Here is a 72,089-nt window from a genome sequence, read left to right as displayed (position 1 = left end):
ACAGAATGAGGAGGAACTTATGGACTTGGTCCTTAAGTTAAATGAATAGCTGAAAGAAACAGAACAAGAGTTGGAAAAAGCTTTGCAGTCTAAACAAGGTGAGTCAACCACCATGCCTCAGACTACAATACCCATGGTTTCTACAGCAGTGCCATCTACTATTGCAGCAGCTTTGGCACCCAACATTCCCCTAACAACAGCTCTTCTAGTAACAACAACAACAGGCACTTCTGAAACAACAACAACTTCAACACAACAAACAGAGGACTTAATCAAGTCCATGGAAGAAATGAAAATCCAAGCAACTGAGATACAAAAATTAAAAGAAAAGGTTGCTAGCTTGGAGTACAATTATGAGATATCACAGATAAACTACACTGAAGAGGAGAGAAAGAATAGAAGGATGACTGATAGAATAAAAACATTAGAGAAGGACTTAACATTTGAAAAGCCCTTAAGAGATATCAGAGAGATTTTATGGACCAATATCATTAATTCTATTAATGATATTTGGTCTTCTATTCATATTATCTTTGAACAAATTGATTTAATGAAACTAGCTACAAAGGCTATACAAAAGACCAGAGAAGAATTGGGGGAGAAACCTGAAGAGGAAATCCAATTAATCAATTTCTTAAATAGCCAAAGCAGGGAAGAACTGGAACAAAAGGATATAGAAGACTGGACTGGTACCATCCTTGAAATCAAGACAGTTCTGACAAAAAAGAACTTGATGCTTAACCTAGAAAGAAGATGTCTAAGTCTCCAAGAAGATATTGATGATTTTATGATAAAATATAACATTCTGAGAGAGAAAGGACTTCCAAACTTATTGGTCATAAAAGACAAGTTGATGAAACATGAAGACTGCATTGACATACTGCACCAACAGGCTAGAAATCAAGCCAGCTCTTCAACAGTGAAAGCACTACCCACAGGAAAAGTGCTATGTGATTCTTAGAAAACCTTTTCTATATTGAGCATGAAGTGAAACACTTGCTCACAGCTCAACCCAATTTTGCAAATAAAACTGAGGCTGATGAAATATACAGAAAATTGATCAGGATGAAGATACCCAATGAACAATGGTGGACTGATATGCTCGTAATCCTGTAAGTTACTATGGTAACTCTGAGGTAAAAGAAAATATTCATTGTGGTAAAGTCTGATAAATAGGTAAAGAGTATCAGTAAACAGGTAAAGAGTATCCATAAGGAAAATGAAACAAGGATCCAACACACAATTACCAAAGCAACAACAACAGGCAAATTTGAGCTTCAATCGCCAGCTCTTCCATGAATAAAGGGACATCAACAATCAGTTTTACATCTGTCTCTATATTTTTGTAAAAGATATTTTGTAGTTCCTAGAATAAATCTCATATAGTTGTGAGATATTTTGATGTAATTTTTGTATAAATACTTCTCCATACGAAGTATTGAGGGTGGATTCTATAACATATCTGTAAGTCTATGCTGTAAAGTTAAGAAAGCTGTTGTAATCAAATCTAGGTTTTTGCTGGAAAAGGAATGAAAGTTGAGGACATTTCATCAAATTCTCGTGTAGTCTAATTACAAATAAGTATTCTATCCTTGTGATTTTATGTGTTTTCTATATGTTTCAATGTTTCATGCATCTGAAATCTAAATGGTAAAATATTCAAAGTATATCAGAATTAACATTATTGCTCTTTGCTATCAACAGTATACCATTTATATGTTTTCTTCTAAACTATTTGGGTAAAGGAATTCTTAACTACTCCTTTATCCCTGTAGTTTTCTCTAATAAGCCCCTAGTATAGGAGTCTTAATTGCCTTATGCTGGTTGACCTATCTTCCTTTCCTCTTTCTAATCCTAACTTGAGGATTCTTGATTGCCCTCTTGTTTTGAGCAGAAAAATCATCCATTCAAGCCCCAAAGTTTTTTTCACACCGTTATCCTGCCTCCTGAAATCCCACCTCAGCAATTTGACTTATTCCAGTGAACTATCTCTATTTGAATCCATAGCCCAATGGCCTAAAAGCCTAGTTTTCCCATTTGTTTCAGAACTCCACCATTCTCCAACAAAACAACCTCCTTGAACATTTATAACTAGTCTAAAATCTTTTCAAACAAAGCTAAATCATAAAGAGAGAGCCCTCTCTGAGTACATATTGGCTAGATTCTGTATTTAAAAGATTGGTTTGTGGTTACCTCTGATCCTTTCCTTCTTCCAATAACTTCAGAGGAAAATCTAAGTGATAACAACATCCATAGCAGAATATGAAGTATAAAGTAACTTAAATTAATCTTCTCTAATACGTAGAATTTATAATAGAAACAAACAATTAGTAAAGAACTAAAAGATGAAATTCATTTTTTCATGCATTACCACTCAGATCATCATTACATATTACATAAATCCTATCCTACATGCCACCCTAAAATTCAATTTACAATAGGAGAACCATAGATATATATGCTAACCATAAATGCTATGCAGACAATCATAATCTAAGCACAATCTTTCCGGTAAAATCCACTTGGAAGCAAAACAATGTTTTCCTCCAAACCATAGAACCATTTCATCCGAGTTCACCCCCGAGTAGAGATTTAATATCCAAGACATCAACAGCCTGTTGATTCTTGCAATAGGCATTTTATGCCTTGTTTCCATGTGATATTTTTCTTAAAGTGGCGTTCTGCTTTATGGGATTTTTCCCTTTTAGCTAAAAACTGTCTTTTTATCTTTAGCGATGCTTTATGCTAATATCAACTAAGTATTTATCTCCACCTAAGTTCTTAAAGGAGCTTTATCTCCAATCCACTAAGGTTATCAAGAATTCCTTCTAGATTTCTAATCATCAAAAGCTTCTCATAATATAATCGCATCTACCAGTGTTTGATTTCCAAGTAATTCCAATTTATTAGTTATTTATTTATAAAAAAATTATATATAGAATTACATAATCAATCTACATTCATTTTTTGACATCATTGTTTATTTTTAATAAACAACAGAAAATACTAATGCTTTGAACAGGGGGTATTACATTCTCCGTCCCTTTTATTTAGACCAGCCTCTATGTATAAATTTTAATTTCTTTATGCTGAAACAATACTGGATACTTCTTTTGTATTACACTTTCTAGCTCCCACGTGGCTTTCTCAAGAGAGAAATGCCTCCACTGCACCTTAACCTAAGCGACGACTCGATTCCGGATCCACCTCTTTCCTATATAGAATGTACAGTGGTTCTCGCAGGAAATCGCCTTCGGGTTCCGCCTATAGCATTTTTCAATCAATTATATGAGTACTATCATGTACATATTTTTTTAATAAAGATACATGAAATACATTATGAACTTTAATGTGACTAGGAAAAGCTAATTGATAAGCTACAGGTCCGACTCGATCCAAAACTTCAAATGGTCCACAAAACCATGGAGATAATTTTGAACAAGTCCCTATACATAGAGTTCTCTTCCGAGGTTTCACCCTGAGATAAAAATGATCCCCTATTTTAAATTCCTTATGTGTCCTCTTTTTATCTAAATAACTCTTTTGGAAATCATGTGCTGCTTTAACATTCTGCTGAGTTTTGCACATTATCTGTTCCATTTCCTGCAATAATTTTGGCCCAAAATCAATCTGACCTCCGATTGGCTCTAGCTAAAGGGTGTATGGCACTTCCAGGTATACAAAGCCTTGAATGGGCTCATCTTGATGTAGGTCTGATAGTTGTTGTTATATGCAAATTCAACCAAATTCAAATAGTCCTGCCACTTGATAGGCCTATCCATTACATACATTCTGAGAATATCTTCTAGAATTTGGTTGAATCTTTCAATCTATCCATCTGTTTGAGGATGGTAGGATGTACTGAAATTTAATTTTGTACCGATGTTTCCAAATATTTCTCTCCAAAAATCTGAGGTGAATTTGGGATCTTGATCTGATACTATCATCTTAGGGACATCATGCAATCAGAAGATTTCCTTCATAAATACATTAGCAATTTGAGTGGTGCCATAGGTAGATTGTACAGGTATGAAATGGGCAGCCTTACTAAGTGTATCCACTACCACCATAATGGAGTCATGTTGTATGCTTTTTTCATGGTAACCCAGTGATAAAATCTAGTGACACTATCTCCCATTTCCATTCAGGAATAGGTAGTGGATTCAGCAACCCAGTAGGGTGTTGATGTTCTACCTTAACCTGTTGGCACTCTATACACTTCGCTAAATACTCTGCCACTTCCTTTTTCATTCTTGGCCAAAATAGACTTTTCCTCAATGTTGAGACCATCTTATGATATCCCAGATGTCCTGCAAATGGATTTTATGATGCTCATCTAGTATCATCTCTTTCAATTCTGGAATGTTGGGTATATACAATTTCCCCCTGTAAGTCAATAATTTTTCCTCATTTTCTGCATATCCTGGTATATGAGCTTGCTGCAATTTTTGTTGCATTTCTAGATACTTTCGATCCTTATGCATAGAGTTTTTAATTTTCTCTAAGAAGTCTATTTTAATACTACTAACAATTATTTCTATTAGAGTGTGAGTGTGTTTTCTTAGAGCATCAACTACCTTATTTTCTTTCCCTTTCATACGCTTAATATCAAATTCAAGTTCACTAGGGAATGTCATCCATCAAAGCTTGTCTGGCATTAAGATCAGGGTGAGTGAATAAATACTTTAAGTTGAAATGATCTGTTAACAATGTGAATTTGTCGCCCAACATATAATGCCTCCACATTTTCACGACGTGTATAACAATTGCTAGCTCCAGATCATATACAACATATTTTTTTTCATGGTTTTTCAAATTTCTTGACTTGTATGCTATTAGAGAATTATTTTTCTGCAAAACCCCCCCAACCCTTCAATACATACATCTATGCACACTATAAATTATTTGATTAAATCTGGTAGTTTCAGACAAAAGTTGTGATTAATGAATGCTTTAGTTTATCAAAACTTAACTAGCAGCTATTTGTCCACTCAAATTCTAGCCCTTTTTTTATAGAGATGTAACAAGATAGGTTATTTTTTATAAGACTTCAATAAACTTGCGGTAATAGCCCGCAAGTCCCATACATGATAAAACAATAGCTACATCGTTAGGTACAAGCCAATTGACCATGACCTTTACTTTATTTTGGTCCACTGCTAACCCCTCCTTTGAAATGATATGCCCTAGATACTAAATTTTAGTTTTATAGAACTCACACTTACTAAATTTAGCATACAGTTTATTTTCACTTAAGGTTTGCAACAACAACTTTAAGTGTTTGTTATGCTCCTCGTTCTTGGAATAGACCACAATATCATCAATAAATACCAATGTGACTTGTCCAAATATTTGTTAAGTACATTATTCATTAGACACATGAAGGTTGCAGGAGCATTAGTCAGGCCAAACAGTAACACTACAAACTCGTAGTGTCTGTATTGGGTCCTAAATGATGTCTTATAAATATCTTCATTCTTAATTCTCAACTGATGGTATGTTGTCGTCAAATCAATTTTTGAGAAAATGGTGGCTCCCCTTACCTGATAAAATAGACCATCAATGCCGGGCAGGGTGTATTTATTTTTAATATTCAGCTTGTTTAACTAACAATAATCAATACACATCCTAAACATACCATATTTTTTGTTGACAAAGAGTATAGGTTCTCCCTAGGGTTACACACTAGGCCTAATATACCCTTTATCTAGCAACTCCTGCAACTACATCTTTAGCTCCATTAATTCTGGTGGGATCATCTATTAGGGTTCCCTAGACACCGAGGCTACACCCGATACCAAGTGTATTGAGAAGTCTAAATCCCGATGGGGTGGTAAAATAGGAATCTCTTTGGGAAAGACATAATAAAATCCATTATTGGCTGGAAAAACATATATTTCCAGCTCCTCACTCTGCTGTCTAGTTTCTTCTAACTGAACCATAAATATTTGACATCCTTTCCAGGCACTCCTCCTCATTTGCAGGGCATAATTTGCCTAACTAAGATTGGTTTTGGCACACCATGAATGGTATGAGTTTTCCATACGAGTTTAAATAGGTTATAATTTTTTCTAGGTAGTGTATGAGTGTTACATGTCGCTCTGGTCAATCCATTCCAATTAGTATGTCATAAGACCTAAGAGGAAGTACATTTATACCTACCATTGTCATGTACCCATTTAAATTTAATGGAAATTGTTTCACATGACTAGTGACTCTTCTCTTGGTACCAGTGGCCACTTGTACCTACCAAGCTGTCTTATATTTTTATGTTTCTAGTTTACAATTTTCTACTATTTGTAGTCCAACATAGCTTAAACTAGCTCCTGGGTCAATTAAAACAGAGATAGATTGGTTTACGAGAATACCTTCTAGCTAAATCATGGTGTACTGATGTTCTTCTTGTTGGCATTATGATACAAGTATTGTCCTTGATGGCAACTCACTCAGATGAAAGTTCACAGTGTAGCAGGTCAACAACAAAGGATTACAGATCATACTCCAAAGAATGAAGAAAGAGAGGTCTACGCTGATTCACTTTGTCCAAGGCACGTATACACGCGGCTTAATAGAACAAAAGTAGCATATAACGCATACACACAATTTCACAGGAGAAAAAGCACGTACATGTTGGAAAACCAAGTTTTTGGTCCCGGGTATTTGATCCAAGGTATTTTGGTCTAAGGTAATTGGTCTGAGGCATTTGGTCCAAGGTATTGACCCTAGATATTGGGTCCAAGGTATTGGTCCTAAGTGGTTTTGGTCTAAGGTATTGAGAAAGGCCTAAGAGTATATAAGGAGGAGAAGATCATTAGGCCAAAGTGTCTAAGCAATGGTATTTCTAAGGAATACTTCTATTTGCAGTATATATTATGTTGCAGGGTTATGTTTGGGACTAGTTCTAAAATATTCATGTGCACCTTGAGTTCAACATTAGATCAGGATCGATGAGACTTGAAATGACTTATTCTTGAATGATCTGATATTGGTTGTGACCAAATCTGATGTTTTGCACCTGTTCTATTTGTTATCTATCATGATCTAGGTTTGTCTGAAGTCTGAAATTGCAGCAAAGTTCTGAGTCAAAATTTGCAGATCTATATGCAAGTTCGTCTCAGCCAAAGCGCATGTACATGCAGGTTCGACTCTTCCAAGTAGCGTATACAAAAAGAAAAGCTTCTGTTCAGATCTGACTGATCTATCTGATCAAATTTTGTTGTTTTACTACTATCTGTCAATGAAGTCCTCTTAGATCTGAACATAGAACTGTTGTATAAGGAAATTGAATCTGATTGATTGATTGATTAAGAAGGAAGGGTGATCCTTGTTGCTATCTGTTTTGAACTCTGTAATATGACAGTAGATCTTCAGAATGTCACTGATTGGTACAATCTGTGGTTCAAAAGTGTATGATTCAGTATCTTTAGAGATATATATGTAGGTTGGGTTAAAGGAAGTAGCGTATACATGCAGGTTGGTTTCAACCAAGTAGCGTATACACTCTAATGCATGGTTTTTTAGGTTACAGTTGGTTCTGGATGATGATGCAGGGTTCTGGGTTCAGCATAGAGTTCTGGTGTCAGTGATCTGATTGTTTAGATTAACTGAATATTGGTTGATGCAGTTTAAGTTTAAAAGGCTTTGATGGGTCCAGTGTGAAAATTTGATGAAACGTGGCCTTTAGTTTGTGGTGTTGTGATCCAGGAGTATCCAGTCTGAAAATTCATGAAACGTGGTCCCTGGTGGAAGAGTGGAGTTTTCTGTAGGCTGGCACCTACATACTAGTAAACATATTGGCTAGTACAAGAGCTAGGGGTTGTAGCTCCCTTCCAGTAGAAGCTGGAAAATGAGAGAAGGTTGTAACCTTCTGCAGGTATAAGCCTGCATACTGGTATGAGTCTGCACTAGTACAAGATTGTAAGTAGATTTTCCTATTATTACAAGAAGACACAAACGACAATAGTAGGTGGGTTTTACCCTCATTGGGTTTCCACCTTAAATATTGGTGTTCATGTGTGTTTCTTATGTGTGATACTTTATTCTGCTTTTTCTACATTATCTAATAAATCTCTGGTATACTAGTTTAAGCTCAACAGATGATAAACTATCTAAATCACAAGTTCTTTGCATATACGTTGGTTTCTTTAAGCATAGTCGCATGTACATGCTAGTTCACTTCACTAAAGTAGTGTATATAAATCTATTTGGGAAATAAAATTATAGATATGATAATACTGATTCACCCCCCTCTTAGTATTATTTCCAACAATTGATATCAGAGCAGGTCCTTCAGAAGAAGCTTGATCGCTTGAAGGGAGATCCATCAACATCAATAATCAAGAAAGCATGGGATCCATTAGACCGCCAATATTCGATGGAAACAACTTTGTTTATTGGAAAATAAGAACCACATCCTATATACAATCGCTTGGAACAGATGTATGGGAAATTGTGGAAGGAGGATATACATTTCCAACAACATTTCCTACAGATACGACATGTAAAAAGCAATATGAAACCAATGCCAAAGCTGTCAATACTTTATTGGGAAGTTTGTCACAATCAGAGTTTGTCAAAGTCATGCAGCTCAAATTAGCCAAAGAAATACAGGACAAAATAGTTCTAAGCTACGAAGGAGACTCTCAGGTAAAACGTGCTAAGCTTCAAACTCTCAGAATTCAGTATGAAACTCTTAAGATGCATAGTGATGAAAGCATAACTAGTTACTTCCTACGTATAGATGAGGTTGTCAATTGTATGAAGAATTTGGGTGAAGAAATTAAGGAAGTTACCTTAATTGAGAAAGTTTTGAGATCCTTGTCTGCTAAATTTGAATCCAAAGTGTCTGCAATAGAAGAAAAATAGGATCTGCAGAATATCACTATGATGCAGCTTCACGGAATCTTAATTGCCTTTGACATGAGAAAAGGAGGACCATCAGATATGAGAGAAGCTGCATTCAAAGCTTCAGCAAAAGGAAAGGAAGAACACAATGTATCATGACATATTTCAGAAGAAGAAGATGAGGTAAACTTTGTCAAAAAGCTTCAACGGGGTTCTAGAAGGTTTAGAGGTAAGTTACCCTTCAAATGCTTTTCTTGTGGCAGAGTCGGTCATTATGTTGCCAGATGTCCTCATAAAGATAAATTTGAAAAAGGAAAGAAATATGAAAAAGGGAATAGAAAACAAGTTATGAATAAAAGGGATTACTATACTCATGAAGATAGCGATGGTTTATATAATAGTGATTAAGATGAAACTGGACAAGATTACAGACTTCTCATGGCTTATGATGATGATAATTTTTAGGATGCTTAAGAAGAGGAAGACCTTCATGAAGAAATATCTAAACTCAAAATCTGTTTAGAATAAAAGAATATGATTATAGACACCTTGACATACCAACTTGTTGAAAAAGAAAAGCTTAATGAAAAAGTTGAATGTGAAATTGTGGGTCTAAGAAAGGACCTTGAGAAAATGAAATCTCTCAATCTTAGATTTGCTAAAGGATCAGAAACATTAAATGAAATTATGAAAGTTCAGTGTTCTCCCCTGATAAAGACAGATCTTTGATATATTGAAGAAGCATCTCAGTCACAGAATCCGTCAACCTCCACCAAAAGCTATCTTGATGCAGCAAAGACCAGTGAACAATATGACAATCGTCAGCAAAGGCATAAAGCAGATCACCAGGTAAATCATACTCAATTTACTCCAAGGATGAATAGAAGCCACAACCAACCTTAGGTAAATCATACTCAATTTTCTCCAAAGACGAATATCAATAGAAACTACAATCACCACGTCAATAGATTCGATAGTCACAGGAACTTCTTTAATGGGAAATGTTTTCCATGTCATAATTTTGGACACAAAGCTGTTCAATGTGTTGCTTACAAAACCATCATGACTAGACAAGCACAAAATGAAAGGAATGTAATAGGGATCAAGAAAAATTCCTATAATTACTTTTCTCTTCTTGAAAATGAAATATAATGCTCAATATGTAACAACTTTGGTCATGAAGAATCTGAATGCAGGAGAAAATTTCAGAAAAAATCTCAAAAGGAGAAAACTCCATTAAATCCCAACATATGGAGAAGGAAAGAATCTCAAATAGAAATATGTGGTATAGACTTGTATGCAGAAGGAGAAGAAAATCAATGGTACATCGACAGTGGATGCTAAAAAAACATGACAGGTGACAAATAAAAACTTCACTCATATAATGCCTTAGAAAAAGAAAAGAATATCTCATTTGGAAATGACACTCCTGCTATCATAAAAGGTAAAGGCTTTTTTTTCTTGAAAGAAAAGGTTAAAGCTAGAAATTTTATGTATGTAGACGGTTTGGGCTATCTTGGCCCAGACCGTGCATTTCCCGGCTAGCACTGTGGATTTTCAAAAGCAAAGGCTCTGCCTTCCCTCTAGAAATTGCACAAGTGTGGCCCAACACTGACCTCCAGGCTAGCATTGCGCAATTCTTGGAGGTAGTGTCTTGCTGGCCCCACAAATTGTGAAATGTAGTTTGTTGGTTGCATGTTGTTGCTGAGTGAAATTGCACATTGTGCAGTTTCAGTCTTGAGCATCCCAGGCTGGACTCTACATTGCGCAGTTCCAAAAATCAGTCTCCCAACCTCCCGGTGAAACTTACGCAATCTTCATGGACAATCACACAGTTATGTTGCATGTCATTCCTCCAATTTGTTTTCGTTTTCAACTGACAAATTTCTTGACATGAGTGTTTCTATGTTTCCACGTATTATACATGTCTCCTGCCTCCCACCAGCACAAGTACAATAGATTCCAGGAGAGTAGAGTCAAAGACACCATTAAGAGTGCAACTGGGGATGTAGTCAATCAAGTGTCTATGAACTTTCCTATCTACGAAGACATGAAGTTGTTCATGGACAAGGATATCAAGATTAATGGAAATGGCATCACAGCTAGCAACAACAGCAGAAGGAAGCACACCTGCACGCATTGAATGCAAGAGGAAGGTTGTTGAAAACATACAGGTGGAGGAAAGCTACAAGTTCAAAGCAGATCCACTCATGCCGAAAACAACTTTGGAGATTGAGGTTATAAGGTGACGATGCGACACGAAGATCATGCGAAGGCAGAGAGAGAGATAGAGAATTAGTTGCATGTAATGAAGCAACAAATCAAGGAAGAATGGTAGCTACATAGATGAGAGAATGAGTTATTGTAGGAACATGTACAGTAGGGGGCACATTATGAACAAATGGAGGAAATTGTGCCCGTACAGGTTATAGATGCATCCCAACAGCTGGCACGGAGCAGAAAATGTGAGAAATGTTGTTGATTACATGCAAGGGAGTTCAACAACATGGATGCCATTGAGAACACTCATGCGATCCCGCCCATTTAGCACAATCACCAAGGAGACTACAAGAAGAAAGTCTGACTCAAGCTAAACATGTATTTTGACAAGTTGATGCGCATAGTCACCGGCACACACTTAGAGATCAGGATAGACAATATGCATCAGTGTGTTGTTGGTCCAGCTACACTCAAGATGATGATGTGCATTTTATCAGACGAGTTGGATGGAGGAGCCATATCAGTGTACCCAGATGAAACATAGTCAAGAGTTCACTTTCAGTAAGATGTCACCATTGAGCGCACATACACCATCACGGAAAACCAAGCATGGCAACAGTTCACCACCATTGATCATCGGAAGGATGTCAAAGATTTGGTCTTACCACAACTGTCCAAGTGTTAGTGATGTCTTGCATGTCTTGCATGTCTTGCTCAAGCCTATTTTGTCTCACATGGGTACATGTGCAGATTGTATGTAACATCTTGTCAAGTGGAAGTTCAAGTGTCGATAGTTGAATGTAACAATCACAGAGTAGTTGAAGAGTCATGAGGGTAGGCGAATAATCAAAAAGGGGAATGTCAAGAGTCACCCCACCCTTTTCTATATACAGTACCTCATAACTCATTATAGAGGCTTTTGGTCAACCAAGCTCCTGATAGGAGTATCTTAGAGAAAGCTTGGACAATATTGTAATGAGCCTTGGCTTCTCCATTGTGCAGAGCTAGTATATCTCTTTGGAGGAGCAAGCGGCAGTGACTATAATGTTCCACTATCGGAACTAGTGGTTGGTCATGGTTTTATTGTATGACTGGAACATTCACTTCTTAATATAACAGAGCCAACACATTTCATGCATATGTCATATTATGTTTCATCTATCTTGTTTACTCTAAATGATATACGTATCTTTTTTCTTATGCATGTATGTGTAGCTATATTATGTATATGTATGTATGAATCTTACTGAAATGTGTTGTTGGTTTAACCATCACTTTGGATTGTTAGCTTACTTTCCTTCCATGTTGTGATGCATATTTTCTCGCGTGTTCCCTTCTTAACTCCGTTCTTCCATAGGTTTCTGAGCGGTGCACTCACGTCACCCTCTATGTGTTAGAACCACTCATGCACCTTCCTTGAATCGTCACATATGTCACACCATTGCTACCAACAGGGACATATTACATGCCTCTACGCGCAACCTCGGTCAATGCAATATTGCATGGCCCACTGCTGGTACTCCTACACCAAACAATATGACATCTAGTTGGGACTTCTTATCGGGGAGATCCCCTGACATGTTGGTGGGTATAGCACCGTCAAAATTTTGGTGCTAGAAGGAGGGCCATATGACAAGTTGATTCCTCACATCTGTTTTGAATCTCTCCATATCTATCATGACTAACTACACAGATTCTCTTCCGGATGTATGCCTTATGGAAATGACTTCATTATCTCGGAAAGCTCTTGGATAACTTATTAAATAAGACATAAAATGGTGGAGGCTACGTAGCCTTGGTTAGGCATGCGGTCAGCATTGTAGGCTCATGCGAAAGACATGGAATATTTGAAGAATACATGACCTGTGCATTGTTCTTCTACACGCTTCGAGTGCACCCAATGAAATGGTGTGCAACGTTGCCTAAAAAATGTATTCATTCTCTTTCTCATCTAGTCGCAGAGATAGATTGTGCTTTCAATCACTTTAACAGTAAAGAACTCAACAAAGAAGTTCTGGAATTACGAAAAGCACCTGATGAATCCATTGAACAGTTTCACACATGATTTTGTAATATTGCATACCGATTTCTCGAAGATGAAATTAATTGGGAATTTCTCGACGGAAGATTTGAGTATCTTATTTACATATCCTAAAATCGTAATTCTTGAAATCATTCAAATCCCACTCAGCACAATTTGGTGATGTAGTTGCGAAATCATAAGCAGACATAGTTGTTGTCACAAGTGATTGTCCACCTTCACCTCATCAAATAGCTAGACCACTGCAGAGTGATGTGGGAGATTATGCATACACATATGTTGAACTGTCACATCCTCCCACCCCACCCTCTCTTGATATTTGCACAGATTTGGCTTGCAAGCCTGTTGGTTGTCACAAGGATTCATTCCCTCAACCTTCGTCCCCACATTTTGTTGATCCTCCAGATTGCACTGTCTTGTGTTCTTCCAATTTGGACACCTCACCTGTTGTGAATGAGGATCAAGTTGTCAAAGGAGTTGGTGTTATGCAGCCAACCTGTGCCAACATTCATGATGAGTATGTGTGGGAATATAAAGAAGAACCCACAGTGAAGGATGACTCCCTTCCATCTGCGCCTCACCTACAATATCCTAACATCCCTTTTTATTTTGCTACTATTTATTTCCCCTGTGAAAACTCATTTCCAGATGTTTCTACTTCCGATCATTCATAGGACAAATCGAATGTTAGTTTTTCATTACATTACGGGGATGACACATCTTCCTCCGAAAATCCATCCAATCTATCATCTGTCATTTTTGAAAAAACAGAGGGTGAACATCCTTTCTTCTCATCTACCCCACTACACGATTCATCAAACCATGAGGATGCCAACGAACATCTTGGATTTTCTGATCTTGGTTGTCATGATCTCTCTACTTCTTCATACAATCATGATGTTCATTCACTCTTTGTTAATCCATCTAAGCCACTGGTCTACAATGATCTCTTTGTCGACGAATTCGAAACCCTGCACACTGTAGAGGCATCTCAGCTCGAGTTGATGGTTATGAGGAAATTGTTGAAACATGCAAGGCTCCTCATCACTCTCTTCTTTTCATTGAAGATGAATTTCGCACTCATATTTCACTTCCTCCACTCGAACTACATGATCCCATCACTCATGCATTATATTACACAGTCAACACACTTGCATGATGTAAGTGGTCTACCTTTCTTACGTTTTCTTGAAATTCACAATCAAGAGAATGAATACAATCAAAATCTACACGCAGTGTAGCACAACACCATGGCAAGTCCACATAGTGCATGTAATGCGCTTTCACTCATTTTTGTTCTGTGGACACTTGTAAGCTCAGGGGGTGTTTGTCTTCATCATTATATCTTTCATGTTTTCTGGTTTTCACGACTGTGTTGTTTGTAAACCATGTCTTCACCAACATGGGTCGACCAATGCCTCGGTGGCTGCAGTGGAAGCATCAGTTCATGTGAGATGAACCATGCATTGTTAGCTTAGGAGTAGGAGTAGTGTTTTCTTTTGAGTTGTTTTCTTGCATGCATGTTTGCTTATTTCTTTGTGTTTTTGATTTCTGTTTTTTTTTTACTCACTTTGCATATGCATTTTCTTCTGCTTCTTTCTTTTCTTTTTGATTTGTTTTTTAATTTATGTCCATAGGTTAGTTTTGCATGGACCATGTGTGAATTTTGAAACAAGCCTAGGTAAAGTACAAGAGGACTTGTAAGACTATCAATACTTGGTTATCTGTCGTCCTATCTCTTATGTAAGAACATGTTCTCTTCAGTCCATGATATGCATCAACGGAAAATATGTACTCTTCGAAGTGAAGCTTGGTGAAAACACAACGCTTGTGCGTGAACTAGTATCACTTACCCTAGTGGGTTGGTTTGGGTTAATCCTTGTCAGCTCAGTCAAGTATAATAAGGTGAGGGGGAAAACCTTAACAACCACGTCAGAGGAATATATAAACTAATTCTCTGAAGGAACAACCTCTTCTGCCCTCAATAGGTTGGGATCCCTCTTATGCCTATTAAATGAATAAGTGCTATGCAGAGTTATGAAAAAATGAAAAAAAATGAAAATGTGAAAAAATTTTGAAGAAAAAATGAAAAATGAATAAGGAAAAAGAAGAGTAAGGCTTCCTGCGTAAAGAGGTGGTGCAAGTAGCTCGTCGGGGTACTGACCAGGCTCACTGGCAATGGAGAGATGCTTGTGTTCTTGCATGACTCCACCAGGGTACTGTCAAGGCCTACTAGCAGTGAAGCAACACCATAGATGAAACTAAAACTTTGACAATCATATGACTTGTGCACCAATATACCCCTCATCCCAAATCAAAACAACTATGTTGGCTTGGCTTGGAATGTGCGTCGACCAACCAAGAGCCTGGCAGATGTTACATCTTACAATCAAGCAAGTGTGGAAACAAAGACAAATAAAGAACTGAACAATACTTCCAGAGGTGTTAGACTTTCTTTTCAAGAACAAGGTCCCTTCAGAGAGATGGAGTTCTACTAGTATGTCACCAACTGTTGTAGAGGCTACAAACACCCTCCAAATTTTTTCCTTAGCTTCATTTTGGAGCCTCATTACCAACCATCCTCAGTAGCATGTCTTGCATCGTCAAGCACATAGGCTTCAGTTGTTCCATAGAGTCTTGTCAGGTTGTGCAAACAAGTTTGTTCCACCTCCTTCACAGGCTGCTTTCTAGACTTAGTTTCAATTGCTTTTTGAGCAGATCCCTCTAGGAATTGCGCAATTATGGAGGGAAACTACCCTTCCCTCCATAAATTGCGCAAACCCAGTTGGACACCTAGCTGGGCTCCAAAATTGCACAATTCTTCCTGACAGCCTTCCTCTAAAAAATTTCGCAATTCATCCCAGGACAACTCCTCAGCTCAGAAATTGTGCAATTCTAGGCCGCAGTCACCTGCTTCTCCTAGAAATAGTGAAATCCCTTTGGAACATCCAACTCAACAGCTAGCAAAAATTGCACAATTTAGTGAGGCAGCCTGCTGGGCTTAGAAATTGCACAATGCAGTCAGACAGACTTCCTTGAGAAAATTGCACAATCTAACTGAGGACAGCTGCTTATCCCATAAATTGTGAAATCATGGGAGACAGTCACCTTTTCCTCCCATAAATTGCGCAATCCCATTGGGATAGCCAGCTCTGCTCACCCCAGGAACACCACAGATTTTAATCCCAGGCTCGCAGACCGATGCATGTGTCTTCAGGTTGATGGGTTCCTTCCAGGACTGATCAAGACTAATTTGCATGCATGGACTGCTTTTCTGAAGGCAACATGCAAAGACATCCCTAGATTTAGGGACCTAATTTTAGCGGCTGGAGGTTACATGCAAGGATCATTTCAAAAACCGCCCACCAATTGTCGCTTTTCCTAGATTTGTGGCTTGCGCATCATAACCTCAATTTTGTCAAAAATTATGAAGTAGACACTGTAGAGATCATTCCTCGCATCGATCTTGCAGATCTGACATTCCACATTGCATATATGAGTCGTTGGTACATTCAGCTCAGCTGTTTCGAGGTAAGCTCGCTTCACATGTCTTGCACTGTGTTTCTTTCACTTTTTTTGTTTCAGCTTGTTTGAGTGTTGTTTGCCTGATTTCAGTGAGAGCTTGTTGTCGTTTTGATGTGTGTTATCTTGTAGAAGCACCATTTCATTTTTTGTTTGCATATCACTACTGTCGCATGCATGACATTATTTTTGCAGTGACGGTCGCAGTTGCGGTGACTCGCTTAACACACATGCATGATTTCCCATTTTCTAAATCCTACAGTTATTGCTTGCATGCATAATCATTCACTCGTGTTTGCACTCATCTCATCATGCATTCAAACTTCTCATGTTTTTAGTCACTCGTCGGTCAGTCTGGGCTGCCTTGGCCTGGACCATGCCTTGCTAAGATAACACTATGCATTTCCAGAAGCGAAGGCTTTGCCTTCCCTATAGAAATTGTGCAAGTCTCGCCCAACACTGACCACTAGGATTGCATTGTGCAATTCTTGGAGGTAGTGTCTTGCTAGCCCCAGAAACTGCACAGAGCAGTTTGTTGGTTGCATGTCATTGCTGAATACAATTACACATTGCACAGTTTCAGTCCTCAGCAGGCCATGCTAGACTTTCCATTGCGTAGTTCCAGCAGACAGTCTCCCAGCCTCCTGGTGAAAATTGCGCAATCTTCACGGGCAGTCACACAGGTATGTTGCATGTCAGTACTCCAATTTGTTTTGGTTTCCAACTGAGAGATTCCCTACCATGAGTGTGTCTATGTCTCCAGGTATCACATGTGTCACCCACCTCCCAGCAGCACAGGTACAATGGCTTCCAGGAGAGAAGTGTCAAAGACACCGTTAAGAGCGCAACTAGAGATGAAGTCAATCAAGTGTTTATGAACTTTCCTGTCCACGAAAACATTAAGTTTTTCATGGAGAAGGATATCAAGATGAATGGCAACGACATCACAATGATCAACAACAAAAGGCAGGGCACCTGCATGCAACGAATGCAAGATAAAGGTTGTTAAAAACATATAGGCAGAGAAAAGTTGTAAGTTCAACGCAGATCGACTCATGACGAAATCCGTTTTGGAGATTGTGGCTATGAGGTGACGGTGTGACACAAAGATCGCGTGAAGGCAGAGAGAGAAACATAGAAGGAGTTGCATGTGATGAAGCAACAACTCAAGGAAGAACAGGAGATGCATAGACGAGAGAAGGAGTTACAAGAAGAACATGTATATAAAGGGGTGCAACATACACAGACAGATGAAACTGTGCCCGTACAAGTTATAGATCCCTCCCAGCAGTAGGCACAAAGCATACAAGGTGAGCAGTGTTGTTAAATTCATGCAAGGGAGTTCAATAGTATGGATTTCATTGAGCACATGCATGCGATCCCACCCATTTGGCACACTCACTGAGGCGAAGACAAGAAGCAAGTCTGACTGGAGCTGAACATGTATTTTGACAAGTTGAAGCACATGGTCACCAACACAGACTTGGAGATCATCATAGACACTATGCATCAGTGTGTTTCTGGTCCAGTTGCACTGAATACGATGATGCGCATGTTATCAGATGAGTGGGACACATGAGCCATATCAGTGTACCTGGATACAACAGAGGCAAGAGTTTTACTTCTGCAAGATGTCACCATTGAGTGCACGGACACCATCATAGAAAACCAAGCTTGGTATCATTTCACCACTGTTGATCATCTCAAGGATGTCAAACAGTTGGTCTTACCACAACTGTCCGAGTGTTAGTGATATCTTGCATGGCTTACTCAAGCCTATTTTGTCTCACATGGGTACATGTGCAGATTGTATGTAACATCTTGTCAAGTGGAAGTTCAAGTGCCGATAGTTGAATGTAACATTCATAGAGAAGTTGAAGAGTCATGAGGGTAGGTGAACAGTCACAAAAGGGTGTTAGGTCCCTATACTACTAGTGTAACCCATTATTGTTATTAGTACAAACCCTCATTATATTGTTGTGCCCATTTAGTCCCCAGATTGTTATTATTGTGCCCCATAGAAGCCCACTATTGTCATTATTGCGCCCTTACATTAATATTGTTATGTCAGCTCTGATTATATTATGACCCCTTAGACTCCTGTATATAGAAAGGAGGTATTATAATTTTTATCATCCAAGAATTGTTCATTCATGTAATGTAAATGAGCTTTCCCCCTTGAAGAGGCTAATTTATAAGGCGTTCATCTATATTTTCTATCTTTTTGTGAACTGGTTTCATGACATTTGGTATCAGAGCTTTGGATTCTGGGGTTTCGCTGCTCCAAATAGGTCATCGCGACATTTTCGCTATCACTTTTTTTTCTGTAGCATTTCAAAAGATAAAAAAAAACCCATTTGAGACAAAATCTCTCAAAACCTCGGGTCCGAATCTTAGATCTTGTCTCGCTATATTTGCGGAGATATGATCTGAGGGAGTTAGGGTTTTTGTAAGCTCTAGAATTTCATCTAAAATAGGACATCGTGGAAGTTTCGATATAACTTTTTCGCTACGAAGTTTAAGAAGCTAATAAAAAAACCCATCTGAGAAGAAAGTGGTCTAAACCTCGAGCCCAAATTTCAGATCTTGTCTCACTAAATTTGCAGGTATATGATCTGAGGAAGTTAGGGTTTTTGCAAACTCTCGAATTACATCTTAAACAGGTGACCTTCGGAAAATCATCATAACTTTCTCCCTGAGAATCAGATTGAAATTTCGTCAGAAGTTACAGTAAGAGGACAAATTGTAGTGTCCTATTTATATTTTTCAGGTCCGAAGGTCAAAACAGTGACACGTGGAACTTCATACAAGTTCGCTCTTTGGAAAAGGTATATAATCAGGTCATCTTGGGAGATTGTGCATAACTCTTTCTTGGAGAATCCAATTTCGAACAGACTGGTGGCATTGGTAATAGGATGAAGAGGGATATTGCAAGTCATGATTTCCGAACTGGAAAATCCAAAATTACAGAGTTACAGTCGTTTCAATATCAAGTTCCTAAAATCAAGAAAAGGCAATATGAGGAAGTTTGATGGCAGGGATCTAGTAAATTGGATACTACAGATGGAGAAATATTTTGATCTACATGGTGTACCACTATTACAGAAGGTATGTATTGCATCTAATTATTTAGAATCGAATCAAATTTTATTGTATAAAGGGCTTTGTTCTCATAAACCACTTGTTACGTGGTCAATTTTCACGAAAAAAATGATAGCACATTATGAGGATACAAAGAGAAACACCTTCTTTAGCCAATTGATAAATCTCAAACAAAAGGGTTCAATGGAAAAACCCATTGAGGACTTCCAAAAATTGAATATAAGGTTAGATGATATTCTAGAGAAGAAAATGGTTGATGTCTTGATAGGGACTTTAAAGGATAACATCCAACACGAGGTTCGTCTTTGGGAACCTGATTCATTGGAAGGAATTTAGGTTGGCAAGAAAAATTGAAACCAAAATTATGGAAACATGGAATCCCACCACTCACGACTATAATTATGGAAGTGTTTTTTCCCCTAGATTTCCACAACCTTCAAGGTTTACACCACAACAATTGGAAGAAGAAAGAAAAAAGGGCTTTGTTACAATTGTGATAGCAAATACACTAAAGTTTATAAGTGTGCTGAGAATAAATTATTTTACATATATTATGAAGAGGAGGAAGAAAAGGATCCAGAAACATCAAACGAAGAGGATATACACCAGGAACCCAGCCCAAAGAAAGAAGAAATGAATTCGACCATATCTTGTAAAGCATTGGAAAGAATTACCACTCCTCAAACTCTCAAGATAGAAGGACATATCAAGAAGAAAAAAGTTCAAGAAGTGAAAGATCACATCGAGAAATAAGAAATGAATCCAACCATATCTTGTAATGCATTGGCCGGAATTACCACTCCTCAAACTATCAAGATAGAAGGACATATCAAGAAGTGAAAGATCAAATCGAGCATCAAGAAATGAATTTGACCATACCTTGTAATGCAATGGAAGAAATTACCACTCCTCAAACTCTGAATATAGAAGGACATATCAAGAAGAAAAAGATTCAAGAAGTGAAAGATCACATCAAGCATCAACAACAAGTTCTCCAACATTTAAAGGATAATGCCACTTTGGTGCAGAATCGAATGAAACAACACACAGATCAACATCGCAATGAAAGAAGTTTGGATGTATGTGATTGGGTATTTTTATGGCTACATCTCAAGCAAGCTAATTATGAGAAGGAAATGTTGGCAATACTACACGAGCTTAAGAAATGGCGACCTTACCTAATGGGAAGACACTTCAAGGTAAAAATGGATCATGAAAGTCTTAAATATTTTTCAGAACAAATATTATCTTTAGAACGACAGAAAAAATGGGTCACAAATATGTTGGGTTATGACTTTGAAATCATCTACAAAAAAGGGAAGAGAAAATTTTGTTATAGATGCACTCTTAAGAAAGGATGAGGATGTGGAAGCATTGTTTTGTGCTATTTCTATTATCCAACTAGATTGGATAAACGAAGCAAGGGATGAATGGAAGAAGGATGAAGAAGTGTGGCCACTCATTCAAAAGTTTCATAAGATTCGAGTTCAAACAATATTTCTAGAACTTGATGAGGAAGGAAAAATCATATTGGAACTTGGAGAAGTTATAGAAACAAGAACCTGACAGCTACGAAATCGATCAATTTCAGAGTATCTCATCAAGTGGAAGAACCTGCTGAAGATTCCACATGGGAGGAAAATAATTTTATACAGAAGCATCAAGAACTACTCAAGCATTGAGGACAACACTTTTTGAAGGGGGGCATGTTAGGTCCCTATACTACTAGTGTAACCCCTTATTGTTATTAGTACAACCCCCTTAGTATATTGTTGTGCCCATGTAGTCCCAATATTGTTATTATTGTGCCCCATAGAAGCCCACTATTGTCATTATTGTGCCCTTACATTATTATTGTTATGTCGGCTCTAATTATATTATGACACCTTAGACTCCTATATATAGAAAGGAGGTCTTGTCATTTGTATCATCCAATAATTTTTCATTTGTGTAATGTAAAGGAGGTTGCCCCCTCGAAGACGCTGATTTATAAGGCCTTCATCTATCTTTTCTATATTTTTGTGAGCTGGTTACATAACAAAGGGGAATGTCATCAGTAGGACATAATTCAGTACTCAGCTTGAAGTAGGCTGCAAGAGGTGTACCAACTGGCTTGGCATCCTTCATATAAAACCTGCAAGCACCTTCTTGATAAATTTTTCTTGTGGCAGCCACAACCTTTTGTTTTTCCTATCACGCGTAATCCACATGGCCAATATCTGTAGCGCTTGTCCCAAATCCTTCATTGCAAATTTGCTACCAAAATATTTCTTCAAACCTATTGATCTTATTCTTATCATGCCCAACAATCAACATGTCATCCACATATAATAATAATATGATATACTTTCCTTGATCATACCTCTTGATATAGACACAATGGCCAGCTTCCAACCTCTGAAAACCATGTTCCAACATGAATGAATAAAATTTCTTGTACATTGTCGAGGTGCCTGTTTCAAGCCATAGAGACTCTTCTTCAACCTACAAACAAGGCCTTCTTTGCCTTTTTCTATGAAGCCTTCTAGATGCTCCATATAAATTTCTTCCTCCAATTCACCATGAAGGAATGCAGCTTTTACATCTAACTATTTACATTCTAGGTCTAACACAGCAACTAGACCAAGAATGACTCTAATGGATAACATTTTAACAACAGGTGAGAAAATTTCAGTGAATTTAATACCTTCTTTTTGGGCAAAACCTCTCACCACCAGCCTTGCTTTATACCTCTCCTTCTTTTCGTCACCTTCATGCTTAATCTTGTACACCCATTTGTTTTGTAGAGCCTTTCTACCTTCTGGGAGGTTTACCAACTCCCAAGTTTTATTTTCCTACAAAGAGTTCATTTCTTCTTCCATTGCTTTCTTCCATTCTTTACTGTGCTCGAATTTTAAAGCTCCTTGAAAACAATTAGGTTCACCTTCATCAGTCAACAAAATATAGTTTGAAGGAGGATACCTTTGTGAAGGCTTATGAGGCCTAGAAGATCTGCGAACCAACTGTGGTGGTGCATTATCAGGTTGAATCTCCTGTAAAGGTTCCTGCAAGATTCCTTCTTCTTGTTGTTCATCATTTTCCACTTGTTGTTCTTCATGCTCCTGAATTTGCTGTTCATTTTCTTGTATTGGTGGTATGTTTTCCTGCTGCTCTTCAAACCTGTCAATAACCTTCTTGACCTCCAACTCACCTACAGTCCTCTTGAACATTTTTGACTCATTAAACATAACATTCCTGCTTCTAATAATTTTATGTTTGACTGGATCCCATAGACGATAACCAAAATCTTCATCCGATATCCCAAGAAAATGCATTTCATAGATTTATCATCTAGCTTAGTTCTATTTTCTTTGGGAATATGTACGAATGCTTCACATCCAAAGATAAGTGAGAATAATTCAAATTCTTACCAGTGCAAACTTCTTCAGGGATACTGCCATCCATAGCTGTATTTGGAGATCTATTTATGAGGTAGCAAGCGGTCCTAACTGCTTCAGCCCAAAAATCCTTCTCCAAACAAGAATTGGACAACATACTTCGCATCTTTTCCATAATGGTGCGATTCATCCTTTCTGCGACACCATTCTGTTGAGGAGTACCAAGCACAGTCTTCTCGTGCTTTATGCCAAACCTGTCACAATATTCCTTAAATGCATTTGAGTAATATTATCCACCATTATCTGTTCTTAAACACTTCAATAATTTGTTAGTCACTCTTTCAACAACAACATGGAATTTTTGAAATATTCCAAACACTTCACTTTTATTTTTCATAGGATATGCCCAAACCTTCCTGGATGCATCATCTATAAATGTTACAAAATATGATGCTTCTCCTAATGATTTGATGTTAATAGGCCCAAACACATCTGAGTGTACCAATTCTAACACATTTTTCTTTCTGTCATGGCCACCTCTAAGGAATGAAACCTTTCTCTGTCTACCATATATACAATGCTCACAAAGATCAAGATTGTAGGATTTCAAACCTGGCAATAAATTTTTACCAAGAATTATTTTTAAGCCCTTCTCGCTCATGTGACCCAAACGCTTATGCCACATATATGTGAATTTGCTTCTCTTGTGACAACAACCAAATCTGATTTTTCTATCAGTGTCTTCAATATGTATAATGTTCCTGTCTTGGGTCCTTTGGCCACAACCAATGCTACTTTGCTAATTTTCTAGCCTCCTTTTCCAAAGCTTGTTCAATAGCCTTCATCATCCAGTGGTCCCATAGAGATTAAACTCATGTGCATTTCTGGTACATGCCTGAACTGTTTCAACAATATATCTTGTCCATCTTTTATCTTGATCTAGACATATCCCACTCCAACAATATTGCAAAAATGATTATTCCCCAAATGCACTCTACCATAATCACCAAGATTATATGAAACAAAACTATCCTTGCATGGGGTTACATAGTGAGATGCCCAGAGTCAAGGATCCAATCAAAACTATTGCTAGATGTATATACACATGCATCCTCTACTGAAACAGTAAACAACACATCACCATCGATCCTTTTTTCGTTTCTTCCAAAATCGACATTCTTTCTTCATGTGCTCGGGTTTGCCTCAATGAAACCAGATGATCCTTCCTCTCCTTGATTTTGATCAGCCTCTCGAACTTGATAGCCCTTGTCGGCGTTGATCCATTCTCCTATCACGATCAGCTAGAGCTAGAGCTTCTCCTCCCTGTTTTTTCGCAATTCACTTGCGTCGCAGTTCCCCATTCATTAAACTGTTGCTGACATCATCAAACTTGAGGGTCCCTGTAGTTGTTGAAGTGCTCACAGTTACAATTAAATTTTCCTAGCTATCTGGCATAGAACACATTAGCAATATGGCTCTAATTTCATCATCTAAAATGATTTTAACAGAGGCAAGCTGATTAGTAATAATATTAAATGCATTCAAGTGCTCAGCAACTGAAGCACCCTCCTTCATTTTGAGATTATAAAGCTTCTTCATCAAGAACACTTTTTTGATGTCGTGTTCTTCTCATATAGATCATGGAGCTTCTTCCATAATCCTTCAGCCATCTTTTTTCCAGACACATTGAAATACACATTCTTCGCTAAATATTGGCGGATTGTTGCAATCACTTTTCTATCTAGCTTATTCCACTCTTCATTTGTCATTGATGAGGGTTTCTTTGTTGTGCCCTCAATCGGAAAATATTGATCCTTTAAAATCAGTATATCCTCCATCTGTGATTTGCATACCATTTGTGATTTCCATAAGGCAAAATTATCCCCGCTCAACTTCTCCATATCTGTAATTGTTGTCTCCATTTTCAATCAAATTCACGCCACAAAAACTCCACTTAAAAATGAAACTTTAATTATTTCTCTTTAAAATTTAGTAATAATGACCTTCCTCATTTTAAAATACCTTTTCGAAATGCTTTTTAAAATTCTAACATATAATTATATATTTTCATAATAAATATAAAAAACAGATATAATGTTTTAACCTTTTCACATTTCACACGTACATATGTTGGTTTGAGAAAAAACTTGACGTATACGTGCAAGCTTAATGTAAAAAAAACTTACAAACACCACTTTTCAACTGCGAACACCACTTTTCAACTGCAAACTCCGCGGATCTCCACGTTTCAAACTCCATAGCAACATGTTTCAGCATAGATCCACGACCTAATTTTTCTTAAGAAAAACAACTGTCTTTTAGTTCCAGCAACAACTAGATTCTTCAACTCCAGGGGTAACAACCAACTTTTTAACTAACGCTCCGAGAGTAAGGCAATGGCACTAAGCGGCTTGCACAGTGGATATTCGACCCTAGATCTGATACGAGTTGTTAGATCAGAGCATACATAGCATACATAACACAATGGATTTATACTAAGTCTACTGCAAAAGCAGAGAATAATTCACAGAAACAGAGAAATGGAGAAACAACAAGATTACTTAGTCAAAAACAGTGGAATAGATAAAACAATCACTGGAGAACAGTGATCACTTTGCATTACATAACATGCTTGGGCCTTAGCTTTCAATCCCTGGCCATAGAAATTACAAATTTATTGAAGCAGAAGAAGGATGTAGAATCCTGTATGTGATTAAGATGGAGATTTCGAATGATCTAGAAACTATTGGCGGTGTAGAAGGATCTAAAATCTTGCATGTGATTCATGAATTTGGCTTCACATTTAACAATTTATGCTTTTAAAAATTGGATTCATCTTAATACACAGTTTGTTTCGATTTGATCGACGTAACTGACTGACTTGTGCCCATATTTGTTTGCCGGCCTCCAAAAACACCATGGGATGGTGGTGAGTATTTTCTCAAATAAATATTTTCAGTTACATCCGAAATTACGACTTACTAGACCTGAGCAGTTTCTTCCAAGCATATCAGAAAATTTACGCTCTCAGATATACTTCTCAATCAACGATACGTATTTAGCTTATTTATTTATGATATATTATGTTTTCATTAAATTTGATAAAACATCCATGTTGTTTGGGGTTTTCACGTTGTAGTTTTTGAATTTTCCTTTGAAATTGTATGGTATAAATACAATTTTGTGATATCTGAATTAATTTTGGATTTTTGACGAGCATGTTCGAATTTATCTTTAGATTTGATTTTAACTTAAATGTAAGTATGATCTCAATAAATTTGATCAGAGAATTTGTTTTTTGTTTAGATATATGTTATTTATATTAAAATATAAACGGTGTATATTGATGGAATATATCTATATATATTTATAATTTGTTTTATGATTTTTTATGTTAATTTTAAGATGATAAAATAATAATTAATAAAATAAAATATATTTTTCTTAACACAAACACACATTCATATAGCTGATGTTGGTACTAGATTGTTATGGATTTTCTCTGTCTTATATGATTTTATCTAGCTAGAGTTTGGATATAAAGATATTTTACCAATTTTGTAATAATTTTTATATAAAAATAAGATATTTTTTAAGGATTTAATATATTTCCTAGTATTGTAGTGCACTATTAAGATTTTAAAACTCATAAATATAAAATAGAGGTCAATATTCAATTAAAAAAACACGTGTAATTTACTATTAAAATTATTATTTTTTTGGGTCAATATCATCTATTTAATTATGTATATGTAAGAAATTGGGTTCAAATTTTTAATCAAATTGATGAATAATGTTTTCACAAAATGTCCAAAGAAAGCCCATTTGCAAAATTTAGCGCCTAAAATTTTCCCAGAAATTGTATTACTGCAAATTTGATACTTCTTCATATATGATCTTGTTGATTAACCAATTTAGAAACTAATTTGATGTAACATAAGGTTCAAATTGGTTTAGAACTTAAAGATAAAAAAAAATATTTGGTTTGCATATTTAATGTTGTGACATTGCTTGCTTTGCACCATAACAAACTACATCTTCACCAGGAATATTCTTAACTATGCAAACAACTTCAATAATACAACATGCTAGAGTTTTCACTTCACTTCTTCACATATCATGACATACATGTCCATGTCCCGTATAAATAGTATGTTTGGTTGGAGAATGCAAAAGGAAGAAACATTCTGATTAGAATATTTTTCAAAACAAATTATCATAGTTACAAACTAATATTTTATAAATCAAGCCAATAAATCTCATTGCATATGGTATAATAAGTGGTATGTTGTCGATGCTATGTGTGACCCGATTATTCTCCTTTAAGATATCATTAAATGTGTTTAACATCCTCTAATATATGCAATTATTTCCTGAGTGGAATTTAATAACAAAAATGCTTCACAAAAGTTGATTGGCATATAAATGATGGAAAATGATGCCTTCACCTATTATCAACCACATTTACTAATGTGGTTGTGCTAGTATCAATGTTATTAATAACTTATCGATTAAATTCAATGCTTGCTTAAGAAAATTTGCCTAAATTATAACAACTTTAAATGAATAGAATGAACTTAAAATTTTTAGTTATATACATAGATAAAGACTATATGAAAACCTATAACATCTAACTAAGGTAATGACTATACATACCTTATACAATATTTTTAATGTAACATGTGATGGTACATGTATTATATGTCATCCTATCATAAACCATATTAAAATATATTTTATAAAATTTTATATATAAATGGAAATATAATTAATAAATATTTAGTTGTTAATAAAAATGAGAAATAATTATTAATTATATTATATTATTTTATATTATATGAATTTATTGTTTAAAATTATAATTTAATATAATTAAATCTATGAAATTTATATATAATATATATTATGTGGTTTCTGTATTGGTTTTAATAGTTAAGAGTTTGTACTTCAGTTTTCTAAAAGGTATTAATTTCATATCCAAAGGGGTAATGGGGTAGAGTATAGGATGAAACATATATTTTTTTTTTATCTTGAAAATTATATTTTATAAGAAATAAAGAAACAAATTACACATAACAATTTTTGAATATTACTTTTTTCCTTCACATTGTTGGGGAACAATGAAACCCCATGGTAACTCTTATTTTTTTTATTTATCTTATGAACCAAAAATGATGTACACATTATTTTTATGTGTGGGCACAAATTATCTCGATCTAGGTGTTCAAATGTGTGCCAAGGGAGGAGGAAGGGTGAGCACGCTCCCCTACTGCCTCCAATCACATTTAAGAGGGGGGATGGCATGACTATCTTACCCCATGAAGTGACACATGTTAGCCATCATACATATGTTCACATTAACATGTCATCTCTCATTCCCCTTGTGAGCCAACTTTTGTGGCTCCCTCTTCTTTTGCAACCTCTATGACATTCATACCCCACATGTGAGATATTTCTGCCATGGCACTTGCTTTATTGAAACTCAGTTTCTTTGTTGCAACCCTGTGTTCTTCTGCAGTCCCATTGGTAGACTCTCATTGTAGGTGGGATATCTCCCCCACGACATTGGATCTGCGGGGACTTTGTTGCATGGAGGTTTTGACTCTATGGAGATCAGCATTAAGTACATCCACACAATGTTGATCCTTCAATCAATGAGCAAGGAAATAACGATAAAGGAGGTGACTTATGTGACATCAAAAGTGGCACTAGTAACGGAGAAAGATAATATGGTAACCTAGGCCCATCTGGTTTTGGCTGCATTATTCAAGATGATAAATTACATCATCTTTCTATAAACTCAGGCTCCTTGGGAATCAACAACAATAATGTAGTGGATCTCACAAGCTTAGTCACTAGGTTGGAAATCACAAAGGAACAAGCTTCCTCCAAAATATATATGGAGGGAAATTCTAAAGTTATTGTTAACATGTTCAACAAGATTCATAATGGCACTCCAGCTCATAAATTCTTAGTAAGATAGTGCTTGGGGGAATTCATATGCACGGATGCTATATGCCTTCTCTAGCCCACCCATTTTTCCCACATGTGTACGATTATGGTTTCCATCAGCCTCTGCCATATCTTTGTAATTCACTCTCTTGGTTGGATTTTGTTTGATTAAGTTATGCTAACTACAAGGTTTCCTTTGGTCTCTTTCACTCTACTACTAGTCTCTACTTACATGGCCTCTCTTTCTTGGACACTTGCCTTCCAACCTCTGCCTTCAACCTTTGTATTATATCCTCGTCTTTCTACTCCCTCCATGCCCTTCTAATGGACACGTGTTTTCTGAGGTGCAGAGTATTATCAAGAGTGAGATTCTTGGGACCTAAACATTGCTTCTCAAGCTCATCTACAATAAATAACACCAATAGAGGCCATGTTTCTTGATATAATCGAGGTGGAGCCAAAGCTATGGATAAAGTAAGAAGACTATCTAGAAATATATGGGCAAACATGATATCTCAAATCACTATTCCGGACCTCGTGATGTTTTATGAAACTTCTATGGCTCAAGGGTTATACATGACACCTCAAATGACCATATGTGACCCCTCGATGAAACCTTTAGCCTTCAAGTGGGGATATTGGCATCATTATGAGATTTTGAGTGTTAGGTATGTGTCTTGGGTCCTTAGTTGATAGAGGATGTCTAGGCCTTAGGTCCTGAAAGAAGTGTCTAGGCATCTAGGTACATCAAAAATATTTTAAACCATGACAAAGGACGCTTTCATTATATCCCTGCTCTCTAAATGGGTTAGTAAATTTTACGACTTTTTAAATATTATGTACAAGTCTCTAGAGCATGGATATGGTTGGGGGAAAAAACTCAAGAGTTTGGCCTTAAACGAATATTATAGGCTTCTCTAACTAAGAATTACACCTTCAAGGACAACAAATGACCTTTAAAGGGCACCCTTTTCCTCTAACTAAAATCATAGGCCCTTTCCATAAATATACTAACTTTATGGAAGATAAAACTGAGTCAAAACATGGAATTTAAAGTGTGTTCAATAAATAAGTGACCTTCTAATAACATATAAGGAAATGATAGGAAGTAGTAATTTACCATGGAACATGATGGAATGTTCTGGAATAGTTATGATGGCATAATCATAATGGAACAATCTTGGTAGTCATTAGAATATAATTGGACGTATATGGTCATAGGAAGTTGAATGTGCATGAATAATACATTTTTATCTTACTAAAACTCCAATATGTATGTGTAAAATCATTATGGATTCAAGTAAGTGACTTTGTTTCTTATTATGTAATAAGTGGGAAGTAGAATGACCATGTGAAGTGATGAGCATGGAGTCTATGAATTAGAATAATCTTGGTATAAATACTTGTTACCAAAGATATTAAAGTCAAATTCTATATGATGGACAAAATTTACATATTTTAATTGTGAAATTGTAATTGATTCAAGGAGTAAATCACCAAGTAAGAATCATTTCTATATACAAGTAGATAAAGCATGATCGAAAACCTTAAATGATAATGACCTAGTATCCAAACTCCAAGGTATAATGGACTTTGAAATAAGTTAAGAAATTATGAGGATTGATTTTAAAACTTTAATGATCCAAAAGATATAGAAGGCAAATAAAAGAGATATTGAGTTACTAGAAGATACACTTAATAATATCATGATCAACATGAAAATTTTATTGTGATATTGATGTTTTAACCATCATATACATTCTAATATTTTGAGATTAAAAAAGCTTCGATCTAACTAATCAAGATTTTAAAGCATTCCTATCCTCTATTTTATATGGATTTCGATTTGAGCCCTTGCACAAAAGGAGAAGTTTCAAAAACATGCCTTCCTTTTTGTGATTTTATGTCAGTGATGGTGTTAATTTTTCTAGTTTATCCTTTCAACCGGAAGGGTGCAACGGTGACTTAATCGCAACAAGATTTTCGCACCTCTTAAGTCAACTGATGGCATCATTCCATCGGTGGTCGAGCTTTTATTTACAACCTTCTTCCGCCTTGCTGATTATTCATCCGCACCATTTATCCCATACATGCATTTTTTACCATGCACACTCGAATTATATTTTACATTAACTGTGTTTTTACCATTTATTCATCCGCACTGACTTGCTAATCGCTACGATAATGCATGCAGAAGAAAGTGTTTCAACATAACGGATGAACATTTCGCTCATCATCATAACGGATTAGCATAATGGATTTATGTTATTAATATTATCATCATATTTTATATGAAGCGGACCTAGCATACACGAATGTCAATGCTTCCATATTTCTTACTTTTAATTCAAACCTCATTTCTCATCCTGCGCCATAATGTCATAATTTAATCAATTTCAATCCTTATTTTATAAAGCCCATATTCGTTGAAAATATTATATGCAAGTGAAATTTATATTATTAACCCCTCAATAACCAGATTAGTATTTGGATTCATTCTCAAAGAATCCTAATTTTCTTTAACACCAAGGGACATATTCTAAGTTAAAATTCGCCCACGATGGGAAGAAGTCAAAAAAAATCTTAATATTTTCCCATGATGCCACAATTTTAACTCATTTACAAGGTTCGCATTTTTCCTCGAATGCATAGAACTCTCGTCACTTTTAATTTCTTGGAAAAGTTATATAAATGTTACTTCCATAATCATATAAAGCTTGGGATTGCTCCTCAAGGAATTCGTATCCTCCAAGAAATCAATGTGGTATACAAATTTTCTATGTTTCAAAATTTAACTTTACCCTTTATAAATTATTATTATTCTTATTATTATTATTATTATTATATTTTTTCTGATTTGGTTCTCCTACTTTGTCATATCCCACAGAGGCAGATTGCCCATCGGCCAAAAAGTTTGAACTTGACTTTCCGATACCATTTGTAATCAATCCCCTTAGCCTACCTCAGAAAAATATCTACTGGGCTCCATTTAAAAATTTTCTTTTATATAAAGTTAAATTTCAATAACCAAATCATTACATGCATAGTAATCATCCGGGCAACTATACTCAAAATCTTAGCCACTGAATACCAGCAAGATAATGAGCCATATTTCACACTCTTATATTAGCCATTAAGCTTAATCCCAACTTGGAGAAAGGGAACGAATCATGACATGCAACCAACAAAACTCTTAAATAAATCTTGCACACTTTAAGGGATGTTAACTTAAGTTTATTGTAGCCATCATGGTCATACAACATGATCATAGTTTTCTACACATAGTCAATATGTTATTAGCCAATCTTTCATTCACCTGCATAACTAGCTAGAATTAGCCTAAGCAGAGGCAATCTTATTAACATGCAAACACAGACAATTGAGCCATTGGTCATACCATGAGAAGAATTTATTTCTGCAACTCTTCTTCTTGCCAAATTACCCATTTAGGAAACTATAAGCATATCATCTTCCATTATTAAATGTGAGATGATCAGGTATATTTATATATGATCCCCTTAAACAAAATTATTATTTACAACTACATATTTTGCTTCCGCTATTAACTCTACTCTTGAATGGAAAATGGGTCACATGTATAAAACTACAATCATTCTCATAAGAAAAACATTAACACAGGTAATCAATTTATGAAAAACTATCACATGAAAATTCTACCATGACTGAATATACCTTTAACGTTAACTTCACACTGTATTGCGACATGCATAAGAAAATTCGTCATTCTCATAATAGAGATAAATTCAACCATAAGTATATATGAGCTAAATGATTTAACCTCATAACAATTTAAGCATTAACATAAAACACATACCATGCAAGTGAACCTCATCAGATTAGAGGGAAAACACCATTAAATCTATTAATACATAAGCATATGTAATTCCCTCAAACATTCTCAGGGTGAAGAAACTCAAGGAATCTTCTCATAAAAAAACTCGAACTATAACAGAGACTTAAGAAAATCTTCTCATAAGCAAACTAGAACTATAACAGTGAGAGAGAAAGTAAGAATAATCATACAAAACATTCCATGCATCTGACACCAACTAAAACTTCACTTGGAAGGAGAAACACCACCACCCAATCGTGAATCAACTCTGATTCTCCCTAAGCTGAAGATCTTGCCAAGCATCAACCGTCCTCAATTGATTGATGCACTGGATATTTAATACCCTCTTTCATGATTTATTTTCTATTAGCAGTGTCCCTCTTTTATGGATTTTTCCATTTTCCTAGGTCTTTTTCGGAAAAGCTCGTCTTTATCTCCCACGAGGGTTTTCCTCATAAAATCTTACCTTTATCTATTAAAAAGCTTTTATGTCCGATGTATCACCGATCCATCCAAGCTTATCTAGAATGACATGTAGAATCTTTATCATGAAAGATTCATCTCTATCCCATTCCTCAATGGGATTTGGCAAGAATCTCATTTCTCTTGGTGGTCCACCCTCCAAGTGATTTATTTTATTAATTTATTTAATAACACATTTTCTTTTCATATTACATATCACCTAGCTTTCCTCATCTTAGGTTTAGAATCGTTTAACCCACAAAGGAGGGTATCACACCTCGCTTTCCTCATCTTAGGTTTACAATATTTTAACATACAAGGGAGGATATCACACCCAGCTTTAACTCATCTTAGGTTTACAATAATTTAGCACAAAATGGAGGGGTGTTACAACTCATGTTTTAATACATGCGTCAATTTATATGAAGTTCCAACGCTCATATCCTCCTAAATGTGTTGTTTTCTGTCAAGTTACAGATCATCGCTATGATATTTTTTGTTCACTTTCTATTACCCTTAAGGACTGTGCCACTTATATCAAGATCAATACCTAATTTAACCATGCAGATTTAACTACCATTTCACACCCAAATAATTTACATAAGAAGAGAAAGATATAGGCTATATGTCTAACTTATACAATTCAATTGATTTTGTTCTTTTTCCAATCATAGAAACAACTTAGTCTTTGCTTATTGCAGTTTCCTAACCTATAACCTCTAGCTGATCCATTAACAGTTCTCAATAAATTCTAAGTATTATTCTATTATAAATTCATCGACTATTCTACCTACATAAATACCAATAAAATAAAATAATTGTGCATTATCATTGATAGATCTAACCAGCAAACTAAAGTCCCGCTGAATGTAAAATGTGCATTGGAAAAAATACACTGACCAACCAACCGCAAACTATCCTCCAGTTCCCCCTGAGCCAAGAATGCTTTTTCGAGAGAATCAACAACCACATTGATTCCCTCTATGGGTTGTTTATATCGATCTTCATGATAATGTTTCCCTTTCAGCGGCGTCATGATTTTATGGGTTTTATTGCCCAATTGCCTAGGATTTTGCCATTAAATCCCGCCTTTTTCTCCCGTAGTTCTTTAATTGCAATCAACTTAGCATCTTTCTTCAGCAAAGCACTATTAAGGGTTTTTTTTATCTCCCACCCCTTATTCTTATCTATCAATTTTCTAGAATCATTATTATGGAGAGTTTATCCAATCACATTTATTAGTGAGATTCTTTTTTTTTCCCAAATTTGGCCAGAAATTCTCATTCTCGAGTGTCTTCTCCAAGCAAATAATATCTCTCTCTCTCTCTATATATATATATATATATATATATATAGAGAGAGAGAGAGAGAGAGAGAGAGAGAGAGAGAGTTCATGCAACGTACCTTCATGGCTTTACCACCATTCATAATAACACAAGTAATTAAATCAACATTATATATTAGGGGATATTACATCATCTTCCTTGCAAGCCTCAATACATCTTTTCAAGGTATTTCAAATTCTTGTAATAAGCAACTTTGGATCCAGTCAATCAATTTTATAGTTTTTCTTGTTATAATTTTAAATAATCAATATCCAATAACATCAAAGCAATGTTTCCATTTTTAACTTCTTCTTCTTCTTTTTATGTAAAGAATTGAATGACCCTTAATTTTAATGAAACCTTGTTACAAGAAGAAAGTGTGATTTTTCACACGCTACGACTAAGGGGCCTCTTTAAATTTTCATACAAGATATTTTTTGTCCATATTTTCACAAAGTTGAGCAAGATACACATCTTGTTTTAGTTCACCATCCAAAAATGCCAATTTAACATGCAACTTTCATTTACAACTACACTTAGCAATTATTGCAACAATTAATCTAATGATATTCATTTTAGTTATAGATGAGTATGTGTACCCATAACCTACTCCTATTTATGCGAATATGTTTTTGCAATCAATCTAACTTTAAACTTGTATATGCTACCACCCCTCGTGAGCTTAGACTTAAGAACTATTTGAGTCTATGGGAAATTATATTTAGGGAATTTTATAAGTTTTTAGGTTTCATTTTATTTATTTATTATGGAATTATATTATTGTTTCATAACACTCATCCATTCCTTATATGACTTAGCTTACTCAAAATTCAACAGTTCTTCTATATTCATACTTTAGTAATCAAAATATAATCTTATACATGCTATGGGTCTAGATTTCCCTTATTCATCATCTTAGTTATTCACCACTTTGCAAAGTTTCTCAAACCCTTTCTTGGTGTACTTTCATTAATTTTAGCTTCATTGCAACTTTGGTCTTCAAGAACATCTTATTGATCTTCAATTTCTCGTGCCTTTTTTACTAAGTTTGCATACATCTTGATAATCTCCTTTTTGAACCTCATCTGCATACTCATCGAATAAAACATAACTACTTAGGAGTAATGGGATTATACATTTTGCAAGCTATATGGTCATTACAATAACCAATGATAACACAATTGATCAAATTTCCAAAATCTGATTTAGTCCAAAAAATTACCAAAAAATTGACCATTATCTTATAGCCACATAAATGTTCCTAAAGAGCTTTTACGCTCTAAGAATTTTTCAATACTTCTCTTTTCAAAATACAAAGTGATACTTATAAATTCATATTTTAATATATTTATTAATATTAGTATTAAGACTAATATTAATATTAGTTATATTAAAAATGTTAATTTCATTAATAATAATAATAATAATTTCATAATAATTTTTTTTTTTTTCACTTCTGGTTCACGGATACCATGGTCATTAGTCTGCTACCTCCAAGATCGGAAGTCTCTTGGGTGGACCCCACCCGAAGGGGGTCACACCCCTCGGATACCATGGTCCTCTCGGGTGGACCCCACCCGAAGGGGGTCACACCCCTCGGATACCATGGTCAGTGGTCTGCTACGTCTAGGATTGGAAGTCTCTTGGGTGGACCCCACCCGAAGGGGGTCACACCCCTCGGCCATCACAGACCTAACCCCAAGAGCTTTCGGGTTTCGACCCTATGACCTCCCATTGGCGAGGCCCCAGCTTGACCGATTGAGCTATAATTTCATAATAATATTAACATCAATATTCATATTAATATTAAAATCAATATTTAATATTAAATTTAATGTTTATTATTAATTAATAATAATTTTATTATTATAAACCTAAAATAATAAAAAACTAATATTATTAAAATCGCAACAAATAAAACCTAAACCTAAATAAACCTCAGTCAATAACATTATTTTTGTCAATATTATTAAATTAAAAGCAGTGATCCAACCCATGTTTCAATAGCCACACTAAATAAAAAGTAAGGATAACAGATTGCAATACGAAGTTTCAATAATAATAATAATACAAGAAAAAGAAGATAACCAGGTTTCACAAATAAATTTTTTAATATATTAAAAGAAAAACAAACATAAGAAACTGAAAAACCATTCACAGGCTTTTTATATGAACTATGAAAGAACCAGTCACATACTTTTTATATAGACTATGAAACCATGTGTTAAACCAAAAAAAGAAATATTGAAATTATAAATTCTTCAGCCAAATTCCAATATAGACAACTTCTTAGGCATAAATATTTAAACTTAATCAAATTTTACTTTCCACCATCTCAAAGATAACATTGTTTCATTTAACATCAAAACTAATTACCTCTGCTTAAAATATAAGTTAATTTCATAAAAAGATCGATCAGTGGGACCAAGACATTAGGTGAATATGAATATGTTTGATCTACTTGTCAAGGACTCATTAGCCTTGCAGAATTACCGAGCATATGAAAGTTTACCGTGAGTCGTGTTTGTCTTGCAAATTTGCGTAGTGGTCACGTTAATCGCGTAGGGCGAACGAAGAAATTGCATGAATAAAATCGACAGACTTTGGCGAGCAAAGAAATTGGATGAATAAAATCCACATAGTAATCATGAAGATGGAAAGAGGAATTAAATCGATTGTTTCACGAAGGAAATGGGGGAAAGAGGTCGTGATCGCCAGTTTGAGGATGACGCGGAAACTTTTGGTATGTGTTAAATTTAGTTGGGATGTGTTAATTTCACGGTAGATTTTAAAAATATTTTGGAATTTTATGAAAGAAGCAAAATCGATTGTTTAATCGTATTCGGAAATATTCATGGAAAGGCGCGTGCTAAACTACGACTCCATCTGTACATCACGCTCTCTGGTGTTTGTTTCTTCTTCAGAAATTTCCCTCACGCTCTCTGGTGTTTGTTTCTTCTTCAGAAATTTCCTCACGCTCTCTGCGCCTTGTTTTTTCTTTCTTGAATAAACAATAGTTTATTTAGTAGCTTATTGTACATCACACATTTTATCTTAATCCTTTTCTTAGTATAATCTAGATAAGTATTTCGTGGGATATTTGTGATCGCTAGTATAAGACGGCCTGGAACATCTAGAAGTTGATATGACTTTCGTGCAGTATACGCTACGCTAATCATGAAGATGGAAAGAGGAATTAAATCGACTGTTTCACATAGGAAATGGGGGAAAAGAGGTCGTGATCGCCAGTTTGAGGATGACGCGGAGTGTATTACTGCAAATTTGATTTTTCTTCCTACATGATCTTGTTGATTAACCAATTTAGAAACTAATTTGATGTAACATAAGGTTCAAATTGGTTTAGAACTTAAAGATAAAAAAAATATTTGGTTTGAATATTTAATGCTGTGACATTGCTTGCTTTGCACCATAACAAACTACATCTTCATCAAGAATATTCTTAACTATGCAAACAACTTCAATAATACAACATGCTAGAGTTTTCACTTCCCTTCTTCACATATCATGACATACATGTCCCGTATAAATAATATGTTTGGTTGGTCATTCAATGTCCACCTCTACCCTCACCACCACCATTTGCATCCCAAATGTCAACTTTATGCTCTAACTAGAAGGAGCTAGACTTTTAGCTTTTTGGTTATTCTTCATTTTAGTGGGAGAATGCAAAAGGAAGAAACATTCTCATTAGAATATCTTTCAAAACAAATTATCATAGTTACAAACTAATATTTTATAAATCAAGCCCATAAATCTCATTGCATATGGTATAATAAGTGGTATGTTGTCGATGCTATGTGTGACACAATTATTCTCCTTTAAGATATCATTAAATGCGTTTAACATCCTCCAATATATGCAATTATTTCCTGAGTAGAATCTAGTAAGGAAAATGCTTCACAAAAGTTGATTGGCATATAAGTGATGGAAAATGATGCCTTCACCTTATATCAACCACATTTGCTAATGTAGTTGTGCTAGTATCAATGTTATTAATAACTTATTGAGTAAATTCAGTGCTTGCGTAAGAAAATTTGCCTAAATTATTACAACTTTAAATGAATAGAATGAACTTAAAATGTTTAATTATATACATAGATAAAGACTATATGAAAACCTATAACATCTAACTAAGGTAATGACTATACATACCTCTTACAATATTTTTAATGTAACATGTCATGGTACATGTATTATATGTCATCCTATCATAAACCATATTAAAATATATTTTATAAATTTTTATATATAAATGGAAATATAATTAATAAATATTTAGTTGTTAATAAAAATGAGAAATAATTATTAATTATATTATATTATTTTATATTATATGAATTTACTGTTTAAAATTATAATTTAATATAATTAAATCTATGAAATTTATATATAATATATATTATGTGGTTTTTATATTGGTTTTAATAGTTAAGTTTTTGTACTTCATTTTTCTAAAAGGTATTAAGTTCATATCCAAAGGGGTAGAGTATAGGATGAAACATATATTTTTTTTATCTTGAAAATTATATTTTATAAGAAATAAAGAAACAAATTACACATAACAATTTTTGAATATTACTTTTTTCCTTTATATTGTTGGAGAACAATGAAACGCCATGGTAACTCTTATTTTTTTGTTTATCTTATAAACCAAAAATGATGTACACATTATTTTTATCTGTGGGCACAAATTATCTTGATCGAGGTGTTCAAATGTGTGCCAAGAGAGGAGGAAGGGTGAGCACGGTCCCCTACTGCCTCCAATCACATTTAAGAGGGGGGATGGCATGACTATCTTACCCCACAAAGCGACACATGTTAGCCATCATACATATGTTCACATTAAGATGTCATCTCTCATTCCCCTTGTGACCCAACTTTTGTGCCTCTCTCTTCTTTTTCAACCTCTATGACATTCATACCCCACATGTGAGATATTTCTGCCATGGCACTCGCTTTATAGAAACTCAGTTTCTCTGTTGCAACCCTGTGTTCTTCTGTAGTCCCATTGGTAGACTCTCATTGTAGGTGGGATATCTCCCCCACAACATTGGATCTGTGGGGACTTTGTTGCATGGAGGTTTTGACTCTATGGAAATCAGCGTTAAGTACATCCACACAATGTTGATCCTTCAATCATTGAGCAAGGAAATAACGATAAAGGAAGTGACTTATGGGACATCAAAAGTGGCACTAATAACAGAGAAAGATGATATGGTAGCCTAGGCCCATCTCGTTTTGGTTGTATTATTCAAGATCATAAATTACATCATCTTTATATAAACTCAGGCTCCTTGGGAATCAACAACAATAATGTAGTGGATCTCACAGGCTTAATCACTAGGTTGGAAATCACAAAGGAACAAGCTTCCTCCAAAATATATATGGAGGGAAATTTTCAAGTTATTGTTAACATGTTCAACAAGATTCATAATGGCACTCCAGTTCATAAATTCTTAGTAAGATAGTGCTTGGGGGAATTCATATGCACGGATCCTATATGCCTTCTCTAGCCCACCCATTTTGCCAACATGTGTACCATTATGGTTTCTATCGGCCTCTCCCTTAGCTTTGTAATTCACTATCTTGGTTGGATTTTGTTTGATTAAGTTCTGCTAACTACAAGGATTCCTTTGGCCTCTTTCACTCTACTACTAGTCTCTCCTTATATGGCCTCTATTTCTTGGACACTTGCCTTCCCACCTCTGCCTTCAACCTTTGTATTCTATCCTCGTGTTTCTACTCCCTCCATGCCCTTCCAATGGACACGTGTTTTCTGAGGTGCAGAGTATTATCAAGAGTGAGATTCTTGGGACCTAAACATTGCCTCTCAAGCTCAACTGCAATAAATAACACTAATAGAGGCCATGTTCCTTGATATAATCGAGGTGGAACCAAAGCTATGGATAAAGTAAAAATAATATCTAGAAATATATGGGAAAACATCATAATCAAATGACTATTCCGGACCTTGTGATGTTTTATGAAACTTCTATGGCTAAAGGGTTATACATGACACCTCAAATGACCATATGTGACTCCTCAATGAAACCTTTAGCCTTCAAGTGGGGATATTGGCATCATTAGGAGATTTTTAGTGTCAGGTATGTGTCTTGGGTCCTTAGTTGATAGAGGATGTCTAGGCCTTAGGTCCTGAAAGAAGCGTCTAGGCATCTAGGTACATCAAAAATATTTTACACCATTACAAAGGACCCTTTCATTATATCCTTGCTCTCTAAATGGGCTAGTAAATCTTACGACTTTTTAAATATTATGTACAAGTCTCTAGAGCATGGATATGGTTGGGGGAACAAGCTCAAGAGTTTGGCCTTAAACGAATATTCTAGGCTTCTCTAACTAAGAATTACACCTTCAAGGACTACAAATGACCTTTAAAGGGCACCCTTTTCCTCTAACTAAAATCATAGGCTCTTTCCATAAATATACTAACTTTATGGAAGATAAAACTGAGTCAAAACATGGAATTTAAAGTGTGTTCAATAAATAAGTGACCTTCTAATAACATATAAGGAAATGATAGGAAGTAATAATTTACCTTGGAACATGATGGAATGTTCTGAAATAGTTATGATGGAATAATCATAATGGAAAAATATTGGTAGTCATTGGAATAGAATTGGATGTATATGGTCATAGGAAGTTGAATGTGCATGAATAATACATTTTTATCTTACTAAAACTCCAATATGTATGTGTAAAATCATTATGGATTCAAGTAAGTGACTTTGTTTCTTATTATGTAATAAGTGGGAAGTAGAATGACCATGTGAAGTGATGAGCATGGAATCTATGAATTAGAATAATCTTGGTATAAATACTTGTTACCAAGGATACTAAAGTCAAATTCTATATGATGGACAAAATTTAGGTATTCTAATTGTGAAATTGTAATTGATTCAAGGAGTAAATCACCAAGTAAGAATCATTTCTATATACAAGTAGATAAAGCATGATGGAAAACCTTAAATGATAATGACCTAGTATCCAAACTCCAAGGTATAATGGACTTTGAAATAAGTTAAGAAATTATGAGGATTGATTTTAAAACTTTAATGCTCCAAAAGATATAGAAGGCAAAGAAAAGAGATATTGAGTTACTAGAAGATACACTTAATAATATCATGATCAACATGAAATTTTTCTTGTGATATTGATGATTTAACACATGTTATCAATAACTTATTTTTGATATTCATTATGAGAATAAGAACATTTGCGTAGATTATTACAACTTTAGATAAGTAGAATGAACTTACAAATTTTAGGTATATAATTAGACGAAGAAACTATATGAAATCCTCTAACATCTCAATAATGTAGTGATTATAAATACCTCATACAATATTTTTAACATAACATGTGATTGTACTTGTATTACATGTCATCCATATCATAAACCATATTAATATATAGTTTATAATATTTTGTATAAATGAAAATATAATTAATAAATATTTTTGTGTTAATTAATAAATTAGAAATAAGCAATAATTACTAATTATATTATATTATAAAAATTTATTATTTATACTTACATATTAATATAATTAAGTCTATAAAATTTCTATATAATAAATAATATGTGTTTTTTTTGTTATGAAGTTTAATCATTAAGAATTTCTGCTTCCTTTTTTTTTGGAAGGACATAGGTTCAAATCCAAAGGCGTAGTGTATAGGATGAAATGAATTTTGTTTATCCTAAAAATGATTTTTTTGTTAAAAATAAAGAAACAAAGAACACAAAAATTTTTGAATACTACCTTTTTTCTACATTGTTGGGGGCAACAATGAGTCCCCATGGGACCTCTTATTTTTTTATTTATCCTATGCATAAAAGTCAATGTACACATTATTTTTAAGCATCTGAGCAAATTATCGTTGATTGAGGTGTCAGAATGTGTGCCAACAAAGTAGGAAGGGGGAGCCTGCCACCTCACAACCTCAAATCACATGGATGGCATGGTTATCCTACCCCATGTAGCCACACATTTTATCCATCATACATACCTTCAGAGTAATATGGCATCTCTCGTTAAGATTGCAAGCTCTTGACTAGACGTTTGTGGCTGTATCTTCTTCTACAACCTTTGCAACATTCATGCCTCGCATGTGGGGTATTTCTCCAATGGTGTTGGCTTTATAGAAACTTGGTCTCTTTGTTGCAACTCTATGTTCTTCTGTAGTTCCAATGGTATACTCCCACTATAGGTAGGATATCTCCCCAATGACATTTTCTCTCTGGGGTCTTTGTTGCATGGACGTTTCAACTCCTTAGAGACCAACATTAAATACATGCACCCGATGTTGATCCTTCAATCATGGAGCAGGGTGATATTGACAAAGGAAGTGACTTATAGGACATCAAAAGTGGTGAAAGTAAGGGACAAAGCCAAAATGGGAAGTGGTTGGAAAGGATTTGAGCTTCACCCAAAACATCTTCATGCCTGGTGGGTAGGAAATTGTAAGGAAATTTTTTCTATGTCCAATCTCTACAACATTCTTGGCTTGTTAGTATTTTGCATGGCAGAATATGTTTTATGAACTACAAGGTGTCTCATTGGTGTGGAATTTCATGGTGAGATTAAGATTTTATGGTTGTTTGGCCCTTCCCAAAGAGTCTCTTTGTTTGTTAATCCTTTTTTTCAATAGCTAATCTAATTTCTAGACCTTTCTGGTTACTGAGTGTTAATTTTTTTTTATTATTCTCTTAGAACCTATCAAATTATTTCACTAGTTATCCCTTCTACTGTCACATATCCTATGGCTACTAATAGCATTTTTATTTTTTTTGGATTCTTAACCATTTACCTTTAAATTCAACATGCATTCCTTTGTTATTTTTTCCATATGCACTTGGTAATAATGACTAATTACATGTGTTCTTTATTCTATGCATCAAAGTTTAGTCTATTTATTCGGCATGTTTATATTGTAATAAAGGGTCAACCCCTATTCTCATTCTCATTAACCTGGGCATTAGATTTGGGTTGATCGCCCTTTCCAATCTTCATATTAAGTGCCCTTACCTTTGAATTAATATGTGTATGTGATATTTGATATTCTAGGTCAAAGGTTTGGTGAAGAATGAGTAATATTTTTGGCATGATTTCACATGGGGCATTGTTATGTCATGTTTCAAACCCCTGTAACCAACCCTATCTTCTATTGGATCCTGGTGAGGTTAAGGTGTGAGAAGTACTACTCCCAACTTGCCACCTCATCTCGTTCACATGGGAGGTTAGGTGGGCTTTGGAATATGTGTAACTGTGGAGATATACTTGTATGTAGATCGATGGTGGAAGATGATTTTAAAACCCTAAATGGATTTTACCTTTACTTGGCCTTCCCACTACTCATTGTTGTCACTGCCCTTCAGGGGAAAGCTTTGTCGATCTCTGAGGTTAGGTTTCTGGTAGAGGTTCGCCCTTCCCCCATTTGACGTTGTTCACCATATCCAAGCTCAATCCTTTCTTGTTGAGGAGTTTATGCAGTTATACACAAACCCCTCTACTTTCATTTTAGTTTATCTTCCTTATGTCGACCCTATTTCCAGTTCAAGGTGGTCTTGGTCTATGTTATGCCTTAATCGCGACCCTCACAACTCTAGCCACACAATGCACATAATAATTTTTTCCTCTTTTTCTTCTCCCCTTGAAGGCAAAAATTTCGTGAAGGTTACTCCAACATGTAAGAGGGTTTTGCTTTTATTTTCCTATAATATCCCTCTTGATAATTTCCTAAGTTCTATTTTTATTTCTTGACTGATTATTATGGGTTTCTTGGCCTAGAGGGTGATCTCTTTCACTAGGGCGAGGATGTGATATATATTCCGCTTTACAACACCTCCTCGAGATTTTATTTCACTAGTTATGCTAATGGAGCAAGGGTTTGCTTCATGGCTCCTACAGGAAAAAAGGGTTGTGTGTGTGTTTTTTTGTTTTATTTTACTAAACCCTGAAGGGATTCTCTCTGTATTATGCGTGAATCAACACTAACCGAGTTGTTTTTTTTTTATTTTCATTGGCTTGATTTAGGTTCATCGTAAGTTCCAGCACCGCTTCCATAATTTCATAGGTATTTCCTTCGCACCATTAACGTAGTCTAGAATAATTTTCCATTTAGGTGTTAAGTAAAATATTTTACACTGTTTTATGGTTTCTATGCTTTCCTAATCTCATTTGTTGTTGGTAATGTTATGGAAAATTACTCGAAAATACCCTCACTCTACCTCTTATGTGGCCTACCCCAGATTTCATGCACTCTGTCCTTCATGGGTTATCTCCTTACTACTTCCTTCAAGGTTGGTTGCACTTTCATTTTGCTAGATTCTAGCTGCTGGAAATGTTGTGAATGTGGATTTCGAGTGTTGTATTTAGGTTTCTACTTGTTAATACTATGAATGGCATTCTTCCTCTGCTATCCAGTCAAATTTCCCTAGATTATATTTCTTACAGTTTTGTTCAATTGATGGATTGAAGACAGTATTTATGATAATGGCATCATAATTTTGTCATCGAATGATTTCTTATTTTGAAATTAATTCATACAGACAAAAAAATTGTATTAATGGATATCTACTGACCCTCAATGAGCACTGTTGGTAATTTTTCTAGAGCTCTACTCTCAATGTTTTCCCTTCATCTAGTTAGGGGTTTTCCCCTAACTATGACACACTTCTCCATATGGTGTCTCTGCATTTCCTTCTTTGGGTTCCAGTGATAGGGACTCTTAATCTAATATAAGTTATAAATATGGTTTATCTATAATTTCATATGAATATACAACTCCCCGTTCTTGAAATTCTTTAGAAATGTAATTATTTCTTATTCCTTTGAATTTTGTGCTAAATTAGGGAGGTTGTAATGTACTTTTGTACCAGCGGAAAGCCCATCATGGATAATGTTGAAACTATAGAATTGTTTTAGTTTTGTTTAGTTTGATAAATGAGTTGTTAAATTTAGTTAATAACATGTTCGGTTTGAGGGTTCTCATACATTCCATTGTTATTCAAAATTCTATTCCAATGGAAAGAATGGATGTAATGATTACATGTTCATGTAGTGTCCTGTGATTAGTGACTGGTAGCCATACACCCTAGTTTCCTGTGCGTTTAACTTTTCTTACATAGTTGAGGATTCTAGTATGGTTTAGTATGCATGCATCTATTCTGATTGTTTCCTTTTCTATGAAGTTCTCTTAGAATGACAAGTATTGTTTCCCAGAAATAACTAGTGTAGAGTTCGTTTTCGAGTTAATGTCTTGTATATGATTTAGAAATCTAGAACTAATGCATGAATTCCCATGCATAGATACCATTATGTTTTCATGTGTTCTTACAATTATTTTTCTCCCAAGAATACTATAAAATATATATAATTAGGTACTCTATGCTGCAAATTTACTAAATTTGGTTCTTTAATCTCGAGCTTTTAACATTTATTCTGCAACTAGTTAGCACTCACAGTTCAATTATTTCCTACACCTAAAATGAAATACTATTTTACTGTCTAGAATAGTTCGCTGCTAATAATTTTTATCTACTGTAGTACCATCATATTCTTCTACATCCATAGGGGAATACCAAGTATAAATTAAGTTAAATTAATCTTCTCTAATACACAACATTAATAACAGAAATAAAGAGTTAGTAAATAAATAAAAGATGAGATTCCTTTTTTCATCCATTGCGAGTCAGATCATCATTACCCATTACCTAAATCCTATCATACATGCCACTCTAACACTCACTTTACAATAGGAAAAACCATAGATATATATTCTAACCATAAATTTTATGCAAGCAATCATAATCTAACCATAATTTTGTCACTAATATCCACTTGGAAGCAGAACATTGTTTTCCTCCAAACCGTAGAATTATTTCTCCCAAGTTCACCCCTAAGCATAGATTTAGTATCCAAGACATCAACAACCTCTTGAGTCTTCAAATAGGCATTTTATGCCTTCTTTCCATGTGATATTTTTCTTAAAGTGGCGTCTCGTTTTATGGAAATTTTCCCTCTTAGCTAAAAGCTCACTTTTCATCTTTAGCCATGCTTTATGCTAATATCAACTTAGTATTTATCTCCAGTTAAGTTCTTAATGGATATTTCTCTCCCATCCATTAAGTTTATCAAGAATTCCTTCTACATTTGTGATCATTGGAAAGTTATCATAATATAATCGCATCTACTAGTGTTCGATTTCCAGGTAATTCCAATTTATTACTTATTTATTGATAAAAAAATTTATATATAGGATTACATAATAAATCTACATGACTTTTCTGGCATCATTGTTTATTTTTAACAAACAATAGAAAATACTAATGTTTCCAACTCGGGGTATTACATTCTCCCTCCCTTTTATTTACACCATCCTCTATGTTTAAATTTCAGTTTCTTTATGCTGAAACAATACTGGGAACTGCTTTTGTATTTCACTTTCTAGCTGCCATGTGGCCTTCTCAGGAGTAAAATCCCTCCACTACACCTTAACCTGAGTGATAGCTTGATTCTGGATCCACATCTCTTTCCTATCTAGAATGCAGAGTGGTTCTGGCAAGAAATCGCCTTCGAGTTCTACCTGTAGCATTTTCCAATCAATTATATGAGTACTATAATGTACATATTTATTTAATAAAGATACATGAAAGACATTATGAGCTTTAATATGACTAAGAAAATCTAATTGGTAAGCTACATGTTTGAATCGATCCAAAACCAAATGGTCCACAAAACCGTGGAGATAATTTTGAACAAGTCCCTGTATGTAGATTGCTCTTCTGAGGTTTCACCCTCAGGTAAACATGATCCCCTATTTGAAATTACTTATCTATTCTTTTTCTATCTTCTTAACTCTTTTGGTGATCATGTGCTGCTTTAACATTATCTTGAGATTTGTGCACTATTTGTTCCATTTGCTACAATAATTTTGGCCCCAAAATCAATCTGACCTTTGATTGGCTCTACTTGAGGGGTGTATGGAATTTCCTGCCATACAAAGCCTTTAGTGGGATCATCTTGATGTAGGTCTCATAGTTTTATATTCCTCCCACTTGATAGGCCTATCCATTACATACATTTTGATAATGTCTTCTAGAATTTGGTTGAATCTTTCAGTTTTTCCATCTGTTTAAGGATGGTAGTCTGTATTGAAATTTAATTTGGTACCCATGTTCCGAAATAGTTCTCTCCAAAACGATGACGTGAATTTGGGATCTCGATCTTATACTGTAATCGTAGGGACACTGTGCAATTATAAGATTTCCTTCATAAATACATTACCAATTTGAGTGGTATCATAGGTAGATTGTATAGGTATGAAATGGGCAGCCTCACTAAGTGTATCAACTACCACCATAATGGAGTCATGTTGTCTGTTTGTTCATGGTAACCCAGTGATAATATATAGCGACACTATATCCCGTTTCCATTCAGGAATAGGTAGTGGATTCAACAATGTAGTAGGGGATTGATATTCTACCTTAACTTGTTGGCACTCTATACACTTTGCAAATACTCTACCACTTCCTTTTCCATTCCTAGCCAAAAGAGACATTTCCTCAATGCTAAGACAATCTTATGGTATCCCAGATGTCCTGCAAATGGATTTTTATGATGTTTGTCTAGTATCATCTCTTTCAATTTTGGAATGTTTGGTATATACAATTTCCCCTTGTTAGTCAATAATTTTTCCTGATTTTCTGCATATCCTCATATATGAGATTGCTGCAATTTTCGTTGCATTTATATACTTTGGATCGTTATGCATAGAGTCTTTAATCTTCTCTAAGAAGTATATTTTAATACTACTAACAATTATTTCTATTAGAGGGTGAGTGTGTCTTCTTAGAGCATCAACTAGCTTATTTTCCTTCCCTTTCATATGCTTGATATCAAATTCAAATTCACTAAGGAATGCCATACATCTAGCTTGTCTAGCATTAGGATTGGGCTGAGTGAATAAATACTTTAAGCTGAAATAATATGTTAACAATGTGAATTTCTCGCCCAACAGATAATGCCTCCACATTTCCAGGGTGTGTATAACAACCGCTAGTTCGAGATCATATACAACATAATTTTTTTCACGGCTTCTCAGCTTTGTTGACTCGTATTCTATTACATAATTATCTTGCAGTAAAATTCCCCCCAAACCTTCCATACATGCATCTGTACATATTGTAAATCCTTTGTTTAAATCTAGTAGTTTCAGATAGAAGCTGTGGTTAATAAATGCTTTAGTTTATCAAAACTTAACTAGCAGTTGGTTGTCCACTCAAATTTTACCCCTTTTTTTATAGAGAGGTAACAAGATAGGCTATTTTTTGGAATCATTCAATAAAGTTGCGATAATACCCTGCAAGTCCCATAAATGATTGGACAATAGCTACATCCTTGGGTACAAACCAATTAACCATGGTATCTACTTTATCTCGGTCCACTGCTAACCCATCCTTTGAAATGATATGCCCTAGATACTGTATTTTAGTTTTATAGAACTCACACATACTAAATTTATCATACAGTTTGTTTTCTCTTAAGGTTTGCAGCCGCAAACTTAAGCGTTCCTTATGCTCCTTCTCATTCCTGGAAAATACCAAAATATCATCAATAAATACCAATGCGAACTTGTCCAAATATTTGTTGAGTACATTGTTCATTAGACACATGAAGGTTGCGGGAGTATTAGCTAGGAAAAACGGTAACACTATAAACTTGTAGTGTCTCTATCGAGTCCTAAATATTATATTATAAATATCTTCATGCTTAATTCTCAACTGATGGTATCCCGTACTCAAATAAATCTTTAAGAAAATGGTGACTCCCCTTACCTGATCAAATAGATCATCAATACGGGGCAAGGGGTATTTAGTTTTAATAGTCAGCTTTTTTAACTAATGATAGTCAATACACATCCTAAAAGTACCATATTTTTTGTTGACAAAGAGTATAGGTTCTCCCTAGGGTGACAGACTAGGCATAATATAACCTTTATCTAACAACTACTGCAGCTGCATCCTTAGCTCCATTAATTTTGGTGGGCTCATCTAGTAGGGTGATATGGAGATGAGGATTTCACCTAATACCAAGTCTATGGAGAAGTATAAATCTTGATGGGGTGGTAAAATAGGAATCTCTTTGGGAAAGACATAAAAAAATCCATTAATGGCTAGAAAAACATTTATTTCCAGTTCCTCACTTCGATGTCTAGTTTCTTCTACCTAAACCATAAATATTTGACATCCTTTTTAGGCATTCTTCTTCATTTATAGGGCAGGAATTTGCCTAACTGAGATTGGTTTTGGCACACCCTGAATGGTATGAGTTTGCCCATACGAGTTTACACAGTTTACAATTTTTTCTAGGTAGTTTATGAGTGTTGCATGTTGCTCTAGCCAATCAATTCCAATTAGTATATCATAAGACCCAAGGGGAAGTAAATTTATACCTATCATGGTCAATGTACGCATTTAAATTTAATAGGCGTTGTTTCACCTGACTAGTGACTCTTATCTTCGTACCAGTGGCCAATTGTACCAGTCAAGTTGTCTTATATTTTATGTTTCTAGTTTACAACTTTCTACTATTTACAGTCCAACATAGCATAAACTGTCTCTTGGGTCAATTAAAACAGAGACATGTTGGTTTACGAGAATACCTCTAACTTAATTGTGGTGGACTAATGTTCTGCCTGTCTATCCTCTAGGGTTGCACTTATCATTGGACTGCTTCTGGCCATGTCATTCACTATAGAAGCTTCATGAACAACTTGCCTATTTTGCACCGATCTGGGGTTATGTGGGCAATCTCTTAGTAAATGAGGCTCACCACATCCCCAACATTTCATCACTCCCTTCTCCCTGTCTCCATTTCCTTTATTAACATTCAAATATGTGTTTTTGTCCCTACTAGAGAAGTTTCTTGTTGATTTATAGTCACCTTATCAAACCTTTTCCACTAATGATCCTAACCAAAATTCTTGATATACCATTGTTTTGATCGTCTTCCTCCCATGTTGACCTTGGTATTATCCTTATTCGGTCAAGTATTCGCTCCTTCCCCTTTACTTTAAATTGTTGCTAGCATAACCTTACCTTTCTCACCACCTCATCAATGGTTTTTGGGTTATCAAATTCTATCTGCTCCTTGTACACTGTAGGCAAGCAGTTCATGAACCACTGCAGTTTATATTTTTCCTGCTTGAGATATGGGACATATCTCAGTAAGTTAATAAATTTGGATACAAAATCATTTATAGTGATTTGTCCTATCCTTACCTTGTGAAACCCTTGGCGCAGTCATCATAATATCGCTCACTCAAGTAGAAATTCTTAAAGTGTCTACATAATTTGTCCCACAATATTGTTTTCTCCTCCATTCAATGTACATTCTTGCCTCTTCCCACCATAAGGCATCTTTTCCTTGTAGCTGATAAACAACTAATTTAGCTTTCAGGTTACTCTCATCACCATAAACTTGAAACTACTTATTTATATTCAATAACCAGGCCTCTGCGTCCTCTTCCTTTTCCCCATCAAAAGTTGGGGTTTTAATCTTTCAAAACTCTCCCTGGAGTTATGGTTGCCTGTTCCACTTAGACTTTTGAAAATAGGTTTTTTTCGGATTCCCTTAACTCTCATATTTTTCAAGCTACAACTCTTCTCCTTTCATTATCTTTGGTTCCACTCATTTCTGGCTTGATTTCTTTGTTCGATTTCTGTTCATTCTTTCTTGCTCCTTACTGGCACGTATCAACCATTTTTTATTGTCCCTCAGATGTTCCAATTCCTGTTATAGATTTTGTATGACCTCCATGAATGAATTTGTGGTTGGAGTGGCTTCTTCCCCAGGTTCAACATGCAACCCACATCTTTCTTAATTAGCAGGCACATCCTCGGTCATCTTACTAAGTATATTCCTTAGCTTAATCAAACTGTTGTTCACATAACACATTGAATCATTTCATAATCTACTATAATTTTCCTATGAATATACTTTTATGTTGTGGTGGTTTGTTAAGGCCCAGTGGATAACATTGGATCTAATACCATATGCCACATCTCCTATGGCTACAAACATATTTTTATTTTTTATTTTTTTATTCTTAACCATTTACCTTCAAAGTCGACATGCATTCGTTTGTTATTTTTCCATATGCAACCCGTAATAATTATTAATTACATGTGTTCTTTTTTCTATGCATATAGGTTTATTTTATTTATTCCACCATGTTTATATGGTAATAAAGGGTCAACCCTTATTCTCATTCTCATTAACCTAGGTGTTAGATTTGGGTTGATCACCCTTGCTAATATTCATATTAAGCTCCCACACCTTTGTGTTAATATGTGTATGTGATATTTAAAATTCCAGGTCCAAGGTGGGGCTAGGAATGAGTAATATTTTTGGCATGATTCACATCGGGTGGTGTTATGTCATGTTTTAAACCCCTGGTAACAACCCATCCTCTATTAGATCATGGTGAGGTTAAGGTGCAAGAAGTACTAAAGTCAGACCTAATGTTTCCTAATAATACATCTCCCACGTCTTAGATGTAGCACTAGTAAGTATTAGATTATTGATGTCTCTCTTCCTCAACCTTTTCATGAATTGGTTTACTATTTGATAGTTCTAGTCTTTTACTAGTTCCAAAAATTATATTGTTAAAAGTGGCACTTCGTTTCATTTTCTCACCTAAGTTGATCTACCAAAATTTCCTCTCTCGGTTGGCCCATAGACCTCAATACTCAATCTAGAACTATGATACCATATGTAACATACCTCATTTCAGAACCAATTTTTTTTTCTCTTTTAACTTTTGTAATAACACTATAATTTTTCTTGTCTTTCATTAAATCATAGCTATAGTACAAGATTTATTTAACTTTTGTGTTACTGGTCCTCATCAAAGTTCAGGGAAGTTCGATTCTCCTAGGATGCTTTTAATATAAGTGGAGTGTTTCTCAAAGTTATGAGAATGATCTCTTGGAACATCCTTAAAGGAGTAGACATCCTTTTATAACATTATTAATTTTCCTCCCATTAACATTTGTCACGTTCCTAACCCTTTTTATTATTAAGATCTTAAACCTTTAGTGATAACTTTAATCATTTGTATAAAATGTATTTATTCACTCTAATATGACCATGCTATTGATTTTGAGGTTGAATTTTAATCACTATATTTAAAATTTCCCCTATTACTCTTGATATAATCGAAACCTTCTCATTCATAATTTAATCTAGTCATTTACGTGGACCCTGCTTATCATATGATAGTGTGGAGTTTTGAACCTTTATTTTTAGCATAATTACATTGTTTATCATTATTACAATCATCGTTGTCGAATTAGTAACTTAGGATAAACAATTTTGCTTATTTTTCTCTTAATATTTTCACTGTGTTCCCTTTACTTACTCATTGGCCAGGATTTTGGTTCACTTACCATTAAAGTGACACGCATATTTATATACTTATATAATTCTATAAAATTTCTCATGCATTTTGTTTTATATTCCACATGGTATTTCAATTCTTATCCATTAAAACTATGATTTTTAATATTATTTAACTCTACATATATCGAATATATGTAGGAAAGGTTCCAACCATAAGTCGATTTTTGTCACAGCACCAATATCTACACCTAGGGTTTCACATGTGTGTGTATATCTATATATATATATATATATATATATATATATATATATATATATATATATATATATATATATATATATATATATATATATATACACACACACACACACCCACACACACATATCACCATGTTATTTGTATTCAACATATATTAGGTGGCTACTTTTAGAGTCCCACATGGGTTGCAATATTTAATTTTAGCTTTCTGAGTATGGGTTATATCCCACTTGGATTAAATAATTTACACTTGGTACTCTACAATAAACACCACGCCAAATCGACAGAGTGAAATTCCCATGGCATCCCGTGAACGCCATTTCAATGGCTAAGATTTAACAATGATATCCGACGATAGAGGATAGTTATGGTTTTCAAATTTCTAACCCTAGCCTTCATGTGCTTCTCTCTACCTTAATTTTTTTCTCCATTGCAATCATAGCATCGAGCTACCTCGTAATTATGTCAGGGTTTCCACTCCAATTTTTGATAGTTGCATCATAGCGGCTATGCTATGTCTCTGGTCATTCCTCTTTATTGGTTTTTTTGGTAAATTAAAACCTGACTCTGTAACCAATGTTCTTATCATTTTCTTTTTCCAGTGAAAATTATCTCAGTATTCTCTATGGTTTGTAGTTACACTGGATGATTAACCAAAATTGGGTCTTCCTATCTATCTGCCTAGTTTATTCCAAAGAAGTACTTCTGAATTTGAAATCTTATGAGGTGAAAATTTACAGGCTCCTCTTCTTTCGAGGCTTTTATTATTCTAGTACTATGAGTTGAATGGGAATCTCTCTAAATGATTTTGTTTCCTCTCTTAGTACATGAATACTTTGATTCTTCTAGCAGTGGTGATTTTCTATTTAATCTTCATCTGGAACAAAATGTAAAATATTTTTTCTTTATTGCGAACGTCAATAGCTATATATATTATTTATGAAATATATACATAATTTGGGTCTTCCCAGAACCAATCAGTTATGTGTGGTAAATGTACTTGTTCTAGGGTTATCTAGAAGGTTCAAATTAGTTATAGCGTTTATTAAATTTTCTTCACACACGCTGGTTAGATTTCAGAGGAAGCCTTATAGGCTTCTCAGCAAGGTCATATCACCTTCCTCAAATGTTTTTTTTCTTACGGTTTTCTCCTAAGACTCTCGTTTAGTTAACTTATTTTCCACATGGTTATCATGATAGGTACATTTAATGGAACTTCTTTCTAGTGCAATGGAGCGAAATTCCTACTTTCTGGAGGCTTTAAACAGTAAGCCAGGTCTACTTCCCAGCTTGGAAATGTTTATTTATAACCTAGATTCCTTGTAAATTTCCTCATGAGTTTCTTGGTTGGCTACTCAGAGTTTCGTTTGTGTCCAACCCCTTCAAGCTGTTTGAGTGCTTGATATGGACTAAATGGTTTAATTCCTCTTTAACATTTTTAATAGTTCCCTATTTTTATAAGAGCCATCAAATATTCATAGTCACTATATTTTATCTCCTAATGATAATATTGGGACTTCTTTTTGTATCTTTAATTAAAAAAAACTAAGTTAGTTTTCAATTGTGGGATTATTCCTTCATTTTACTCCTGTACTTACTGTTAATATATTATTCATTTCTAAAAGTTTAGCTTCCTAGTTTAATTCATGATTAAACGAAGTGAAAAAGTATTTTTTTAATAAATTCTCTATTTAAATTACTCCTACTTACATCACTTAACATTAGACCCATTTTGTCTATGCGATGTTTAAATCTTGCAATTCCAATTAGCTAGCTATTAGCGCATGTTTGTATACATATGTCCATTGTACTAACAATTAATTGCTTATATTATCAATTTACTCAACTCTTTGTGAGTGTGACCCACTTATTTCTTCCACACTCTATGGTTTGTTCGTTGCAATTGTTCAATCTCAACAGATGAGCTCCAATTGCCAGTCTTTTAGCATAACTAAATGTTATAATTTCTATATATATATAGACACATATAAATATTACAATTTATATATACATACGTACCAATATTTCATAGTAACGAAACCCCCTAGGATGAAATGATTAATTATTTTAGGGTTATTTAAAGTTTATTATCTAAATTTGAACTCCCTAACACATGTTATTAGAAATTCATTTTAGTTTACCTCAGACAACCATATACTTCATTCATTATGCACTTACCTCTTTCGATTCAAAGAATTCTATTAAAGAATAGTTAATTAAGTGGAACATAGATTATAAAATTAGATATCTAGTAGGCTTAGCTATCCTCTCTTGTCCCTTCATTCTATGCATTCATTCAAATTTTCCAATACATTTAACCCTAATAGATATAAAGTTACAATAGCTACATTTTCCTTTCGAATTATATTTGCAAGAAATTCACAATATGGTATTTAGTTATATCATTACTACTATTAGATCTCATTACCTGTAATTGCATGTAAAAATTTGGTACTTATACGAAATGACTACTTATGAAACGAATTCTACATTCCACCTTCCAATCTACATACTATGGTTTATCAAATTCTATAGTAACGTTTAAAATAGACTAAAAATTCAATCTAACTACAAGAAATGTCTTTGGGAGTATACAGGAGCAAGCATGCTCCACCCAACCATGGACTCTTTACCATAGTTCTGACCCCCTGAGCTAAGGATCTTATTGCCATGAAAAATCCCCCCAATTGATTCATTTGAGGTTTATTTTATAGGTTTTGTTCCCAATAGATTTTAACAGTGTCCCACTTTTGCATTTGCCAACCCTTTTGCCTACGCCTTTTTTTTTTTTTTCCATAAAGATTCTTTCCTTTTTTTTAAAGCCTATATTTTTCTCCGACAATGCTTCAATCTACTCGAACTTAGTATCTTTCTCCAACTAAGTGATTTAATGTGATCTGTCTCTCCCATCACATTAAATCCATTTATTTCTAATTAATTTCTCCTAGGGATTTTTAGGAGATTTTTAGTGCAGTTCCATCTTGGACTTAACCACCAAAAACTTTTTATAAGTTGGAAAACGGTCTTCTAAACACAAGTGTTTTTTCCTGAATGCTTCCAAGAAATTTATCTATTAGTTCAAATAATAATAAAATAATTCGCATGAGTCTCACCATGGCTTCCATTGCCGTTAATCCAATAGTAGTTCAATGCCTAAAACATTAAATGTTTAAAAAGGAAGAGCCATAGGGGTGCTACATCTTCCCCCCATTTTCTAAAGACCGTCATCAGTGTTTCCTTATTTCCATCTTTCTTAAAGATGGAAAATAAATGCCTCCAACATTTCTTCTTCCATTTATGCAACAATCTCTTCAGTACAAAAGTGCTTCCACTTCATTTTATTTTTGAGGGATGGATTAGTTCCAAAGTAACAGATACTCTTATCTCCATTTCATTCTGATTCCTCAACATGTTTCCATACATTCTAAAAATATGATTTTTATTTTCCTTCTTGCATTCTAACAAAGGATAATCAACCTCCACCCAACAAAGCTATCCACATGCACCAAAAAACATCAATGGCATTAGCATAGCATCAAGACAATATGCTAGGTCCTGCGGTACATTTATTGATATCTATGCCAGTAATAGGGATGCTAATTAAAGTGACATTCAACATATGGAGTTTCCAAATTCTTTTCTTATCACTTACATAAAGGCAATAAAAATTAAAGGACTATCTGTAGTATTCAATTTTATATTTTCCTTTCGATATTTTTGTATTAGGAATGCATCTTTCATGCATACTTAAGTGTAGGAAAATCTATTGACATACCACTTTCATGGTTGTTATGTTTTTATCCATTCCACTCCTAAGTGGAGTTAGTCAAGTCCATCATGATTGTCCTACCACTTACATCTATACATTTCCACAAGCCCACAAAAGTATGAGGAACAAAAAGAGACAATTCAAACATAGATGATGGAATTGCACAGATGTACAATACTTGTTCTTTTTATTGCATTCTCTGTGCAACAACTGGCTTAATACATGACATTTTTGTATAGCACTTTTCATCGATATTAGTCATCCTTACACCCATAAACGCACGTGTATATGTATTAAAACAATACATCAACAAGCAAAAATTTAGTTCAAGGGTTTTACTTTATAGTTGGAACGACACCATTTAGCCATATATATTCCTTTTTTTCCTCTGTTAGGCTACTTCGAGAATTTCAATCAGGATTCCTAGCGCATCCTATTGCATCATTTCAAACAACCACTTTGGTAATTTTGGTTTAGTAAAAATATTATTTGCGAAGATTAAAGAAACAATGTCGATAGATACTCCCATATGAATTTGAGATCATTTTATTTTTAAGATTGATACCAAGCAAGGGTTTCTTTGGCCTTATGGTTTATTTCAATTCTGATTCAGTTTCTATGTTTCCACTCTTGATTTCGGCTTTGATAACTTTTACTCTTATCCATTTTTGTGTAAGGCTTGATGTTTTGCGTAACGTTTCTTGCACTACCTCTAAGTAGCTTCATGTTCTTAAAATTCTTGGATAGTTTAAATTCCATTACTATTATTTTCAACTTGATAATCTACATTTTTTGTTTTTTGTAACGTACATGGTTTCTTTTGTGATTTAAAAATGGTATTTCAGCCCATCCATATTTTCAACCTTCTTGTTTTCAAACAATTCTCTTGGTTACAATTCCTTTACCTTATATTCCATATAATTTTGGGGACCATTTCATTCTTTAAGTTTTCCAATCAAAATTTTATCTTCCCTTTTAGGGCCATTGTAAATTCCTCTAAATATTTTTCATATATATATGTATATGTATATGTATATGTATATGTATATGTATATGTACATATATATATATATATATATATATATATATATATATATATATATATATATATATATATATATATATATATATATATATATATATATATATATATATATATATATGTATATGTATATGTACATATATATATACACCAATGTTCCATTGGGACTTTCATGAGTCATCACTTGCAATCCCATTACTGAGGCTATTCAAGTATTTGACTCAAAATTTATAGTCATCAATGGAACCAACTCCTAAATTCTTTAATAAAGGAGGTCATAAAATTATTTACCTCTTCCATCGGTAACATTTTTATCAGTTCCTACATAAAAAATTTATCAATCCTACAAAACACGCATGTCCAGGACATTCATTGAGATTGGAATTCTCATCCATAAGGATATAACATTTAGCACAATTGTGCTTCAATTATACTATCAGAATATACTTCCTTGATAGAAATATTTCAATGGTACAAATATTAATGTTAAAAATACTTTATATTTTTTTATATATTGGATTACCTATTGTATTGTGCTACACCACACTTGCATGATAATAGCTCTTATTCCCTCTTTTAATCCATTTCATGTTCATATTAATATACCTTCCATTGTCTTGTATTTTATTTTTGTACTGCATACTCCTAGTGCCTAGGCTATAAAATCTTTCCTATATGGTTGCATATACAATTGAATCTTAAAGGTATGCATGCATGCTTAGTTTGGAGATAATGTTTACCTAAGAATACTTGGTATTTTCGTTTCATAATTGAAGTTCTTGCATCATTACTCTATTTCTTACATCTTGTGTATGCTATTATTATAGTATCTCAATTGCTACTAGGAGATTCCTCCTATTATACCCATAATTTCTTTTGAATACTTTATTATATTCTTTCTCTTGTGATACTTTCCTTCCCTTTTTGTACTCTATATTTTAGTCTGCAACACTTGGTAATGTATGTAATGTTGATCTTTAAACTTTTTTTTGTAATTAATAGGTGTTTATTTTACAATGGTTCTGCATCTCATCTAGTATTCATGGTTACCCACAACTTATTTCCAGTACAAATTTTTATGCAACTTACTGGTGTAACATCTCGGTATGATATTTTCTAACTCTTGCACATAAAATCCCAATTCTATGTAATATTTACTGGTGACTATTCATGTGCTTCTTCCAACATCTCTCTCTATCCGAACCAATCTGTCGCAAAAATTCTTTCTTCATATATGCCTTTGATTTTTTAACATATAAGACATCATCTTTCTCAGTTGAGTTCCTTGATTGGAAGTCGTACGATCCATGTATAATGACCATAAATTTTTAAATCTCCTATACTATTTTGTATAATGATGTAGTCAGAGAATAAATTCTCTCTGTATACATTTTTCCCTTTACATGAGATAAAACAATCTCTTATAGTAGAATCTTTAGTACTATAGTAGGCCTTATAGACTTTCCAGCTTATATCGATACTTTACTTTGTAACGAGTAGATTTTATACCTCTTGTATCCACCTTGTTTGGCATTTAGGTTTAATCTTTTTAGTAGTCTATTATTTCCAGCTTATATGAACTTCCTTGAAACTCCTACAACAACCTTTATTTGATTTTTCTTTGTACTATTGTTACATTTAGAGCTAGAAATTATGTGAGCTCTTATGTTATTATACTTTACTTGCCTAATCACAAACTCAAGAAGGTCTAAAGAAGTTATTTCTCTTATATATCAAGTTTATGTATGTAGTAATGCTATTTTATTTTTTGGAATTGTAGTACTTGTCACTAAGGACAAGTGCATAATCCTTGGCCCAGCTTAGTACACTCCTTGCATCTCTCATTTACATTCTCTTTGGATTCAAGGAGGTATACAAATATGAACACTTTGTTTTTTTATTATTATTTTGTGGGGAAATCTATCTACTACACCCTCTCATATTGATTTCCTTTTCTTATTGCATCTTTGCCTGCTAAGGGTCTTTTACGATTTATATACATATACTTGAACTCTTAACACATTTTATTTTATAGAGGAAGACCTAATGTTTCATAATAATACAAATCTCACGTCTTATATATAACATTAGTAAATATTAGACTATTGATATCTCTCTTCCTCAACCTTTTCATGAATTGGTTTACTACTCGATAGTTCTAGTCTTTTACTCCTTCCAACAATTATGTTGTTGAAAAAGGCACTTCATTTCCTTTTCTCACCTAAGTTCAATCTAGATAAGTTTTTGTTGCGGGTTGGCCCATAATCCTTAATATTGAACCTATGACTGTGTTACTATACGTATCATACCTCATTTCACAACCATTTTTTCTATTTTTTCAATTTATACAATACCACTAAAATTTTTCTTGTATTTTATTAAATGTTGCCTGTAGTATAAGATTTGATTAATATTTTTGATACTGGTCCCATCAAACTTCGAGAAGTTCTATGCTCCTAATATATTTTTAATATAAGTGGAGTGTTTCTGAAAGTTGGAAAAATCTCTTGAAATCTCTTTAAAGGATTAGGCATCCTTTTATAACAGTATTAATTTTCCTCCCATTAAAGTCTCTCAGGTTCCTAACCATTTTTATTATAAATCTCTTAAACCTTTAGTGATAACTTTAATCATTCGTATAAAATATCTTTATTCACTCCAATATGCCCATGTTATTGTTTTGGAAGTTTAGTTTTAATCACTATATTTAAAGGTGCCCACCTTACTCTTGATATAATCGAAACCTTCTCATTCGTACTTTAATCCAGTCATTTACGTGGACCCCACTTACCATATGACAATGTGAAGTTTTGACCCGTTAGTTTTAGCATAATTACACTATCTGCCGTTATTTATAGTCACCATTGTCGAATTAGTAAGTGAGGATAAAAAATATTACTTATTTTACTCTAAAAAGTTTTAGTTTGTTCCCTTTACTTTCTCATTGCCTCGGATTTTGGTTCACTTACTATTAAAAGTGACACCCATATTTATATATTTATATGTGTAACTAATTTTATAAAATTTCTTATTATTTTTTTTACATTCCACGTAGTATTTCATTTTACATTCATCAAAACTATGGTTTTTAATTTTATTTAACTCTACGTATATTAAATATACGTACGAAAGGTTCCAATCATACAACTATTTTTGTTAGAGCGCCAATATCCACACCTAGGGTTTCACGTACAAACACACACACATATATATATATATATCACTATGTTATTTTTATTTAACCTATATTAGGTGGATACTATTAGAGTCCCACATGGGTTGTGTTATTTATTTTTAACTTTCTAAGAATGGGTTATATGGAAACTCCTATTTCCACCACTATAGAAAAGTTAATGCACCCTGACATGCAAGGGGAATAGTGGGTGCCTTGCTGCTAACATGCCAAAGTCAACTTTGAGGGAAATATAAATGCAAGGCAGCCACTATTCCCCTTGCATGTCAGGGTGCATTAACTTTGTTATAGTGGTGAAAATAGGAGTTTCCTGGGTTATATCCCACTTAGCTTAAATACTTTACACATGGTACTCTGCAATAAATTCCATGCCAAATGGACCACGTGAAATTCACATGGCATGCTCTGAATGCAATCTCATTGGCTAAGATTGAACAATGATATCCCACGACATAGAATAAATAGGGTTGGTGGATGTCTAACACTACCCTTCGTGTACTTCAATGCTTGCATGATAGAAAGCAAACTATGTCTCTTGTCATTTTTGCTAGTAAATTAAAATGTGACTCTATAACCAATGTTCTCATCATTTTTTTTCCCAGTGAAAATTATCTCCTTATTCTCTATGGTTTGTAGTTACGCTGGATGATTAACTAGAATTGGGTCTTCTTGTCTATCCTCCTAGTTCGTTATAGAGAAGCACTTCCGAATTTGAAATATTCCCAAGTAAAAATTTACCGACTCCTCTTGTTTTGAGGCTTTTGTTAATCTCGTACTGTGAATTGAATGGGGCTTTATCTAAATCATTTTGTTTCCAGTCCAAGAACATGAATACTCTTTTTCTTCTAACAGTGGTGATTTTTTATCGTCTTCATATGGAACAAATTGTAAAATCCTTGTAAAAGCCTTTTTCTTTGTTGCTAACAAAAATAGCTATATATATTATTTTTGAAATATATTGGGTATTCCCCAAAATGATTATGTGTGGTAAATGTTACCTATTACAGGATTTTGTGAAAGGTTCAAATTAGTTACAGAGTTTATGAAATTTTCTTGGTACATGCTGGTTATATTTCAGAGGAACAAAGGTCATATCACCTTCTCAAATTGTTTGTTTTTTTTTTCTTATGGTTTACTCCTAAAACGTTTTCCCTACAGGGTCTAAACAAAGGTCATATCACCTTTGTCAAATTGTTTGTTTTTTTTTCTTATGGTTTACTCCTAAGACTTTTGTTCAATTAACTTATTTTCCACATGGTAATCATGACAGGTACATTTTCTAGAACTCCATTGAAGTGAAAAGGAGGGAAATTCCCACTTCCTAGGTTCAAAATCTTTATTTTAGGAAAATTCCTTGTGGATGTGCTCAAGATTTTCTTGGTTCACCGCTTAGAGTTTGTTTTGTATCCAACCCATTTGAGGTGTTTAAGTGTCTGATATGGTCTGAATGGTTTAATTCCTCTTTAACCTTTGTAATAGTTCCCTATTTTTAGTCGAGGCATTCACTCTTCATATTCGCTATATTTTATCTCCTAATGATAATATTGAGATTCTTTTTTATCTCTTCAATAAAAAAACTTGGTTAGTTTTCAATTGTGCAATTATTCCTTATTTCATTTTACACTTGTACTTTCTATTAAAATATTATTCATTTCGAAAATTTTAGCTTCCAAGTTTAAGTCATGATTACCATAAGAACTTCAATATTTTTTTAATAATTTCTCAGTTTAAATTACTCCTACTTACATCACTTAACATTCGACCTGTTTCCTCTATGCCAAGTTTAAATCTTGCAGATGTGATTAGCTAGCTATTAGAAAATCTCTATATACATATGTCCATTGTAGTAACAATTAACTGGTTATATTATCGATTTACTCAAAGCTTTGTGACCAACTTCTTTGTTCCACACTCTATGGTTATTGCCTTGTAATAGTTAAATCTGAGTACATGAGCTCCAATCGCCATTGTTTTAACATAACCAAATGTTATAATATATATATATATATATATATATATATATATATATATATATAATATTATATATAGATACATATGTCCATTGTAGTAACAGTTAATTGGTTATATTATCAATTTACTCAACACTTTGTGACCAACTTCTTTGTTCCAAACTCTATGGTTAGTTCCTTGTAATAGTTAATTCTCACTACATGAGCTCCAATTTCCAGTATATATATATATATATATATATATATATATATATATATATATATATATACTATTTCCATATATATACATATGTCCATTGTAGTAACAATTAATTAGTTATATTATCGATTTACTAAATGCTTTGTGACCAACTTTTTTGTTCCACACTCTATGGTTAGTTCCTTGTAATAGTTAAATCTGAGTACATGAGTTCCAATTGGCATTCTTTTAACATCACTAAATTTTATAATTGCTATATATATAGATATATATATTTATATATATTACAATTTCTATATATATACAAACCAATCTTTCATAGTAATGAAACTCCCCCTAGGAGGAAATGATTAAATAGGTTATGGTGATGCAAAATTTATTATATAACTTTGAACAACCTAATACATGTTATTAAAAAAAAAATAGTTACTTTTTCTTAAAATATATGGAGGATGGTATAATATAGTGAAATATTGTAACATAGGAGGGTTATTCACAAAATTTGTCAATTTTATTATCTTTCTGTCAAGTATTAAATGTGGTACGCTTATTGATTTAGTTGCAGTTAGTCCTTATGTCCAACGAGACTAACAAACATAGTAATTGTTACTTTTGGGATAGAAAAACAACATGGGCATTCTCATGTTTGTTTTAGTTTACCTCAGATAGCCATATACTCCAATAAGTAGGCACTTATCTCTTTTGATTGATAGAATTCTATTAAACAATAGTTAATGCAGTGGAACATAGGTTATAAAATTAGATATCTAGTAGGCTTATGTGTCAAGTCTTTCCCCTCCATTCTATGCATGCATTCAAATTATTCAATACATTTAACCTCAATAAATATAAGGTTACAATAGTCAAAAATTCCTTTCGAATTATACTCGCAATAAATTCAAAAAGTTACAACTCCTCCATGCATGCAATATGAATTAAGCGTAGGATATTAAAACTATATAATTACTGCAATTAGACCTCACTATGTGAGAATTTTTTAAAAAATTTCGTACTTGTATGCAAGGAATACTTATGCAATGAATTATAAACATCCCAAGCTCTAATCTACATACTATAATTTATCAAATCCTATAGAAACATTTAAAATAGAATAAAAATTCAGTCTGACCATAAGAAACTACTTTGGGAGTATCCAGGAGAAAGAAGACTCCACCCAACCATGAACTATCTCCCATAGTACCCCCGATCTAAGAATCGTCTTGCCATGTCGAATCCCCTGAATCATTCCTTGGTGGTGTATTTTATAAGTTTTCTTCCCAATAGATTTTATCAGTGTCCCGCTTTTAGATTTGCCAACCCTTTTTCCTAGGACTTTTTATTTTTTATTTTTTTGAAAATGGATCTTTCCTTTTCCTTTAAAGCCTGAATTCTTTTCCCACAATGTGTTACTCATCCTAGGCTTGGTATCATTATCCAAATAAGTGATTTAATGTGTATTTCTCTCCAATCACATTAAATCCATTTACTTCTAATAAATTTCTCCTAGGTATTCTTAGGAGATTTTTACAGATGGTCCATCTTTGACTTAACCACCAGCAACTTTTTCTAAGCTAGAAAAAAGTATGCTAAAATCTAGTTATTTTTCGTGAATACTTCCAAGAAATTTATTTATTAATTTAAATAATAATAAAATAATTACATCCTCACATGAGTCTCACCATGACTTCCATCACCATTAATCCAAGAATAGTTCAATGCCTAAAATAGTAAATGTTTAAAAAGGTAGAGCCAAAGGGGTGTTACCTACCCCTCCCCTCCCTTTTCTAAACATTGTCCTCCATGTTTCCTTTGTGCCATATTTCTACAAGATGGAAAAAGAATGCATCCAACGTTTCTCTTTCCATTTGTACAACAACCTCTTCCATAAAAAAGTGCTTCCACTTCAATTTAGTTTTGAGTGATGGCTCAATTCTAGAGTAAAACATACTCTTATCTCTATTTCATGCTCATTCCTCAATATGTTTTCATACATCATCAACATATGCTTTCCATTTTCCTTCTTGCATTCTAATAAAGGATCATCAACCTGCACCCAACAAAGCTACCCACATGCACCCAAAAAGGTCAAGGACATTAGTATAACATCAAAACAATACAATAGGTCTTTTGGTACATTTATTCATAGCTATTCCAGTGGTAGAGACACCAATTAAAGTGATATTCAACATATGGTATTTCCAAATTCCTTTCATATCACTTACAAAAGGGAAATAAAAATTCAAGGGCTACTTGTAGTATTCAATTTTATATTGTTATTTTTCTATTGTTGTATTTTTCCATGCATACTTATGTGTAGGAAAATTTATTAACTCTGTCACTTTCATGGTTGTTATGTTGTTACACATTCCACTCGTATGTGGATTCAGTCATGTCCATCATGATTGTTCTACGACTTAGTTCCATACTTTTCTACAGGACCACAAAATTATGAGAGACAAAAGGAAAAAATTCAAAATACTAATATAGATAATGTAACTTCACAGATATATAATATTTGTCTTCTTCTTCCTTGCATTCTATGTCAATCAACTAGATTAACACACAACATGTTCATATTATAGTTTTCATCAATTTTAGTCATCCTTACACCCATAAAGGCACGTGTCTATGTATTAAAACAATACATCGACAAACAAAAATTTAGTCTAGGTGTTTTCCTTCCGAGTTAGAATGCCACCATTTAGCAATATATATTCCTTCTTTTCCTCTCTTAGGCTACTCTAGGAATTTCAATCAACATTCCTAGTGTATCATGTTACATCATTTCAAACAACCACTTTGGTCATTTTGGTTTAATAAATATAATTTATGAAATTTAAAGCAATAATGTTTATATATACTCCCATATGAATATGAGATCATTTTATTTTTAAGATTGATTCCAATCAAGGGTTTCTTTGCCATTTTTATGGTTTATTGCAATTTTACTTGGGTTTCCATGTTTCCACTCTTGATTTTGACTTTGATCACTTTTACTCTTATCCATTTCTGTGTAAGGCTTGATGATTCCTGTACCTTTTCTTCACTACCTCTCAGTACCTTCATGTTTTTCAAATTCTTGGGTAGTTAAAATGCCATTACTCTTATTTTCAACCTGTTCATCTCCATTTCTTTATTTAATGTACTGGGTTACTTTCATGATGGAATTTACAGTGATATTCTATCCATTCCATATTCAAAACCCTCTTGTTGTCAACCAATTCGCTTGGTTACAATTTATTTACCTTATATTCCATATAATTTCGAGGACCATTTCATTCTTTATGTTTTCCAATCAAAATTTTATCTTCCCTTTTTAGGGCCATTATAAGTTCCTCTTAAGGATTTTCATATATATATATATATATATATATATATATATATATATATATATATATATATATATATATATATATATATATATATATATATATATATATATATATATATATATATATATATTCTCTTGCTTGGGACTTTCATGAGTCACAACTTGTGCTCCCATTATTGAGGGTATTCACTTATCTGAACTCAAAATTTATAGTCATCAATGGAACCAACTCCTGAATTATTCAATCAAGGTTGTCATAAAATTATTTACATGTTCCCTTGGTAAAATTTATATCAAGAATTATAGTCATCAATGGAACCAACTACTGAATTATTCAATCAAGGTTGTCATAAAATTATTTACCTATTCCCTTGGTAACATTTATATCATTTCCTACATAATTGTTTTATCAATCCTAGAAAACATGCATGTCGAGTACATTCAAGGAGGTTGGAATTCTCAACCATAAAGATATAACATTTAGCCCACTTGTGCTTCAGTTATATGGTTAACATTTATTTGCTTTATAGAAATATTCTAGGTGTACCAATACTAATATTAAAAATACTTAAAATATATATATATATATATATATATATATATATATATATATATATATATATATATATATATATGGAGTACATATTGTATTGTTCTACATCGCACTTGCAGGATACTAGATTTTAGTCCCTCTTTTAAGGCATTTCCTGTTGGTATTTAAATACCTTACACCATCTTGTATTTTACGTATGTGCTGCATACTCCTAGTGCTTAGGGTATAAAATATTTCATATATGGTCGTATATACATTTGAGTCTCAAAGGTATGGATGCACACTTAGTTCTAATATAATTTGTACCTAAGAATACCTGGTATTTTCGATTCATAATTTAGGTTCTTGCATCATTATTTTATTTCTCACACACCCACTTCTATTTATATATATATATATATATATATATATATATATATATATATGCTCTTATTATAGTATCTAAAGCTAAAAGATTCCTCCTATTATACCAAAAATTTATTTTGAATAATTTATTCTATTCTTTCTTCCTCCCCTTTTTGTACTCTATCTCTTAGGGTGCACCACTTGGTAACGAACCGAATATCGATCTTTAAAATTCCCTATTGTACTTAATAGGTTCTTGTTTTACACAAGTTACACATCCTATCCAATATTCTTTATTACCAGACTTGTCACAACTTATTACCACTACACAATTTTATGCAACAACTTACTGGTGTAACATTGTTCTATGATATTTTTCAAATTATGCCTACAAAATACCAATTTAAATCTATAAAAAGTATGCATCTATTTTTTTATTAACATAAATTTATGCCTGAAATCATTTTCTAGGTAATATTTACTGCTCACTATTCGTGTACTTGTTCCCACATCTCTCTCTATCTCAACAAATCTGTCATAAACATCCTTTCCTCATATAGGTATTTGGTTTTTTAACATATAACAAATTGTCTTTCTTAGTTGAGTTCCTTGATTGTAAGGCATACGATGCCTATATAACTACCATCACTTGTTAAATCCCCCAACCTATTTTGTATAACAATGTAGTCAGAGAACAAAATTTCATTGTATACATATTTTCCCTTAACATTAGATAAAACAATCTATTACGGCTTGAAATTGTGTAATATATGTTATAGACAATTTTGTGCCTTACAGCAACAAGCATGAATTGTCAATAATCTAGGGGATCCAAAGTTCCCTAAACATGATGTTCCTACCCCTGGAGGAACAAGGTCAGCAAACCAACAGCTCTCAGATCAGTTCTCCACCTGAAAACACTAAAAAACAAGCAATCCTGAAATCAAAGCAGGTGCTCCACTAGGCTTCTGCGCTGAAACACAACTGCTCCATGGTGTACCTACGTTGCAAAGCAGGTAGAACAAAGCCCACCTGCGTTGGGCGAGTTTGGACATGTGGCACAGTGAGTCATTGCTTTGGAATCTTCCAAAAATGACACTTGGATCAGGTATTTCGCCTTGTGATGAGTCAGAGGCTTTGTTTCTCCAAGTGGAAGCAAGGTTCACCAAGTGGACTCAAGAACTGAAGATCAACTAAAGATTAACTAAAGAGAGAGAGGACACAAGGCAGCTACACATCAGTTGCAAGCTGACTCATCCTTTCTCAATTCATCTATATATTGAGCTCTCTCCTATGAGCTCAAGGGGGCTGGAATTTTGTGCAAAGTAATGATATGCTGTTGGTTTCATTCTTGAGTTATTGGGTGATTGTTTGAGAGAGGTGAAGAAGAGAAATTCTTTCTGCTGGGAGGTGTTGCTGGGTTGGAGCCTGCAATGGTTGTAATACTCTCAGAACCTTTATTTCTTCATTAATAAAAGCTATTGAGGTTCTTCTATGTGCTCTTGTTTCAATTATATATTGTGATGATTGCATGTTTGGTTTACACTAATCCATAAACCAGTTATGATTGCATGCCTCTTGTAGTTTCCTTCTTTGTTGTTTTGCAGGATCTCATTGTAGCTGGGCGAGTAGAAGGACAAAGAGCTAGGAGCAAGCGGCCAAAGAGAAGAGTTTGGATTCGACATTAAGCGCAAGGCAACGGTTAGTGCTTCCTCCATTCTCTTTTGCTTTCATAAAGAAGTAAACCTTAAGTAGTTTGTTTTACAGTTGTTGCTAAGGAACTGTCACCCTTAGAGTGGGTTAGGGTCATCCGAGTCGGATACTTTTCCCTACAACAAACTGGCGACTCCGCTGGGGATCGTATCCGTTTGATTGTGTTTGTAGTATTTTTGCTATTCATTTCCTGAACCAAAGAGTACCAAATCGAAAAGCTTCTGACTATATCAAAAGCGAAGTAGAGGGGCAACTACTCTGGCTCATTTCTGAGCAAGTTCATGATTTGAAGAGCTGATCTACAAAGATCCTTGTAAGATCTTATTGATAGCTTTGCACCTTCTTGATCATCCCTTTGAGTGTGCTTGACTGAATGTCTCTGATTTGAGCAAAAACCGTGCATTTTTGAGAAAATTATGACCCGGAAACTGTGAAAACGCAATTCTCGTTTTCCAAAGCAGGTAGTACACAGGCTACCTGCTTTGCAACGCAGGTCCCGAAGGGGCTACCTGCGCTGAGAGCCAGTTTGGCTGTGCAGAGCCTGCGTTGGCCCAAATTTGCCTAGTGCATTTGGGGTTTCCTCCTTTCTCTTGCATGTTTTCACTTAGATTTGCTGCTAAGTGTCAGTCTTGTACTTGTTTTGAAACCAATATTACTTGCCATCATTCTGCCTCTGTTATATAACGAAATTGTACTTGTTCTTTGTATTTCTTACTCATTTACAATTTCCCATAACGAAAAGTAAACTAGTCATGCTTTTGGCCTCTTAGATCTGAACCTGTGTTAGGCATTTTGCTGGTCTAAAGAGTTAGCTTGCTTGCTATCCATAGCTGATTAGTCATTTTACTTTCGTTAGTATGGTTTGATTTCATGTATTTCCAGTGATTAAGAAAGTGAATCTTAAGGTGTCTTTTGATTGTTGGACAAACTTGTTTGTTTTCGCTTTAAATCGAAATCAAAGTTATATAACCACTTTCTTTTTGTATCCATCCACATTAAGAAAGGGAAAAGAAAATACATGCATTGTGCATTTTGCATTTGACTGTGTGCTTGACGATTTAGAAAAAATTTGCATTTAGTGTGTGCTCTATGATCTGTGTGAAAAGATTTGCCTTTCTTTTCCCTTAGTAGTTAAGGTTTTCAAAGTTGAAAGATTGAAAAGTTTGCTTCTCATCTTAGATTGCATTCAGGAATTTGTTATATACATCTCGTGGTGATCCTTAAAGGAAAACTGTTAAGCAAGATCAACATTAAAATAAATCCAATTTACATAAAAACGCTTTGTAACATAACACAAACATCTAGAGGTCTAGGTAGAGACGTGTTCCGGCATCGTTAAACATAGTGACTGTCGATCTCTACGAAGGTGGGTGATTCCTCCCGAGAGTCGGTGGCACTAATACGGACTTGTGCTCCCACGTACCGTCGCGTATATATTGGGAGACCCCTATAGGAAATTATCCTTTATCCATAGGAAGTCGTGTCGACCGCCCTAATGATCGCGATGCAGTGAACACAGCATTCACGAAGATCGACCACCCGTACCGTAAAACGTATTCTGTGGTTTTGCGAAAAGTTTGGCACACCCTCTGCCTAGAACTCCAGAGCAATTTCTTTTGGCCTTTTTCAAACTCTATAACTGAAAAAGTCCATCCGAGCATTTGTCACTTCAGGCTCGTTAAAACATCGAAGGCGACTAGAGTCATCTTTAGCTTTTTCTCGACTCTTAAAACATGAAAAAGCAAGTTTGTGTCTAAAAGCGTCGTTAATAAAATTTATTTTAAGCGGAACATAATCACCTGTTATTCCCACGTTGATCTTCCAGTTGAAAAGTATGGAGCCCACCAACCAAGGAAGTAACCTTGGGGGAAGTCCAAATCCCTTCTCCTCTTGGGGAGATGTTGGTGCGCCTCATATGGCAACATTGTCACTTCCAGGATTGACAATTGGCCTACCTGTATGGCTCTTTTCAACTAATGTAGTCCAGATCGCCACTAATCCTGAGCAGTCGAATCAACAATCAGACCAATCTAGAGCTACCCACCAGCCTTCCACTTCTTACAATTCTTCCTCTCATCGTTCATCTTCACAAGGTAGAGCCGGCAAAAGTCAGCCTTCCATGGAGAAGAAGGAAAAGAAGAAGAGAGAAAAGAAGCAGAAGGAGCCTATGGCGAAGGCGACTGGGGGCAAGCAAAAGACAGCTGACAAAAACCCACACACTGCACCGACCGGGCCTAAATCGCCATGTGTCATTTGCAAATGGACCCACTTCCATCGTGATTGTCCTTGTATTCCCCGGATACTAAGGGACTGGTCCCCAAGGTTGCACAATCCGGTAGCATCAACCTCTGGTAGTCATGTTGATTGCAGTCCGTCAACTAGCGAGAGTGAAGGACGAAGAGGGAGACCAAGATCACCCTGTATGTTGTGTGAAGGCGAGCATGCCATCCACCGATGTCCATTCTTAGATGAGGCAAAGAGAGTTTTGGAAGATCGCCCGGTTTCACCGTTACGACTTCCTCGTGGATATCAAAAACTCGCGCCTAATCCCTCGATAGTTGAAAATCCAGT

This window comes from Pinus tabuliformis, chromosome 1_2, assembly GCF_031772625.1.
Source record: "Pinus tabuliformis cultivar Carrire ecotype Pingquan chromosome 1_2, CPIR1, whole genome shotgun sequence".
NCBI classification, from domain to species: domain Eukaryota; kingdom Viridiplantae; phylum Streptophyta; class Pinopsida; order Pinales; family Pinaceae; genus Pinus; species Pinus tabuliformis.
Note: the sequence above shows the minus strand (reverse complement) of the source record.